The sequence below is a fragment of the Eurosta solidaginis genome, unplaced genomic scaffold (assembly GCF_040869045.1).
Source record: "Eurosta solidaginis isolate ZX-2024a unplaced genomic scaffold, ASM4086904v1 ctg00001135.1, whole genome shotgun sequence".
In the NCBI taxonomy this organism is placed as follows: Eukaryota; Metazoa; Arthropoda; class Insecta; order Diptera; family Tephritidae; genus Eurosta; species Eurosta solidaginis.
This window is the reverse complement of record NW_027136955.1, coordinates 371,371-443,459: the sequence shown is the minus strand read 5'-3', so window position 1 is coordinate 443,459 and position 72,089 is coordinate 371,371. Positions and strand designations below refer to the sequence as shown.

General features: G+C 36.4%; 1 pseudogene; it reads left to right on the top strand.

Annotated features, from left to right (window-relative positions):
- Positions 1-41,566: 41,566 nt before the first annotated feature.
- Positions 41,567-50,282, top strand: LOC137235856 (uncharacterized; annotated as a pseudogene).
- The last annotated feature ends 21,807 nt before the right edge of the window (positions 50,283-72,089 follow it).

Here is a 72,089-nt window from a genome sequence, read left to right as displayed (position 1 = left end):
CTAAATATTTTGGGCAAGGTTTCTCGTTTAGGGTCACCCCTCCTAACTTAGGCCCCAATTTGGGACCTTGTACCTCTTTGTAAACAAGACCATATCCGTCTTACGTCATCTGCGTAAGCCGTAAGTTTTACGGGTCCCTCATTGAAACGCCTGAGCAGTTGCTTGATGACCAGTGTCCACAGCAGAGGTGATAGCACCCCTCCCTGCGGGGTGCCCCTGTCCACTGATTTCGTGACCTCGTACAATCCCCATTGTGATGTAATATTCCTGCAATTTAACGTGCAGCCGATCCATGTGGTTAAGGCTGAATGTACTTTAATATAATTAGGACCATCCATAATCGCCCATTTAGAAACATTGTTGAAAGCCCCGGCAATGTCTAAGAAGACTTCTAGAGCATATTCCTTATATTCCAGCGCTTTCTCTATGCTTATTACCATCCTATGCAATGCGGTGTCTAATGACTTACCTTTGGTCTACGCATGTTGTGTTGTGAAGAGGAGCTTTTCATCCACGTTGGACCTTATGTACACATCTATCAGCCACTTAAAGGTTTTGAGCAGAAATGATGCTAAGCTAATGGGTCTATAGTCTTTGGGATACACGTGACAGATCTTCCCCGCCTTTGGTAGGAAAGCTACACTAGCAGTTCTCCAAGAGTGCGGTACATGATTCAGTCTTATGCACCCATCGAATAATATATTTAGCCATTCCTCGACCGTTCTACTTGAAACTTTTAACATGGCCGGAAATATACCATCTGGGCCCGGCGATTTAAACTTAGAAAACGTCTTCACCGCCCATTCGATCTTGGTATCGGTCACCAAGCCCGGCACTACCCGCTACGTGATCGAAGTGTGATTGCTGTCTGCTTACTTACTTACTTAATTGGCGCTCAACCGTCTAAACGGTTATGGCCGTCCAACAAGGCGCGCCAGTCGCTCCTTCGCTCCGCCAACCGGCGCCAATTGGTCACACCAAGGGAGTTTAAATTGCCTTCCACCTGGTCCTTCCAACGGAGTGGGGGCCGCCCTCTACCTCTGCTTCCATAGGCGGGTTCCGATAGAAACACTTTCTTGGCCGGAGCATCATCTTTCATTCGCATAATGTGGCCTAGCCAGCGCAGCCGCTGCGTTTTAATTCGCTGGAATATGTTGATGTCTGCGTATAGCTCGTACAGCTCATCATTAAATCTTCTTCGGTACTCGCCATCGCCAACGCGTAGAGGTCCATAAATCTTTCGAAGAACTTTTCTCTCGAACACTCCCAAAGACGCTTCATCCGCTGTTGTCATGGTCCATGCTTCTGCCCCATATAGCAGGACGGGTACGATAAGTGACTTGTAGATTATGATTTTCGTTCGCCGAGAGAGGACTTTACTTTTCAATTGCCTACCTAGTCCAAAGTAGCATTTATTGGCAAGAATGCTTCTTCGCTGGATTTCAGTGCTGATGTTTTTGCTAGTGTTGATGCTGGTTCCCAAATAAACGAAGTCTTTTACTATTTCGAAATTATGGCTGCCAACAGTAGCGTGGTTGCCAAGGCGCATATGCGCTGACTCTTTGCTCGATGACAGCAGGTACTTCGTTTTGTCCTCATTCACCATCAAACCCATCTTTACCGCTTCTTTTTCCAGCTTGGAGTAAGCAGAACTAACAGCGCGGGTGTTTAGGCCGATGATATCAACGTCATCAGCATATGCCAGTAATTGCACGCTTTTATAGTATATTGTTCCAGTGCGGTTAAGTTCTGCAGCTAATATAATTTTCTCCAGCATCAAATTAAAGAAATCGCACGATAGGGGGTCACCCTGTCTGAAACCTCGTTTAGTTTCGAACGGCTCAGAGAGGTCCTTCCCAATTCTGACTGAGCTGATGGTGTTGCTCAACGTCATTTTGCACAGCCGTATAAGTTTTGCGGGGAAACCAAATTCAGACATAGCGGCATATAGGCAGCTCCTTTTCGTGCTGTCGAAGGCGGCTTTAAAGTCGACGAAGAGGTGATGTGTGTCGATTCTCTTTTTACGGGTTTTTCCAAGATTTGGCGCATTGTGAAAATCTGGTCGATGGTAGATTTACCAGGCCTGAAGCCGCACTGATAAGGTCCAATCAGCCGGTTCACGGTGGGCTTCAATCGTTCGCACAATACACTTGAAAGGACCTTATATGCGATACTAAGGAGGCTGATTCCACGATAGTTGGTGCATTTTGCAGTATCCCCCTTCTTGTGGACTGGGCAAAGAACACTTAGATTCCAACCGTCGGGCATGCTTTCGTCCGCCCATATTTTGCTAAGAAGCTGCTGCATGCGCCTTACCAACTCCTCGCCGCCGAACTTGAGTAGCTCCGCAGGCAATCCATCAGCGCCCACGGCCTTGTTGTTTTTCAATCTGGTTATTGCTATTCTAACTTCGTCATAATCGGGCGGGAGGACATATATTCCATCATCATCGATTGCGGGATCGGGTTCTTCATCTCTGCGCGGTGAATTGCTGCCTCCATTTAGGAGAGCAGAGAAGTGTTCCCTCCATAATCTAAGCACTCTCTGGAATTCAGTTACCAGGTCGCCGTTTTCATTCCTACAGGAGTTTGCCCCGGTCTTAAAACCTTCCGTCTGTCGACGTATTTTTTGGTAGAATTTTCGGGCGTTATTCCTGGTGGCTAGCAGCTCAAGCTCCTCGCACTCACGCCTTTCTACTTCTGCTTTTTTCTTCCTGAAAAGGCGTCTCGCTTCCCTTTTCAACTCACGATAGCGTTCACACACTCCTCTTGTCGCGCTCGCTTTTAACGTAGCCCTGTAGGCAGCGTCTTTTCTTTCGGTTGCAACGCGTCATTCTTCATCATACCAGTTGTTTTTTCGTGGCCGCCGGTAACCAATTTTTTCCTCGGCGGCAGTATGAAGTGCTTTGGATATATGCTCCCACTGCTCCTGTATTCCTTCAGGATGAGTTGTGCCCTCAGAGAGCAGGTGTGAGAGTCGAGTTGCGAAATCATTGGCAGTCTGTTGTGATTGAAGCTTTTCGACGTCTAGCTTTCCTTGTGTTTTTTGTTCCTTGTTTTTAGCCGCGTTGAGGCGGGTGCGTATTTTGGCTGCAACGAGATAATGGTCCGAATCGATGTTAGGTCCTCGGATCGTTCGCACATCTAAAACACTGGAGGCATGCCGTCCGTCTATCACAACGTGATCGATCTGATTGCGAGTATTTCGATCAGGACAGCCATGTAGATTGATGTATCTTTTTATGCATGAACCTCGTGCTTGATATGACCATGTTTCGAGCACCGGCAAGGTCAATCAGCCTCAGTCCGTTAGGAGAAGTTTCATTGTGTAGGCTGAACGTTCCGACTGTAGGGCCAAAAACACCTTCTTTGCCCACCCTGGCGTTAAAGTCGCCAAGCACGACTTTTATATCATGACGGGGGCAGCGCTCGTATGTGCGTTCTAATTGTTCATAAAAAGTGTCTTTCACGTCATCGTCTTTTTCCTCTGTCGGCGCATGGGCGCAGATGAATGATATATTAAAAAATCTTGCTTTTATTCGAATAGCGGCAAGACGCTCGTCCACAGGCGTGAACGCCAGCACTTGGCGACAAAGTCTCTCTCCCACCACGAATCCGACGCCGAAACTGCGCTTATTCGCATGGCCACTCCAATATATGTCACAATTTTTGATCTTCTTTCTTCCTTGCTTCGTCCAACGCATTTCTTGGATGGCGGTGATGTCAGATTTTGCTTTTATGAGGACATCAACCAGCCGGGCATCTGCACGAATCCCATTCAGGGAGCGGACGTTCCAGGTGCATGCCCTCAATTCATTGTCCTTCAAACGTTTGCCATGGTCGTCATCAATAGAGAGTGTATTTATCCGAGGCTTGTTGTTATATTTCATTGGAGTATGGTTTTACGTGGCGGGTCCCAAGCCCAGCGCACAACCCGCTCAGCGGGGTTGAAAATATTAGTTGGCACGTTTATATAGCGAGCCGCTTGCTCCAAGACAGACGCCCGCTTGCAGCCGCACCTAGAGGTGTACATACGCTGCCGATGAAATCTCCCCCGGCTAGCCCTTAAACCGATTATGTCAGAGTGGCCTAGCCAGGTTGTCGCCTTCTCACATTAGCTCACCGCTAAACGGGTGTTTAGCGGCTACCCAGAGGATACTTGGCCGCAAGCGACCGGCTGTAGTGAGCTGCTTGAACCGCATGCAAAAGAATCGCTCTGGCCATTCCCAGGTGAATGGCGGTCAGAAGCTTTCCCCACTTTCGTGGACTTCTACACACGGCCCCACCCTCCGCAAATGCTGTCTGCTGGCTCTTCTAAATCATCTCCCGATGGGAAATGTGTATCGAAAAGCACCTTAAGGGACACCTCACTATTACGTGACCATTCCCCGTTCTCTTTCTTTGTTAGTCCCTGGACTATGTTTCCCCTTGCCAGGACATTTTTCAACCGTGCTGTTTCGCTGGAGCACTCTATGTCCGTACAAAAACTTTTTCATGAGATTCTCTTCGCCCTGGAAATTTAACGCTTGTAGATCCTCAGTTGATCCCCGTACTCGTCCCGACACACTTCGCTTTCTACGGTCTTTGCTAGCTCAAACATTTCTTTTACTTGTCTTCTTAGAAAACTCAGCTCATTGATCCACCATGGCCGCTTTGCCTTTTCTGTGAGTATTCTTAGAGGGCAAGCTCTGTTATACGCAGTCATAAGCGTATTTGTTGGGAATTCATTAGACCTCCACGTTGGCAACTTCTTTGGGTTGTCCCAGTTTTGTTTCTACCTGTTTCTGGAATTTTGTCCAGTTCGTTGACCTAGGGTTTCTAAAGGTTCCTCCCTCCTCTATGCTCTTTAGGGGGATGCTGAATCTGATATACGCATGGTCGGAGAAGGATGTTCTTTCAAGAACCATCCAATCATACCTTGATATATCACGTTCGGAGCTCAGTATAATATCAAGAACATTGCTGGATGTTGGACAAATGTATGTAGGGACACTTACCCTGTTGGCTATCTGCAAATTGGTTTGCAGAATGTAACAATATAGATATTCGCCTCTCTTGTTCGTACCTCCTCCTCCCCACGCATTGTGGTGCGTATTTGCATCCGCGCCTATGACCAACCGCCCTTTGCGCCCTCCGTCCTGTACTAGCCTCTTGCACTTCATCGGTGGAACCTCCGCAGTATAGGCCATGCAGCAGGATACCAGGATAAATGTCTGTTTATTCTTTTGCTCCACGGCCACAACTACTAGGTCCTCAGTTGTGTATTTAGGCAGCATATATGAATGCAGCTGTTTACTTACCATGACTACAGCTCGCACCCGTCCTTCCGTTTGCGCGTAGTAGACGCCAAATTCCCTCGCGCTAAGTCCAGAAATCTTTCCTCCCGATGAGAGCCACGGCTCCTGGATCAGCGCCACGTAAAACGAACCCTCCTTAAGGGTTAGAAGAAGTTCGTTCGACGCCACTTTACTGTGTTGGAAGTTTATCTTTAAGACTCGCAGCACCATTGGGCTGTTTGTTCCCCCTCCAGCACCTTCGCCGTGACGTCTTCTCCATCCCCTTGCCCTTTTGGTTTAGATTATTCACTATTTACGGTGGATGTAAGAAAATATTTTGTATTTTAATTTATTGAATAATTTGGGAAACATTAAAACAACGTAACATCTGTGAGCGCGGCTTTGATTCCTAAAGTCTCTTTGTTGATCGTAATATTAGTAAGTTGTACTCACAAAGAATGGCATGGTAGTTAATATTTTTGAGGACAACAGTTGGCAACATTTGGTAACATTTGGTTTCACAAATTTTTACTAGGGTTAAAGTTAAAAGAAATTAGTTCAGTGGCAATTGGTTTAACTGCAGGCATGATGGGCTTACGAAAATGAGAATAGAGAAAGAGGAGGTAAAGATCGATTTCCGCTGGAATGAGCTCTTTTTTTCTGGCCGGAGATATACAAGTGTAAAGTCGTGCTTCTGAAATCGTCATAGAGTGGTGCATGGTCACCGAGATAATGAAAAATGCGGTTCAAGTGTTGTCTCAAAAAATATATAACCGCGATCAGTAATATATAATAATATTGTGACGAATATTACCATAAACTCCGGGCGGCCATCGTGGTGTGATGGTAGCGTGCTCCGCCTACAACACCGTATGCCCTGGGTTCACGCCCTGGGTTCACGCCCCGGGCAAATCAACATCAAAATTTTAGAAATAAGGTTTTTCAATTAGAAGAAAATTTTTCTAAGCGGGGTCGCCCCTCGGCAGTGTTTGGCAAGCGCTCCGGGTGTATTTCTGCCATGAAAAGCTCTCAGCGAAAACTCGTCTTGCAGATGCCGTTCGGAGTCGGCATGAAACATGTAGGTCCCGTCCGGCCAATTTGTAGGGAAAATCAAGAGGAGCACGACGCAAATTGGAAGAGAAGCTCGGCCTTAGATCTCTTCGGAGGTTATCGCGCCTTACATTTATTTATTTTTTAATAATAAACTCCCAACACAAAAACTTTGAAGCCCTCCACACTGTGTACATAAACACATCAATCATCATTTACACTCATATATATAAGGCACGCAGAGATATTACGCGCAAACACTTGTAATCATCAGCGAAGTATTACTCACATATACATACGCTTATGGATACAAACTACAAATATACATGTATATAGCTAATTACAAGTAGGAGATATGCACAGCAGTTCTAGCAGGCAAAACGTCTAGACTGTAGTAGAAATATGCGAATGAAGCAGCAGAGAGTATAAAAGAGCGCAAGCGGACAATCATGAATCAGTTTGATTTAAGCAAGCTATCAGTTGCGATGTATAAGTGTTATTGTGAAGTACTTTAATAAAGGTCATTTTGCATTATTGAATAGTGGAGTTATTTATTCAACAGTTTAGTGATTCGAACGTTAGTAGAAGGTTGCAAATAAGAGGAATTGCACTAAATTCGTTACAATATATATAACTAATATACATTAATCCATTCTGCGTGCATAAGAAAAGAAAGACCAGCGAATCTGGATGAGTTTGGGGACCCACAGCAGAAGGACCATCAGATTCCTTTAATTATCAGTTTCAGCACAGACAGCCAAAAGTCATGTGGCTACGTGGATTTTTTTTTGAGTTAAATATAAATAGGGAAAAATTAAGTAACCCTAGCTACTTAAAACTAAAGTAAAATTCCCTAAAACGAGTGTTTTCTATGAAACGAAACTTCAAAAAAAAACATAGTTTTTTTTTTGTATTAGATTGTCGAAAATTTATTTGGATTAAAACCATATAAAATTAATTAAATTTTAAAGAAGGCTACTTGTAATCTTTTGAAACTGTTTTAAAATTGCCTTCGAGTGATTGAAAAGAAAATGGAATTGCAAATATTTTTTTTGTGTTGAATATATAGCCACATCCTAATGTGTAATGTACATACTAGACCCCTGCATGAATGCACAAAAATATGCCTATGAATACATTCACACAAATTTTGTACAAGCACTCATTCAATTCACTGGCATGAGAACTTATGGGTATGAGTACAAAAGGCTGTGAGTTGAAAAATATACAAGTACTTGCACGGTCTCGTCTCATGCAGCACAACCAAAAATTTTTAATATAAAGATATTGCATGCGCGAACTTCGGTGGAAAGCAGCGGAGCGTAACAAAATTCTAGTAGGTCACTTTCACCACACCAAAAACTTTAACACAATTTTTAACATAATCTAAGCACAGAAATACACTGATTGGACTTTTAGTGAGTAAAAGTTAAAATTCTGAACACATTAGCTGAATAAAAAGTGTACAAATAATTATTAAATAACAAATACAGACAGTGGTAGTTTAACAAATTCCGCTGTGGTAAGTGGTGAATGTGACCTACTAAAATTTTGTGAAGCTTGCCTCACACGATTTTTCGTCTATGCAATGTCTCTATATTATATCGTCTCTGGCACAACTACAACCAATGACGTCAACGCATGTGTGTAGTACAACTTGCATATTCACTAGTACAACTTGTATATTCAGTATATTCTCAGAAACGATATAATATAGAGACATTGCATAGACGAAAAATCGTGTGAGGCAAACTTCACAAAATTCTAGTAGGTCACATTCACCACTTACCACAGCAGAATTTGTTAAACTACCACTGTCTGTATTTGTTATTTAATAATTATTTGTACACTTTTTCTTCAGCTAATGTGTTCAGAAATTTAACTTTTACTCACTAAAACTCCAATCAGTGTATTTCTGTGCTTAGATTATGTTAAAAATTGTGTTAAAGTTTTTGGTGTGGTGAAAGTGACCTACTAGAATTTTGTTACGCTCCGCTGCTTTCCACCGAAGTTCGCGCATGCAATATTTTTACATTCAAAAATTTTTCATATTCTTGTATATTCAATAGTACTACATGTATCGCAGGTGTACTTGTGTATACAACTACAGTTTGGTGAATTTTAAGGAATTATAAAAGTGTACACTAGTTGCCCGTGTAAAACCCATTTATTATAACAAAATAAAGTGCATAAATGTGCCATTTTAGGATTTTATTTATTTTTCATATTAATGCGTTTTCTTATGTTAGATATTAATATCTCTTTAACTAAGTAGCTTTAACTTATACTATTTAAGCAAGTAAGTTTTTTTTATATATGTTCTAAATATTTTTCATATTGATATGTAAAAACATAATTTTTTCAACACATGTCCGATTAAATCCTAGTGAACTACGCTTGGAGAAATCCGGAAAATAGGCATTCTTTTTGTTTGAAAGAGAATTCCGCTGACAGTTTTCATTGTTTATCAAACTGTCTTCATTTATTAGCCTTTCAAGCAAAGTTTTACAATGTTCTTTGATTTCATTTTTCTCAGCAGCAGTAAATTGGGAGAGACTGTTAGTGGGTGGGAACAGAAATAGAGCTATTTTATGAATCATTGTTAAATTAATAAGTAAAGTGTCCTTAAGCAATGTACGCAGCCGTAGCTTCAAATCTTGTATGCATTCTGACTCATCGTTGGTTGATTCACAATGTCGCATTAAGTAGTAAACATGTACTATTACTAAATGTAAGGTTGCATAGCTATCGCCTTCCAAATCTTTTGATGCTTCCTCACATAAGCCAGCACTTTAAGGGTATCTGTTAAGGCATTTAAGCTTATTCCACTAATACATCTCAGTTGACGATTTTCCTCCAAAATATTTCCAACGTCAGACCAGTTATTTTTGAGAGCATGTAGTAAACTGTGTTCCATCTTTTCGGAGAAATGCTTTTAAGGGTTGTTGTCAATTGTGCATTGGCTCCAGATTTCTTGAAATACCTGACGACATGTGACATTTTTCTTTCATTTCGCTAATATCGGCTGACTGGTTAAGAGATGTTTCCACGATGTTGTGCAATAAATGGGTAATACAAAATATGTGGTTTTGATGTTGGAAAGCGGCTTTCATGTTTGTTCCTCTATCCGTAACAATAATGGCTTTATCCAAGGAGCAATCAAATTCGTCCAACGCTTCCGTTACATTTTGCAGAATTCTTTGATCTATTGTGAAAAAGTTCGTGAAAAAACAATCAGGGTATTGAAATAGGCAATTCTTACTACAGGGCTCGGAGTCCATGGACTTAAAAGCAAGCAGTTTTGTGACTAATTTTGGATTTGTAATAAAGTGAACCGTTAGTGATAAGTAGGAATGCTTTGAAACAGTGTCTGTCCATATATCCGAAGTGAGTCCAAGAAATCCGCCACTTAGTTCCTTTAGTTCTGTTCTCATTTCATCGAAGGAAATATTGTAGAGCTTGTCTATGTTTCTGGATATAGTGGTAGGGTGTGGTAGCAATTTTTCAACGTCTACATTTGGACCATACTTGGCTCGTATTGACAATATTAGCTCTATGTATTCCTGCAGGCCTTCATTCTAGACAATTTGAAACGATCGGCAATTTTTTACAACTCATCCTGTAACAGATCGGACAACGTCCTTTCTTGTTTCGTCATCAAATCTATTCGGCGCCTATTGTCAACTCGATCTGTAAAATTTTTGTAACACTTTTGTTTGACTAAATTCGATGTGATCTTTGTAAAGGTTAAAACGCTACTGCAGTCTTTGCAAGCTACTACTTTGTCCAAAAAGCTGACGCCAATATTTGCTTTGCCGAAAATATTCCAAACTTTGCTCTTTCCGGCAGTTAAAATGATTTTATCGTCTCCCTTGACTATTCTTTCTTTTATTTCGGCAAATTGGCGATTTTTTACGGACATCGGTGAATTGGCTGATGTTAATTGGTCCATAATATATATATATATTTGTGCACTGGCGGCCACCGTGGTGTGATGGTAGCGTGCTCCACCTACCACGCCGTATGCCCTGGGTTCACACCCCGGGAAAAGCAACATCAAAATTTTAGAAATAAGGTTTTTCAATTAGAAGACAATTTTTCTAAGCGGAGTCGCCCCTCGGCAGTGTTTGGCAAGCGCTCCGAGTGTATTTCTGCCATGAAAAGCTCTCAGTGAAAACTCATCTGCCTTGCAGATGCCGTTCGGAGTCGGCATAAAACATGTAGGTCCAGTCCGGCCAATTTGTAGAGAAAATAAAGAGGAGCACGACGCAAATTGGAAGAGAAGCTCGGTCTAAGATCTCTTCGGAGGTTATCGCGCCTTTCATTTATTTTGTTAAATATTAAAAGGCTTAAGAAAAAGTATTGTGGTTTAGTTGGTGATACTTCAATGTAGTTATCCATTGGTATGATCTTTCTTCAGTTAATTTCTCTATTTATATAGTTCTATTCCGCGCTTTTTTTCACAGCGTATGTACATGTATTTTATATATACTGAAGTGCGTTAAATTATATAAATAGTTAAAGAAATAGATAATGAAATTTTTCTACAATGCAATATGTATACACATAAATATATCCTAACCCATTTTTAAGGCCATAATCGATGGCCTTCAGGCAGGCAAATGTCTATCATCATACAAGTGTATATATGGTGATTATCGATGCACAACATACATGTTTCAGGATCGTTAATTATTAACGTTTTACCAACTAATCAATGACTTTAAGCCTAGGATAATTCTATACATACATCAAAGAAGTTGATGGTGAACAGGGATAACGGCGAAATATATATTTTGAAGTTTTGTTAATTTTTGAAATTTTTGTATGAAAGGCGGGAAACATTGCAAATTTCTCCAGCATGGCTGATTTGTAAACGTTTATTAGCTCTTAAGAAAAGATATTTAGTATTTTGCTTTCTTATTAAAAAATTTTGCATTCGCCTCTTAAAAATACCTATATTTTTTGTTACGTTTTTCATAGTTTCAACGCAAACATTTAACTTTTCATAAATGCACACATCGTTTTAGAACAGGCATCGGCAAATTGGAAATGCAGATGTGTTAGTAAGAGCGGGATAATCGCGCACATCACTTGATGCATCGGTTTGCTTAGTTCATTCGCTTATTAGCAAGCGACAAGACAAGATTGTTTGTTATTATATTTTTAATGCGCACAATGGGAAGGAAAAGGTTTATACAATTAAATACATTGTATTTGCGCAAAAGGATTGGTCAACATTAAATATTTTTCGCTTGTGCGCATTGAAAAAATTAAACGATCTTTGCTTGTTGCTTGCTAATAACATTCGTCAACATTGCGAGACGCACACAATCGATGTTACTGCGCCAAATGCTCAGTGACTACTAAACTAAAGAGAATAAGAATACGTGTGAATTGAGTGTGCACAATTGTGCCACTAAATGCCGACCCCTGTTTTAGAACGAAAACAAATACATAGGCACTTAGTACTCATAGTATATTCATTGGTACAACTTGTACAACGTTTATCTCATTGTGCTTCTCGATGAGACATGTGTATGTATGAATTTCTTTGGTAATGATATGAATGCCCGCATGTACAACGCAGACAAAATGCGGGTACATACAACTTCTCTTTGCATACCATCACTCATACAATACAAACTCATTGGCGTGAAGTACAATGGATACTGAGACAGTATCAGCATGTCTCATTGTACATTCACGTGTGAATGCATTCATGCAGGACTCTAGTACATACATACGTTTGTATGTAAATTTTAATGTGTTACCTACATACGCAAAACAATTATAAACTAAATTAATTTACTAATGAAGAAGAGGAAGAAGGAAAACTAAGTGAAAGGTAATTAATTTAAAAACGATATATAAAGATTATTATGATCGGTTAATAAATTAAAATGCCACCTCACTATTGCAGTTCAGCTAAGAAAGATAAGGTTGCATTGGTTTCCATTTTTTAAATAACCTCAAGAAGATTTTTGATCTAAAAGCAAATTAAAATTTCAAAAAAAAAAAAGAAAAAAAATTTGTTTTCCAAGAGTTAAATTGGACAAATTGCCTCTTATTTTCTTATAAGATGCAACTTCATATACATACATATTACACCAACACGGAACTCAGATTCTAATTAGAATCGTAATGCAGAGAGAGAGAGGGTAAAATTATTTAAATTTTCAGCTACCAACTCAGCTCATCTGGCGCCTGCTGACGACGTTGGAGTAAGACGTAAGTGCTCTTAAATTGTTTCTTTTATAATTTATAACTAGTGTTGTCACTCTACCACTATAGTGGAAGATCTACCATTATTTAGGCTAAAATCCGGATCTACCACTCCTACCACTTTTTTTTTTTTTAAATCTACCACTTTTTTATTTGCCTGCATTTGACTATGTTATTCAAGTTGCTCACAATGACCTAAAATTAAGGTTTTTAAGTATGTTGAAAATTAAACGTAAAGCACACTCTGTATAAGTTTTTCAAATTTTCACCAAAGAAATGTGTGATTTTATGATACTTACGTACCTTCGAAAGAAATTATTCAATTTTATGTAAAATTTAACTTTATTGATGGGAAATTCGTGTCAAAAGCTTTGTAATAATCTGATTTTTCGATTGCTGAGTGGAATATCGCCGTATCTCTGCCGCCGTTTCGAAAACGCCCTATCCCAAAAAATTTTGGATTAACGCCCTATTTCAGAACTTGTTTCAAAACGCTCTATCTCAGCTTAAATTTAATAAATTTGTGACAAGCTGGGACGTTTATGAAAAACATTTTGGGCGTTCTTCAATCGAGTTCTGAAATAGGTCATTTTCAAAAGAAAAACTGAAATATGGTGTTTTTGAAAAACATTCTCAGATAGGGCGTTCTCGAACTGACAGCCGAGATACGAGCGATATTCCACTCAGCCGTCGATTGCAGTATCCGATGGATGCCTTCGATGTCACGGATGAAAATTGTAAGATTTAATAAATAAATTGTTTTAATGCACAAACAAGTCTATTTCATTACATTCGGGCTATTGGTATTCGTTGGATACCATTGAAATAATTTGTTATTTTTAGGTTTCTTAGTAGTATTATTATATGTTTGAACTATGTGTTATGAAAAATGGAATATTTGGAGACTGCAAATTAACTTTAGTCGTAGTATCCACGCATGGTTTGTTAAAGTTCTTGGTCGGTAGTTCGCATTTGATTATCAATTTCAGCTGTTAAGGTTTTTGTAGTAAACAAATTTTCAAACTTTTAAGACTAGTTCTTTAATACATATTCAAATAGTTTATTAAAAAAAAAAAACCCTTAAAAACTACCGACTGCTAACTTCAGAATTAAAAACTAGGTGAGAGTCCCACTATTATTTAATTATATTTTTTTATTTGATAAGGTCTAAAGCCTATACATACTCTTCATACAGATGTTTATATGTATGTTGTTAATGCACTTGAAGTTGTTATGTTCGTTTTAATGGTTGAATAATAATAATTTGAAAAAAATTGGTTTTAATGTTTTTGAAAATGCTACCACTATTTTTAGGAGATCTACCACCCTTTTTTTTGAAAATCAGCACTAAATAGATTTTAGAAGTGACAACACTGTTTATAACCTCAGAACGTTTATATATATACATATATGTGTATGTAATTTCTTAGTGAGAAGAAAAGTAACATGAAAACGGAATGCATATTAGAGTGTCATGTTACTCTCTTTCAGTTTTACATAATTTTCCATATTTATGCTTTACTTGAGAGTTATTGTGGTTGCCACTGTAAAATTGTAATTAACCTTATTAGAAGGTTTAGATTCTAATTAGAATCCTTTTGTTTGAAATTTTCCTTCTTAACCTTGTCAATGGCCTTATAAATGAAATTTACAGGTAATTCGCACATATCAATCAAATTGGAAAATAAAGAGAAGGTTGTTGAATTTGAAGTATGTTAAGCATTAGGGATGTTCTTAAATGCAAAGATAGATACATTTTGTGATAAAATTGGAACATTTTTTTTTTTTTTTTGTTTCGAATTTCCTCTTGAACCTTTTAATCAATAAGGTATGTGTATAGGCAATTTAATTGTATGTTATGAGATTAAACTGAAATTTAAAGCTAGTTTATGAATTATTTACAAAATAAGTTTAAACTCTATATTAATAAATGAATAAACATGTAATAGATTTATCATGAATCGGTGCTAACTTTTTATTTAAAACAAGTAAGGAAAGCTAATTTCGGGTGTAACCGAACATTACATACTCAGCTGAGAGCTTTGGAAGCAAAATAAGGGAAAATCACCATTTAGCAAAACGAACCTAGGGTAACCCTGGAATGTGTTTGTATGACATGTGTATCAAATGAAAGGTGTTAATGATTATTTAAAAGGTAGTGGGCCTTAGTTCTATAGGTGGACGCCTTTTCGAGATATCGCAATAAGGGTGGACCAGGGGTGACTCTAGCATGTGTTTGTACGATATGGGTATCAAATTAAAAGTATTAATGAGGGTTTTAAAACGGAGTAGCCCTTAGTTGTATATGTGAAGGTGTTTTCGAGATATCGACCAAAATGTGGACCAGGGTGACCCAGAAAATCTTTTGTCGGGTACCGCTTATTTATTTATAATGTCATACCACGAACAGTATTCCTGCCAAGATTCCAAGGGTTTTTGATTTCGCCCTGCAGAACTTTTTCATTTTCTTCTACTTAACATGGTATGTGTCACACCCATTTTACAAAGTTTTTTCTAAAGTTATATTTTGCGTCAAAAAACCAATCCAATTACCATGTTTCATCTCTTTTTCATATTTGGTACAGAATTATGGCATTTTTTTTCATTTTTCGTAAATTTCGATATCGGAAAAGTGGGCGTGGTCATAGTCGGATTTCGCCATATTTTATACCAAGATAAAGTGACTTCAGATAAGTACGTGAACTAAGTTTAGATAAGATATATCGTTTTTTGCGCAAGTTATCGTGTTAACGGCCGAGCGAAAGGACAGACGGTCGACTGTGTATAAAAACTGGGCGTGGCTTCAACCGATTTCACCCATTTTCACAGAAAACAGTTATCGTCATAGAATCTATGTCCCTACCACAAGGATTGTTAAATTTTTGTTCGACTTATGGCATTAAAAGTATTATAGACAAATTAAATCTAAAAGGGCGGAGTTGCGCCCATTTTGAAATTTTCGTTTATCTTCGTATTTTGTTGCACCATATCATTACTGGAGTCGAATTTTGACATAATTTACTTTTATACTGTAAAGATATTAAATTTTTTGTTAAAATTTGACTTTAAAAATTTTTTTTTTTAAAACTGGGCGTGTTCGTCATCCTATTTCGCAAATTTATATTTAGCACACATATAGTAATAGGAGTAACGTGCTTACCAAATTTCATCATGATATCTTCAATGACTGTCAAATTACAGCTTGCAAAACTTTTAAATTACCTTTTTTTAAAAGTGGGCGGTGCCACGCCCATTGTCCAAAATTTTTCTAATTTTCTATTGTGCGTCATAAGGTCAACTCACCTACCAAGTTTCATCGCTTTATCCGTCTTTGGTAATGAATTATCGCCCTTTTTCGGTTTTTCGAAATTTTCGATATCGAAAAAGTGGGCGTAGTTATAGTCAGATTTCGTTCATTTTAAATAGGGATCTGAGATGAGTTCCCAGGAGTTGACATACCAATTTTTGGATAAGGCTGGTATTTCCGCATTTTTTCGGCGCTGCTCAGTCGTTTTGAAGTTATACTTCTTTATGCGCGTTATGAAAAATTTATGAGAGTGAAATTTAAACAAGTAAAGGTTTCTAAGTTCGGGTGTAACCGAACATTATATACTCAGCGTGAGCTTCAATTATACATTTCATTTCAGATAAATTACTTTTCAACATAACACGTGGCACCGCCCGTTTAAAAAAAAATGTCTACCCATTTCCTCTTACAATAAAACTTGATAAGTGAAATATCATTGATTCAAAATAAAGTTTTAGCTTATTATTTTAGTCTACGACCCTTCTAAACTTGTTTTTTATCTAATTTGCCGTGGTCTTTAACCTATCCCGTCCATTTTTACTAGAAATATTTCCTACTATAGGTATAATTTGTGTACCCAATTTTATTACGATCCGTTAATTTTTCTTCGAGTTATGGCTCCCGAAACATAGAAATTTCTTAGTTATAAAAGCGGAGGTGCCACACCCATTTTCAAAAATTTTAGTGTTTTCCAATTTAATGTTATAATTCAATTTAAAAAGTAAAATTCTATTGATACAAAGCTCTTTTTCGCTAAGATATAGCTTATTATTTTCGTCTACGACCCTTTTAAAAATCTTTTATATAAAAGTGGGCGTGGTCTTCAACCGATCTCGTCCATTTTTTCAGAAATATTTCCTACTATAGGGAAAATCTGTGTACCGAATTTTATTGCGATCCGTTAATTTTTCTTCGAGATATGGCTCCGGAAACATAGAAAATTCCTTAGTCATAAAAGGGGCGGGGCCACGCCCATATTTTAAAATTTGAAGTTTTCCTATTTATTGTTATAAATCCACTTGGGAAATGAAATACCATTTATATAAAGCTCTTGTTTGCAAATATATAGCTTATTTTATTCCTCCACGACCCTTTTAAAAATCTTTTATATAAAAGTGGGCGTGGTCCTTAACCGATTCCGTTAATTTTTCTTGAAGGCATTTCTTATAGTAAGGGGAACCTCACCGAATTTTGTTACGACAGGTTTAACGCTTTTTCATTTATGATTAATAATATTTGTGAAATTGATTTTATCACAAGTGAGCGGTACCACGCCCATTTTAAAAATTTTTTTCAAATTTTTATTAAGAGTCTTAATATCAGTCCACATGTCCAATTTCAGCATTCTAGGTGTATTATTTACGAAATAATCAGGTTTTTTGTGTTTTCCAAAATGTTATATATATAAAAAGTGGGCGTGGTTATCATCCGATTTCGCTCATTTTCAATACCAATCTATTCTGGGTCCATATAAGCTCGCGTACCAAATTTGGTGAAGATATCTCAATATTTACTCAAGTTATCGTGTTAACGGGAAGACGAACGGACGGACATGGCTGAATCAAATTTTTTTTCGACACTGAGTATAAAAAATGTGACACAAAAGTCACATTTTTGAAAATGCCTTTTGAACGCATGATTCAATTACTAGAGCTTTGTTCTCCAATGATGACAGATCTTTGACACTCCCAAATTGAAAAATCTGGACGGCTTGCTTTTACGAAGTAAGGAAAACGGGGTATAATTCAACCCCCTTCAGTGAAAATTGTAGTAGAAAAGTATCTTTGGTAGTATATTTGTAGTGATAATAAATTTGTAAATGCCAAAAGTTTTTGGGGAAATAATTCATTTTCTACTAAATATTTCGTGAATTGATAAAGTTATGTTGGTTTGGTCATTCTTTCAGAAATTGTTTGAAGAATGCCGTACGTTAGAATTTTCTCCCAAAATTTGAGCATAAGTTCAATACATTTTGCAATAAGAGTAGAATAGGGCGGTTTTGTGACAAATCCTGAATTGGGAAATTTTTGAAAAATATTTTGAGATTTTGAACAAGCAGCCGATATAGTGTGATACGCTACTCAGCAGCCGCAATGAACTGACAAAAACAAAAGTAAAAGAAAATGGCTTATTGTCTAAGAACTTTATATTCCTACCTTGATTTTGACGGAAGAGTTAAGTTTTTGTGCGGTCCTGCTACACAGGGAGCATTCACCTTTTTATTATGAAATTTCGGAACGCTCTTTTCCGTTAAGTATTCATTGAAGCGTTCCGGATAAACCGTTAATTAACAATATTCGGAATACGTTCATTTGATACTACCTCACGAAATCCGAGTATATCAAATGTAAACCGATTCCCAAAATTCTTAAATGGAGACGAATGTTCCGAACATACGGACATGCACATAGGCAATAGAACAGAAGGTCGACTTTTAATACGCGCCCAAAAATATCGATAGAAGTGTCAAAAGACGCGTATTGACCTTAAGAGGTGATGTGTGTCAATTCTCTTTTTACGGGTTTTTCCAAGATTTGGCGCATTGTGAAAATCTGGTCGATGGTAGATTTACCAGGCCTGAAGCCGCACTGATAAGGTCCAATCAGCCGGTTCACGGTGGGCTTCAATCGTTCGCACAATACACTTGAAAGGACCTTATATGCGATACTAAGGAGGCTGATTCCACGATAGTTGGTGCATTTTGCAGTATCCCCCTTCTTGTGGACTGGGAAAAGAACACTTAGATTCCAACCGTCGGGCATGCTTTCGTCCGCCCATATTTTGCTAAGAAGCTGCTGCATGCGCCTTACCAACTCCTCGCCGCCGAACTTGAATAGCTCCGCAGGCAATCCATCAGCGCCCACGGCCTTGTTGTTTTTCAATCTGGTTATTGCTATTCTAACTTCGTCATAATCGGGCGGGAGGACATATATTCCATCATCATCGATTGCGGGATCGGGTTCTTCATCTCTGCGCGGTGAATTGCTGCCTCCATTTAGGAGAGCAGAGAAGTGTTCCCTCCATAATCTAAGCACTCTCTGGAATTCAGTTACCAAGTCGCCGTTTTCATTCCTACAGGAGTTTGCCCCGGTCTTAAAACCTTCCGTCTGTCGACGTATTTTTTGGTAGAATTTTCGGGCGTTATTCCTGGTGGCTAGCAGCTCAAGCTCCTCGCACTCACGCCTTTCTACTTCTGCTTTTTTCTTCCTGAAAAGGCGTCTCGCTTCCCTTTTCAACTCACGATAGCGTTCACACACTCCTCTTGTCGCGCTCGCTTTTAACGTAGCCCTGTAGGCAGCGTCTTTTCTTTCGGTTGCAACGCGGCATTCTTCATCATACCAGTTGTTTTTTCGTGGCCGCCGGTAACCAATTTTTTCCTCGGCGGCAGTATGAAGTGCTTTGGATATATGCTCCCACTGCTCCTGTATTCCTTCAGGATGAGTTGTGCCCTCAGAGAGCAGGTGTGAGAGTCGAGTTGCGAAATCATTGGCAGTCTGTTGTGATTGAAGCTTTTCGACGTCTAGCTTTCCTTGTGTTTTTGTTCCTTGTTTTTAGCCGCGTTGAGGCGGGTGCGTATTTTGGCTGCAACGAGATAATGGTCCGAATCGATGTTAGGTCCTCGGATCGTTCGCACATCTAAAACACTGGAGGCATGCCGTCCGTCTATCACAACGTGATCGATCTGATTGCGAGTATTTCGATCAGGACAGCCATGTAGATTGATGTATCTTTTTATGCATGAACCTCGTGCTTGATATGACCATGTTTCGAGCACCGGCAAGGTCAATCAGCCTCAGTCCGTTAGGAGAAGTTTCATTGTGTAGGCTGAACGTTCCGACTGTAGGGCCAAAAACACCTTCTTTGCCCACCCTGGCGTTAAAGTCGCCAAGCACGACTTTTATATCATGACGGGGGAAGCGCTCGTATGTGCGTTCTAATTGTTCATAAAAAGTGTCTTTCACGTCATCGTCTTTTTCCTCTGTCGGCGCATGGGCGCAGATGAATGATATATTAAAAAATCTTGCTTTTATTCGAATAGCGGCAAGACGCTCGTCCACAGGCGTGAACGCCAGCACTTGGCGACAAAGTCTCTCTCCCACCACGAATCCGACGCCGAAACTGCGCTTATTCGCATGGCCACTCCAATATATGTCACAATTTTTGATCTTCTTTCTTCCTTGCTTCGTCCAACGCATTTCTTGGATGGCGGTGATGTCAGATTTTGCTTTGATGAGGACATCAACCAGCCGGGCATCTGCACGAATCCCATTCAGGGAGCGGACGTTCCAGGTGCATGCCCTCAATTCATTGTCCTTCAAACGTTTGCCATGGTCGTCATCAATAGAGAGTGTATTTATCCGAGGCTTGTTGTTATATTTCATTGGAGTATGGTTTTACGTGGCGGGTCCCAAGCCCAGCGCACAACCCGCTCAGCGGGGTTGAAAATATTAGTTGGCACGTTTATATAGCGAGCCGCTTGCTCCAAGACAGACGCCCGCTTGCAGCCGCACCTAGAGGTGTACATACGCTGTCGATGAAATCTCCCCCGGCTAGCCCTTAAACCGATTATGTCAGAGTGGCCTAGCCAGGTTGTCGCCTTCTCACATTAGCTCACCGCTAAACGGGTGTTTAGCGGCTACCCAGAGGATACTTGGCCGCAAGCGACCGGCTGTAGTGAGCTGCTTGAACCGCATGCAAAAGAATCGCTCTGGCCATTCCCAGGTGAATGGCGGTCAGAAGCTTTCCCCACTTTCGTGGACTTCTACACACGGCCCCACCCTCCGCAAATGCTGTCTGCTGGCTCTTCTAAATCATCTCCCGATGGGAAATGTGTATCGAAAAGCACCTTAAGGGACACCTCACTATTACGTGACCATTCCCCGTTCTCTTTCTTTGTTAGTCCCTGGACTATGTTTCCCCTTGCCAGGACATTTTTCAACCGTGCTGTTTCGCTGGAGCACTCTATGTCCGTACAAAAACTTTTTCATGAGATTCTCTTCGCCCTGGAAATTTAACGCTTGTAGATCCTCAGTTGATCCCCGTACTCGTCCCGACACACTTCGCTTTCTACGGTCTTTGCTAGCTCAAACATTTCTTTTACTTGTCTTCTTAGAAAACTCAGCTCATTGATCCACCATGGCCGCTTTGCCTTTTCTGTGAGTATTCTTAGAGGGCAAGCTCTGTTATACGCAGTCATAAGCGTATTTGTTGGGAATTCATTAGACCTCCACGTTGGCAACTTCTTTGGGTTGTCCCAGTTTTGTTTCTACCTGTTTCTGGAATTTTGTCCAGTTCGTTGACCTAGGGTTTCTAAAGGTTCCTCCCTCCTCTATGCTCTTTAGGGGGATGCTGAATCTGATATACGCATGGTCGGAGAAGGATGTTCTTTCAAGAACCATCCAATCATACCTTGATATATCACGTTCGGAGCTCAGTATAATATCAAGAACATTGCTGGATGTTGGACAAATGTATGTAGGGACACTTACCCTGTTGGCTATCTGCAAATTGGTTTGCAGAATGTAACAATATAGATATTCGCCTCTCTTGTTCGTACCTCCTCCTCCCCACGCATTGTGGTGCGTATTTGCATCCGCGCCTATGACCAACCGCCCTTTGCGCCCTCCGTCCTGTACTAGCCTCTTGCACTTCATCGGTGGAACCTCCGCAGTATAGGCCATGCAGCAGGATACCAGGATAAATGTCTGTTTATTCTTTTGCTCCACGGCCACAACTACTAGGTCCTCAGTTGTGTATTTAGGCAGCATATATGAATGCAGCTGTTTACTTACCATGACTACAGCTCGCACCCGTCCTTCCGTTTGCGCGTAGTAGACGCCAAATTCCCTCGCGCTAAGTCCAGAAATCTTTCCTTCCGATGAGAGCCACGGCTCCTGGATCAGCGCCACGTAAAACGAACCCTCCTTAAGGGTTACAAGAAGTTCGTTCGACGCCACTTTACTGTGTTGGAAGTTTATCTTTAAGACTCGCAGCACCATTGGGCTGTTTGTTCCCCCTCCAGCACCTTCGCCGTGACGTCTTCTCCATCCCCTTGCCCTTTTGGTTTAGATTATTCTCTATTTACGGTGGATGTAAGAAAATATTTTGTATTTTAATTTATTGAATAATTTGGGAAACATTAAAACAACGTAACATCTGTGAGCGCGGCTTTGATTCCTAAAGTCTCTTTGTTGATCGTAATATTAGTAAGTTGTACTCACAAAGAATGGCATGGTAGTTAATATTTTTGAGGACAACAGTTGGCAACATTTGGTAACATTTGGTTTCACAAATTTTTACTAGGGTTAAAGTTAAAAGAAATTAGTTCAGTGGCAATTGGTTTAACTGCAGGCATGATGGGCTTACGAAAATGAGAATAGAGAAAGAGGAGGTAAAGATCGATTTCCGCTGGAATGAGCTCTTTTTTTCTGGCCGGAGATATACAAGTGTAAAGTCGTGCTTCTGAAATCGTCATAGAGTGGTGCATGGTCACCGAGATAATGAAAAATGCGGTTCAAGTGTTGTCTCAAAAAATATATAACCGCGATCAATAATATATAATAATATTGTGACGAATATTACCATAAACTCCGGGCGGCCATCGTGGTGTGATGGTAGCGTGCTCCGCCTACAACACCGTATGCCCTGGGTTCACGCCCTGGGTTCACGCCCCGGGCAAATCAACATCAAAATTTTAGAAATAAGGTTTTTCAATTAGAAGAAAATTTTTCTAAGCGGGGTCGCCCCTCGGCAGTGTTTGGCAAGCGCTCCGGGTGTATTTCTGCCATGAAAAGCTCTCAGCGAAAACTCGTCTTGCAGATGCCGTTCGGAGTCGGCATGAAACATGTAGGTCCCGTCCGGCCAATTTGTAGGGAAAATCAAGAGGAGCACGACGCAAATTGGAAGAGAAGCTCGGCCTTAGATCTCTTCGGAGGTTATCGCGCCTTACATTTATTTATTTTTTAATAATAAACTCCCAACACAAAAACTTTGAAGCCCTCCACACTGTGTACATAAACACATCAATCATCATTTACACTCATATATATAAGGCACGCAGAGATATTACGCGCAAACACTTGTAATCATCAGCGAAGTATTACTCACATATACATACGCTTATGGATACAAACTACAAATATACATGTATATAGCTAATTACAAGTAGGAGATATGCACAGCAGTTCTAGCAGGCAAAACGTCTAGACTGTAGTAGAAATATGCGAATGAAGCAGCAGAGAGTATAAAAGAGCGCAAGCGGACAATCATGAATCAGTTTGATTTAAGCAAGCTATCAGTTGCGATGTATAAGTGTTATTGTGAAGTACTTTAATAAAGGTCATTTTGCATTATTGAATAGTGGAGTTATTTATTCAACAGTTTAGTGATTCGAACGTTAGTAGAAGGTTGCAAATAAGAGGAATTGCACTAAATTCGTTACAATATATATAACTAATATACATTAATCCATTCTGTGTGCATAAGAAAAGAAAGACCAGCGAATCTGGATGAGTTTGGGGACCCACAGCAGAAGGACCATCAGATTCCTTTAATTATCAGTTTCAGCACAGACAGCCAAAAGTCATGTGGCTACGTGGATTTTTTTTTTGAGTTAAATATAAATAGGGAAAAATTAAGTAACCCTAGCTACTTAAAACTAAAGTAAAATTCCCTAAAACGAGTGTTTTCTATGAAACGAAACTTCAAAAAAAAACATAGTTTTTTTTTTTGTATTAGATTGTCGAAAATTTATTTGGATTAAAACCATATAAAATTAATTAAATTTTAAAGAAGGCTACTTGTAATCTTTTGAAACTGTTTTAAAATTGCCTTCGAGTGATTGAAAAGAAAATGGAATTGCAAATATTTTTTTTGTGTTGAATATATAGCCACATCCTAATGTGTAATGTACATACTAGACCCCTGCATGAATGCACAAAAATATGCCTATGAATACATTCACACAAATTTTGTACAAGCACTCATTCAATTCACTGGCATGAGAACTTATGGGTATGAGTACAAAAGGCTGTGAGTTGAAAAATATACAAGTACTTGCACGGTCTCGTCTCATGCAGCACAACCAAAAATTTTTTAATATAAAGATATTGCATGCGCGAACTTCGGTGGAAAGCAGCGGAGCGTAACAAAATTCTAGTCGGTCACTTTCACCACACCAAAAACTTTAACACAATTTTTAACATAATCTAAGCACAGAAATACACTGATTGGACTTTTAGTGAGTAAAAGTTAAAATTCTGAACACATTAGCTGAATAAAAAGTGTACAAATAATTATTAAATAACAAATACAGACAGTGGTAGTTTAACAAATTCCGCTGTGGTAAGTGGTGAATGTGACCTACTAAAATTTTGTGAAGCTTGCCTCACACGATTTTTCGTCTATGCAATGTCTCTATATTATATCGTCTCTGGCACAACTACAACCAATGACGTCAACGCATGTGTGTAGTACAACTTGCATATTCACTAGTACAACTTGTATATTCAGTATATTCTCAGAAACGATATAATATAGAGACATTGCATAGACGAAAAATCGTGTGAGGCAAACTTCACAAAATTCTAGTAGGTCACATTCACCACTTACCACAGCAGAATTTGTTAAACTACCACTGTCTGTATTTGTTATTTAATAATTATTTGTACACTTTTTCTTCAGCTAATGTGTTCAGAAATTTAACTTTTACTAACTAAAACTCCAATCAGTGTATTTCTGTGCTTAGATTATGTTAAAAATTGTGTTAAAGTTTTTGGTGTGGTGAAAGTGACCTACTAGAATTTTGTTACGCTCCGCTGCTTTCCACCGAAGTTCGCGCATGCAATATTTTTACATTCAAAAATTTTTCATATTCTTGTATATTCAGTAGTACTACATGTATCGCAGGTGTACTTGTGTATACAACTACAGTTTGGTGAATTTTAAGGAATTATAAAAGTGTACACTAGTTGCCCGTGTAAAACCCATTTATTATAACAAAATAAAGTGCATAAATGTGCCATTTTAGGATTTTATTTATTTTTCATATTAATGCGTTTTCTTATGTTAGATATTAATATCTCTTTAACTAAGTAGCTTTAACTTATACTATTTAAGCAAGTAAGTTTTTTTTATATATGTTCTAAATATTTTTCATATTGATATGTAAAAACATAATTTTTTCAACACATGTCCGATTAAATCCTAGTGAACTACGCTTGGAGAAATCCGGAAAATAGGCATTCTTTTTGTTTGAAAGAGAATTCCGCTGACAGTTTTCATTGTTTATCAAACTGTCTTCATTTATTAGCCTTTCAAGCAAAGTTTTACAATGTTCTTTGATTTCATTTTTCTCAGCAGCAGTAAATTGGGAGAGATTGTTAGTGGGTGGGAACAGAAATAGAGCTATTTTATGAATCATTGTTAAATTAATAAGTAAAGTGTCCTTAAGCAATGTACGCAGCCGTAGCTTCAAATCTTTTATGCATTCTGACTCATCGTTGGTTGATTCACAATGTCGCATTAAGTAGTAAACATGTACTATTACTAAATGTAAGGTTGCATAGCTATCGCCTTCCAAATCTTTTGATGCTTCCTCACATAAGCCAGCACTTTAAGGGTATCTGTTAAGGCATTTAAGCTTATTCCACTAATACATCTCAGTTGACGATTTTCCTCCAAAATATTTCCAACGTCAGACCAGTTATTTTTGAGAGAATGTAGTAAACTGTGTTCCATCTTTTCGGAGAAATGCTTTTAAGGGTTGTTGTCAATTGTGCATTGGCTCCAGATTTCTTGAAATACCTGACGACATGTGACATTTTTCTTTCATTTCGCTAATATCGGCTGACTGGTTAAGAGATGTTTCCACGATGTTGTGCAATAAATGGGTAATACAAAATATGTGGTTTTGATGTTGGAAAGCGGCTTTCATGTTTGTTCCTCTATCCGTAACAATAATGGCTTTATCCAAGGAGCAATCAAATTCGTCCAACGCTTCCGTTACATTTTGCAGAATTCTTTGATCTATTGTGAAAAAGTTCGTGAAAAAACAATCAGGGTATTGAAATAGGCAATTCTTACTACAGGGCTCGGAGTCCATGGACTTAAAAGCAAGCAGTTTTGTGACTAATTTTGGATTTGTAATAAAGTGAACCGTTAGTGATAAGTAGGAATGCTTTGAAACAGTGTCTGTCCATATATCCGAAGTGAGTCCAAGAAATCCGCCACTTAGTTCCTTTAGTTCTGTTCTCATTTCATCGAAGGAAATATTGTAGAGCTTGTCTATGTTTCTGGATATAGTGGTAGGGTGTGGTAGCAATTTTTCAACGTCTACATTTGGACCATACTTGGCTCGTATTGACAATATTAGCTCTATGTATTCCTGCAGGCCTTCATTCTAGACAATTTGAAACGATCGGCAATTTTTTACAACTCATCCTGTAACAGATCGGACAACGTCCTTTCTTGTTTCGTCATCAAATCTATTCGGCGCCTATTGTCAACTCGATCTGTAAAATTTTTGTAACACTTTTGTTTGACTAAATTCGATGTGATCTTTGTAAAGGTTAAAACGCTACTGCAGTCTTTGCAAGCTACTACTTTGTCCAAAAAGCTGACGCCAATATTTGCTTTGCCGAAAATATTCCAAACTTTGCTCTTTCCGGCAGTTAAAATGATTTTATCGTCTCCCTTGACTATTCTTTCTTTTATTTCGGCAAATTGGCGATTTTTTACGGACATCGGTGAATTGGCTGATGTTAATTGGTCCATAATATATATATATATTTGTGCACTGGCGGCCACCGTGGTGTGATGGTAGCGTGCTCCACCTACCACGCCGTATGCCCTGGGTTCACACCCCGGGAAAAGCAACATCAAAATTTTAGAAATAAGGTTTTTCAATTAGAAGACAATTTTTCTAAGCGGGGTCGCCCCTCGGCAGTGTTTGGCAAGCGCTCCGAGTGTATTTCTGCCATGAAAAGCTCTCAGTGAAAACTCATCTGCCTTGCAGATGCCGTTCGGAGTCGGCATAAAACATGTAGGTCCAGTCCGGCCAATTTGTAGAGAAAATAAAGAGGAGCACGACGCAAATTGGAAGAGAAGCTCGGTCTAAGATCTCTTCGGAGGTTATCGCGCCTTTCATTTATTTTGTTAAATATTAAAAGGCTTAAGAAAAAGTATTGTGGTTTAGTTGGTGATACTTCAATGTAGTTATCCATTGGTATGATCTTTCTTCAGTTAATTTCTCTATTTATATAGTTCTATTCCGCGCTTTTTTTCACAGCGTATGTACATGTATTCTATATATACTGAAGTGCGTTAAATTATATAAATAGTTAAAGAAATAGATAATGAAATTTTTCTACAATGCAATATGTATACACATAAATATATCCTAACCCATTTTTAAGGCCATAATCGATGGCCTTCAGGCAGGCAAATGTCTATCATCATACAAGTGTATATATGGTGATTATCGATGCACAACATACATGTTTCAGGATCGTTAATTATTAACGTTTTACCAACTAATCAATGACTTTAAGCCTAGGATAATTCTATACATACATCAAAGAAGTTGATGGTGAACAGGGATAACGGCGAAATATGTATATATTTTGAAGTTTTGTTAATTTTTGAAATTTTTGTATGAAAGGCGGGAAACATTGCAAATTTCTCCAGCATGGCTGATTTGTAAACGTTTATTAGCTCTTAAGAAAAGATATTTAGTATTTTGCTTTCTTATTAAAAAATTTTGCATTCGCCTCTTAAAAATACCTATATTTTTTGTTACGTTTTTCATAGTTTCAACGCAAACATTTAACTTTTCATAAATGCACACATCGTTTTAGAACAGGCATCGGCAAATTGGAAATGCAGATGTGTTAGTAAGAGCGGGATAATCGCGCACATCACTTGATGCATCGGTTTGCTTAGTTCATTCGCTTATTAGCAAGCGACAAGACAAGATTGTTTGTTATTATATTTTTAATGCGCACAATGGGAAGGAAAAGGTTTATACAATTAAATACATTGTATTTGCGCAAAAGGATTGGTCAACATTAAATATTTTTCGCTTGTGCGCATTGAAAAAATTAAACTATCTTTGCTTGTTGCTTGCTAATAACATTCGTCAACATTGCGAGACGCACACAATCGATGTTACTGCGCCAAATGCTCAGTGACTACTAAACTAAAGAGAATAAGAATACGTGTGAATTGAGTGTGCACAATTGTGCCACTAAATGCCGACCCCTGTTTTAGAACGAAAACAAATACATAGGCACTTAGTACTCATAGTATATTCATTGGTACAACTTGTACAACGTTTATCTCATTGTGCTTCTCGATGAGACATGTGTATGTATGAATTTCTTTGGTAATGATATGAATGCCCGCATGTACAACGCAGACAAAATGCGGGTACATACAACTTCTCTTTGCATACCATCACTCATACAATACAAACTCATTGGCGTGAAGTACAATGGATACTGAGACAGTATCAGCATGTCTCATTGTACATTCACGTGTGAATGCATTCATGCAGGACTCTAGTACATACATACGTTTGTATGTAAATTTTAATGTGTTACCTACATACGCAAAACAATTATAAACTAAATTAATTTACTAATGAAGAAGAGGAAGAAGGAAAACTAAGTGAAAGGTAATTAATTTAAAAACGATATATAAAGATTATTATGATCGGTTAATAAATTAAAATGCCACCTCACTATTGCAGTTCAGCTAAGAAAGATAAGGTTGCATTGGTTTCCATTTTTTAAATAACCTCAAGAAGATTTTTGATCTAAAAGCAAATTAAAATTTCAAAAAAAAAAAAGAAAAAAAATTTGTTTTCCAAGAGTTAAATTGGACAAATTGCCTCTTATTTTCTTATAAGATGCAACTTCATATACATACATATTACACCAACACGGAACTCAGATTCTAATTAGAATCGTAATGCAGAGAGAGAGAGGGTAAAATTATTTAAATTTTCAGCTACCAACTCAGCTCATCTGGCGCCTGCTGACGACGTTGGAGTAAGACGTAAGTGCTCTTAAATTGTTTCTTTTATAATTTATAACTAGTGTTGTCACTCTACCACTATAGTGGAAGATCTACCATTATTTAGGCTAAAATCCGGATCTACCACTCCTACCACTTTTTTTTTTTTTAAATCTACCACTTTTTTATTTGCCTGCATTTGACTATGTTATTCAAGTTGCTCACAATGACCTAAAATTAAGGTTTTTAAGTATGTTGAAAATTAAACGTAAAGCACACTCTGTATAAATTTTTCAAATTTTCACCAAAGAAATGTGTGATTTTATGATACTTACGTACCTTCGAAAGAAATTATTCAATTTTATGTAAAATTTAACTTTATTGATGGGAAATTCGTGTCAAAAGCTTTGTAATAATCTGATTTTTCGATTGCTGAGTGGAATATCGCCGTATCTCTGCCGCCGTTTCGAAAACGCCCTATCCCAAAAAATTTTGGATTAACGCCCTATTTCAGAACTTGTTTCAAAACGCTCTATCTCAGCTTAAATTTAATAAATTTGTGACAAGCTGGGACGTTTATGAAAAACATTTTGGGCGTTCTTCAATCGAGTTCTGAAATAGGTCGTTTTCAAAAGAAAAACTGAAATATGGTGTTTTTGAAAAACATTCTCAGATAGGGCGTTCTCGAACTGACAGCCGAGATACGAGCGATATTCCACTCAGCCGTCGATTGCAGTATCCGATGGATGCCTTCGATGTCACGGATGAAAATTGTAAGATTTAATAAATAAATTGTTTTAATGCACAAACAAGTCTATTTCATTACATTCGGGCTATTGGTATTCGTTGGATACCATTGAAATAATTTGTTATTTTTAGGTTTCTTAGTAGTATTATTATATGTTTGAACTATGTGTTATGAAAAATGGAATATTTGGAGACTGTAAATTAACTTTAGTCGTAGTATCCACGCATGGTTTGTTAAAGTTCTTGGTCGGTAGTTCGCATTTGATTATCAATTTCAGCTGTTAAGGTTTTTGTAGTAAACAAATTTTCAAACTTTTAAGACTAGTTCTTTAATACATATTCAAATAGTTTATTAAAAAAAAAAACCCTTAAAAACTACCGACTGCTAACTTCAGAATTAAAAACTAGGTGAGAGTCCCACTATTATTTAATTATATTTTTTTATTTGATAAGGTCTAAAGCCTATACATACTCTTCATACAGATGTTTATATGTATGTTGTTAATGCACTTGAAGTTGTTATGTTCGTTTTAATGGTTGAATAATAATAATTTGAAAAAAATTGGTTTTAATGTTTTTGAAAATGCTACCACTATTTTTAGGAGATCTACCACCCTTTTTTTTGAAAATCAGCACTAAATAGATTTTAGAAGTGACAACACTGTTTATAACCTCAGAACGTTTATATATATACATATATGTGTATGTAATTTCTTAGTGAGAAGAAAAGTAACATGAAAACGGAATGCATATTAGAGTGTCATGTTACTCTCTTCCAGTTTTACATAATTTTCCATATTTATGCTTTACTTGAGAGTTATTGTGGTTGCCACTGTAAAATTGTAATTAACCTTATTAGAAGGTTTAGATTCTAATTAGAATCCTTTTGTTTGAAATTTTCCTTCTTAACCTTGTCAATGGCCTTATAAATGAAATTTACAGGTAATTCGCACATATCAATCAAATTGGAAAATAAAGAGAAGGTTGTTGAATTTGAAGTATGTTAAGCATTAGGGATGTTCTTAAATGCAAAGATAGATACATTTTGTGATAAAATTGGAACATTTTTTTTTTTTTTTTTGTTTCGAATTTCCTCTTGAACCTTTTAATCAATAAGGTATGTGTATAGGCAATTTAATTGTATGTTATGAGATTAAACTGAAATTTAAAGCTAGTTTATGAATTATTTACAAAATAAGTTTAAACTCTATATTAATAAATGAATAAACATGTAATAGATTTATCATGAATCGGTGCTAACTTTTTATTTAAAACAAGTAAGGAAAGCTAAGTTCGGGTGTAACCGAACATTACATACTCAGCTGAGAGCTTTGGAAGCAAAATAAGGGAAAATCACCATTTAGCAAAACGAACCTAGGGTAACCCTGGAATGTTTTTGTATGACATGTGTATCAAATGAAAGGTGTTAATGATTATTTAAAAGGTAGTGGGCCTTAGTTCTATAGGTGGACGCCTTTTCGAGATATCGCAATAAGGGTGGACCAGGGGTGACTCTAGCATGTGTTTGTACGATATGGGTATCAAATTAAAAGTATTAATGAGGGTTTTAAAACGGAGTAGCCCTTAGTTGTATATGTGAAGGTGTTTTCGAGATATCGACCAAAATGTGGACCAGGGTGACCCAGAAAATCTTTTGTCGGGTACCGCTTATTTATTTATAATGTCATACCACGAACAGTATTCCTGCCAAGATTCCAAGGGTTTTTGATTTCGCCCTGCAGAACTTTTTCATTTTCTTCTACTTAACATGGTATGTGTCACACCCATTTTACAAAGTTTTTTCTAAAGTTATATTTTGCGTCAAAAAACCAATCCAATTACCATGTTTCATCTCTTTTTCATATTTGGTACAGAATTATGGCATTTTTTTTCATTTTTCGTAAATTTCGATATCGGAAAAGTGGGCGTGGTCATAGTCGGATTTCGCCATATTTTATACCAAGATAAAGTGACTTCAGATAAGTACGTGAACTAAGTTTAGATAAGATATATCGTTTTTTGCGCAAGTTATCGTGTTAACGGCCGAGCGGAAGGACAGACGGTCGACTGTGTATAAAAACTGGGCGTGGCTTCAACCGATTTCACCCATTTTCACAGAAAACAGTTATCGTCATAGAATCTATGTCCCTACCACAAGGATTGTTAAATTTTTGTTCGACTTATGGCATTAAAAGTATTATAGACAAATTAAATCTAAAAGGGCGGAGTTGCGCCCATTTTGAAATTTTCGTTTATCTTCGTATTTTGTTGCACCATATCATTACTGGAGTCGAATTTTGACATAATTTACTTTTATACTGTAAAGATATTAAATTTTTTGTTAAAATTTGACTTAAAAAAAATTTTTTTTTTAAAAGTGGGCGTGTTCGTCATCCTATTTCGCAAATTTTTATTTAGCACACATATAGTAATAGGAGTAACGTGCCTACCAAATTTCATCATGATATCTTCAATGACTGTCAAATTACAGCTTGCAAAACTTTTAAATTACCTTTTTTTAAAAGTGGGCGGTGCCACGCCCATTGTCCAAAATTTTTCTAATTTTCTATTGTGCGTCATAAGGTCAACTCACCTACCAAGTTTCATCGCTTTATCCGTCTTTGGTAATGAATTATCGCCCTTTTTCGGTTTTTCGAAATTTTCGATATCGAAAAAGTGGGCGTGGTTATAGTCAGATTTCGTTCATTTTAGATAGGGATCTGAGATGAGTTCCCAGGAGTTGACATACCAATTTTTGGATAAGGCTGGTATTTCCGCATTTTTTCGGCGCTGCTCAGTCGTTTTGAAGTTATACTTCTTTATGCGCGTTATGAAAAATTTATGAGAGTGAAATTTAAACAAGTAAAGGTTTCTAAGTTCGGGTGTAACCGAACATTATATACTCAGCGTGAGCTTCAATTATACATTTCATTTCAGATAAATTACTTTTCAACATAACACGTGGCACCGCCCGTTTAAAAAAAAATGTCTACCCATTTCCTCTTACAATAAAACTTGATAAGTGAAATATCATTGATTCAAAATAAAGTTTTAGCTTATTATTTTAGTCTACGACCCTTCTAAACTTGTTTTTTATCTAATTTGCCGTGGTCTTTAACCTATCCCGTCCATTTTTACTAGAAATATTTCCTACTATAGGTATAATTTGTGTACCCAATTTTATTACGATCCGTTAATTTTTCTTCGAGTTATGGCTCCCGAAACATAGAAATTTCTTAGTTATAAAAGCGGAGGTGCCACACCCATTTTCAAAAATTTTAGTGTTTTCCAATTTAATGTTATAATTCAATTTAAAAAGTAAAATTCTATTGATACAAAGCTCTTTTTCGCTAAGATATAGCTTATTATTTTCGTCTACGACCCTTTTAAAAATCTTTTATATAAAAGTGGGCGTGGTCTTCAACCGATCTCGTCCATTTTTTCAGAAATATTTCCTACTATAGGGAAAATCTGTGTACCGAATTTTATTGCGATCCGTTAATTTTTCTTCGAGATATGGCTCCGGAAACATAGAAAATTCCTTAGTCATAAAAGGGGCGGGGCCACGCCCATATTTTAAAATTTGAAGTTTTCCTATTTATTGTTATAAATCCACTTGGGAAATGAAATACCATTTATATAAAGCTCTTGTTTGCAAATATATAGCTTATTTTATTCCTCCACGACCCTTTTAAAAATCTTTTATATAAAAGTGGGCGTGGTCCTTAACCGATTCCGTTAATTTTTCTTGAAGGCATTTCTTATAGTAAGGGGAACCTCACCGAATTTTGTTACGACAGGTTTAACGCTTTTTCATTTATGATTAATAATATTTGTGAAATTGATTTTATCACAAGTGAGCGGTACCACGCCCATTTTAAAAATTTTTTTCAAATTTTTATTAAGAGTCTTAATATCAGTCCACATGTCCAATTTCAGCATTCTAGGTGTATTATTTACGAAATAATCAGGTTTTTTGTGTTTTCCAAAATGTTATATATATAAAAAGTGGGCGTGGTTATCATCCGATTTCGCTCATTTTCAATACCAATCTATTCTGGGTCCATATAAGCTCGCGTACCAAATTTGGTGAAGATATCTCAATATTTACTCAAGTTATCGTGTTAACGGGAAGACGAACGGACGGACATGGCTGAATCAAATTTTTTTTCGACACTGAGTATAAAAAATGTAACACAAAAGTCACATTTTTGAAAATGCCTTTTGAACGCATGATTCAATTACTAGAGCTTTGATCTCCAATGATGACAGATCTTTGACACTCCCAAATTGAAAAATCTGGACGGCTTGCTTTTACGAAGTAAGGAAAACGGGGTATAATTCAACCCCCTTCAGTGAAAATTGTAGTAGAAAAGTATCTTTGGTAGTATATTTGTAGTGATAATAAATTTGTAAATGCCAAAAGTTTTTGGGGAAATAATTCATTTTCTACTAAATATTTCGTGAATTGATAAAGTTATGTTGGTTTGGTCATTCTTTCAGAAATTGTTTGAAGAATGCCGTACGTTAGAATTTTCTCCCAAAATTTGAGCATAAGTTCAATACATTTTGCAATAAGAGTAGAATAGGGCGGTTTTGTGACAAATCCTGAATTGGGAAATTTTTGAAAAATATTTTGAGATTTTGAACAAGCAGCCGATATGGTGTGATACGCTACTCAGCAGCCGCAATGAACTGACAAAAACAAAAGTAAAAGAAAATGGCTTATTGTCTAAGAACTTTATATTCCTACCTTGATTTTGACGGAAGAGTTAAGTTTTTGTGCGGTCCTGCAACACAGGGAGCATTCACCTTTTTATTATGAAATTTCGGAACGCTCTTTTCCGTTAAGTATTCATTGAAGCGTTCCGGATAAACCGTTAATTAACAATATTCGGAATACGTTCATTTGATACTACCTCACGAAATCCGAGTATATCAAATGTAAACCGATTCCCAAAATTCTTAAATGGAGACGAATGTTCCGAACATACGGACATGCACATAGGCAATAGAACAGAAGGTCGACTTTTAATACGCGCCCAAAAATATCGATAGAAGTGTCAAAAGACGCGTATTGACCTCGATAACGATAATTCGAAGGCGGAAATAAAAATTTTAGACCAATGAGGTGGGATCAAAATTAAAAGCGTGCAGAATCCCTTTGTACACAACATCTTTTTCAGTTCACAAAAACATTATAACAATCACATAAAAATTGACAACTTCAACTGCAATTATCTCCGAACAGAGATACAATTGTGCTTTTCCGCCGTCGAGGTCACCTCTCTCGACATTTTTGGACGCGTATTAGCAGTAGACTCCTGTTCTAGAATAATAATAATAATGAATAAGTTAACATGCCCAATGAGTACATTTCGTTATGGCATCTCCATTATTTACTAATGACATTTTTACGCGAATCGATTTAATAATCGAGCTTTTGACGTTGAACGATGAATTTTGAATTGGTTTAGGTTTCGTATATCAATAGGTTTACGAAAGTGCAGGATTTCTTGGTGTCCTCACTTTTCATAAAATTACCTATGTTCAATATTCAGCCATACTAATGGATCGAGGCATAGCTAATAAATTCACTGTAAAATTTAAAAAATTTTCTTAGGAATTATGCAGTTCAGTACTTATCCGGAATTTGTAAACGGATTGCTTCTTAATTGCACTACTAATATTTTTCGAAAATTCGCAAAGAAACAACACAGTTAACGGATGTCAATTCGATTTGGGAACAAAATGGCCGCAATTGTCAAAAAATTGTCTGTCGAGCAAACCTCTTGTGATTGAATCATTGTTTGAACGCGCAAACTGGCTTTGAGTGGAATGAACATATAGATACGGATGTACATATGTACCAACCAGTGAGCTGCAATTATTCATCTTTTAAGGTTATTAGTGGACTAAGTAAAAAATGAGTATTAGTGCGTATGTAAACAAAGAACATCAAGCACTTATATCCACTAACACACATTTACAGTCATGCTTCGTAAAATGAATAACCGCTCATAAGCCACGAAGCAGTTCAGTACTCAATTGACTTATTGAGCAAGAAGGTCAACTGTGTTCTACGAAAACACTAATTGGAATAAGTAAGACTAATAGTGCAATAAAATGAATATAGTCATATCAGTCTACTGGCGTTAGCAACACAACGATGTGCACGAAACTAAACTGAATACAGCGCCAAAGTAAAAAAGATGATAAACGAAGTATACAGTGTATTACACACGAAATCAAAGTGCTACTAAGTTAAAGCGACTATGCCATCAGTTTATACTCAATATGGGACATATGTGTTGCGGGGCACTCGTATGCATTTTCTATTTTATGTGCTAGTCACTCATATTATTTGTCTGTACTTGGCTAAGTACACATTTAGACACAATTTTTTGGCTCATGACTAAACGCACTAATTTTATTGATACTCAAAGCAGATCTCTGGTACCAACCAAATAGAAATAGCGCCTCTATTTTTGGTATGTTTGTATGGTTGTATGTACATATGTATATACAAATGTTTGTGCACTAAGCTAATTTAATCAATCTTATATATATATTTCTTCTCTATGTGTGGTTGTATTTAAAAATAATAACATTCGATTAATTCGCGAATTTATGCTACACTTAATGTGAGGAAATACATTCTTATTTATCAAAATTTGCAAATTTAAGCTGAACTGTATGGACAAGGTTTTTCCAGTCTCCTTATTGCTTTATTGAAATTAATTATTAGCGTCCAATTAAAAACTATTTTTGAATGATGACCCGGGGTGGGCGTGAGCTTAGCACCTACTAAGCGACCATATATGTATACGATAAGCAAGAGCCCAACGGCCACTTCGTCAAAATCAACGACAGCTCTTTTAGTTTGATTTCGATGGTCCAAGAGTAAGAAAGTGTCGCACACGCGATTAAAACAGAGTACCAAAGAATGCGTGTGACACGTGCTTACCGTTCAAGCATTGAAATCAAACTAAATAAATAATTGATTTTGCTTTCGTGATCGCTACGCGTTATTGTTTACTAACTCATTCCCAATTTGGTAACTGTGTAAATGTAGTGGTGCCCACCGCTGATGATGACAAAGAGGTATACATAAGTAAACTCAATTTCTATATTCCTATAGATGCCGTCTTATACTGTTTTCACACAGACGGCTTATTGAATAATAAAGGCAGTTTTCTACATTAAGACGCTTAGTGAGCTCAATCTTCCCTACAAAATTCGAATCTATAATTATTTCATTAGTAGCTAATCGAATGCCTAATGAAGTCAAAAGCACAATGCAACTCTGTTTGGAGCGTTCAGTTTCTCAGTTTTTGGTGTGTTCAGTGCTTAAAAATGTCATTTGTCAAAGTAAATGTCATTGTCTACATGGCGGAACGATACAAGGTGGCCATATCGAACAGCTGATTATAACCTTTTTTTATTTGATTTGATACATCAACTTCCGCCGCAGTACGATGTTGACATTTGTCCATCGAATTTACAAAAACAAAGTACATGGAATTCTTATTTATGTTTGTAGGTATGTCACCATGCTGCCACCTTGTATCATTCCGCCATGATTGTCTGTCATATAGCATTGTCATTTTATTCGCTTGACATTTCATCCTTCATACTAATCGAACAGTTACTTCTGTGTGAAAGCAAAAAATTTACGATTTAATTAGAAGGTGAAATGAGAAAACAGTATTAAGCTCATTAAATTTTAAATCGGTAGCAAATTAACATCCCATTAACACTTAATACAAGACCTTGATTATGTCAACGCATTTAGTTTCGAGCAGTGTTGTTGATCAAAATTTAGTGCACTGCCCCCACCTATGGTTTTGTGGGAGGAGAACACAATAGAACTAATTAGCAGTTTGTAAACAGATAGAACTAATTAAGTATTCCCTTTGTACTTTTCTCTATTTGTTCCTTAAAAATACAGTCATTGTACACACATCACATAATCGTTCTCAAATTAATATACCAAATCAATTGTGCAAATACTTACAGTGATGGAAAGAAGAATACGGACAATTTACTCCCAAATACTAAATCAATTATATCAGCAGAACTTAAATATCTTCCTTGGAATAGTGCACCCTATAAAAATAACATTTAAAGGTTTTTGCAATAAATTACATTTTATGACTCAATAACCTGTATTACTATTTTAATTTACTTTACATGTATAATCCCATTGGTGTTGTTATTTGTTTTTTTTTTTTTGTTTTAGGTGTATCACCTATATAGGTCTACTGCTCGTGGTCAGAAAAATATGATTGTGTGGATTTTATTTTGTACAGCCCTTTTTAAAAATTTGCACGCTCTAATGTGGATATAAACACATCGATATATATACAATTTTCTTCACAAATACTAATAGTAATTTTTCTGCACTTATCAAAAATTGGGATTGGAAAATAGAAATTAATCTCTCGCTGGTGGATCCGACTCAAGTCTTGACACTTTAATTTTCGAAAGTAATAGAATGGTGGATTTTTACTCTAAATGGTAAGCAACCATGATAGGTGACACAGCGACGCAGAAATCTCAGGATGCCATGCCCCACACAGTGTCAGCATATTTCTTGGCAGCTGCGAAACAACCATATTCCCCATGGCAATCGTCCCTATATACTACGCGAGGCAATATCATAAATTCGTGCGGTCATTGACCAAGGCTTTCAAAAACGTTTTTGGAATCCCCAATCCAACAACTTGCGAGGTCACACTTTGCTCCTCTGATCTAAGCAAAGGATTTGTACCAATGCTAATTACCCACAAACTCACTAATTTTATCCCAACTAATAAAGTCTCCAAAGTCAGCTGAACCCTACAAAAATCGACATGGTTATCACGGTATAACCCCCAAGAAACCCTTGTCGCTCAGATTCGGATGGGTACCCAGGGAGCAGTCCTGTAACTAGTATCGGTCTTCACCACTTAAGTCAGTGAGGCAACATAACCGGATCTCAGCAGCCTACTCAAGCGCTTTTGCGAATAGGAAGACACCCCAGCAACCCGATCAAGATCGAGAGCCAATGTTGTGAGGCCCTCTAAACCACCACAACAGGCGACTCCCTGAAGGACGCATTATATACAGCACCTCTACAAGTTCGTTTTCGAAAACGACTTCGAAAAAATGTATTGCAAAATCGTAGTCAAATAAGAAGATCAATACTTCCAAAGAACTCTCTTTAGGAAAGCCCCTCACAATCCGAAAGCAGATTTCAAAATAAATAACCGCAACTTTCGGAAAAAAGAAAAAAAAAACACAAATGAAAAAACCCTCGCCTCTAACATCTTACTACGAGAAACTTACGTAGATGATGTCCTCTCTGGCGGACACGATATACAGTCCACTCTCTATTCTGTGACCCAAACTATCGAAGCTCAAAAATTAGTAAGCTTTCATCTAAGAAAAATAATCGCAATCAAACAAAAAGACTGGAATCAATACCAGATTCTGATGTCCTAGATACAGAATTTCTCAAATTCCATGACACTACTAAAACCTGAGGAATTCGATGGAACGCATTAACTGAGTGGTTTTCGTACTAATACGACCCAGTTCCCGACTTTAAGTCAAATAGAAAACGGCAAATACTCTCAGCCGTAGCGGCAGAATGGCTATCACCAATAATGATTTTAGCCAAAGTCCTTCTCCAACAGCTCTGGTAAGAAGGAACCGACTGGAATGGACTCCAACAGCTCTTTAAGCCGAACACAATCTGGCTAAAATACACCCCTTCCAACCCATCCCCTCCAGAGAAAAAACACATTAGGGCCATTTCATCCGTCACACTCAAAACAACCCGATATCCAATTCGATAGCCCCCACTCACGGGTACGACGCTAAAATAAAACTCATAACGTTAATGCAAAGCCATCATATCCCAGCAGAAATCACTCAGTTAGAAGAATCAAACCCTATCAGCAAGAAAAACTCCCCTCGGACCCTAAATCCCAAATTGACGGTCGTTTAGTTAATGCTAATATGAGATCTAAAGTACGCTGTACAATTATTATCCCAGACAACTAGAAGTTCAGCTCCCTGATTCTAGATTTGCTCCATAAAGTTTTGTTCCATGGCGAAAAGCAACTAATGACCTACATGATACAGAAGGAAAACTACATTCCAGACTCAAGCAGGAAGTAAAAAAAAACATATTCAACTGCAAAGCGCGCACGATATATAAGCAAAGAATGTGTTGGCAAATATTGGCCGCTATGCCCCGAATGTGGTGTCACTTACTAGCTGTCCTTTTACGTCACTGGTGTTGACTTCGCTGGTCCATTTATGGGGAAGAAGACCCCTTGCGACAAGCTTCATACGCAAAAGCATACGTTTGCGTATTTGTATGCTTCTCTACTAAAACGGTCCTTCTCGAGTCTTGCAAAAGTTAGACAACTGAGTTCTTCAGGGCAGCCTTCTCTCGTTTCGTTGGGCGACGCGGATTACCGGGCAAAGTAATATATGATAATGAAGAGACATTCGTTGGTGCCAATCGAGCTATTCCAAAAAAAGAGCTCGCAATATTCATCAAAGAAGCAACTGTAGATGTATCTGAAAGATTTGCGGTACCAGGTTTTCCTTGGCAGTTTAGGGGGCATAAATGCCCCAAACATAGGCGTCCTATAGGAAGCTGCGGTAAAAATCTTTAAGACCCATTCCACAGGAAATCAAAGGTTTACGTTCGAAGAATTCACAACACTCCTCTTTCGAATAAAAGCAGTGCTTAATTCTCCCCTGTCTCTCCTATGTCACATGATCCAAGTGATTTATTAGCCCTCACTCCAATGCACTTCCTTCCAGGAGCCCCCTGAGCATCCTTGCCAGAAACGAATGCCGAAAACTTATCTACGACTACAAAATAACAAAGGTTAAAGGTTCTGTATCACCAATTTAGCTCACGATGAAAGAATTATACAAGATTTATATTAAATGGAAACATCCCCTCTCGAATAAACCTTTAAAATAAATAAAAGCGACATTCTTAATACGAGTATATACAATAATTATACTTAATAAAGTTTATACTTATCTACAATAAAAGAAGAGTTGTGGCGCGTTTTTATTTCTAAAAGTGAAATACCGATATTTTCTCTTAAATATTTTCTTAGTGCTCCATATATGGGATATACAAGTGCAGTTCCACAGGGCTTTATAAGAAGCTTCAGCAGCAATTCTTTACCATTTATAATGCAAAAATATCAATAAACACGTTTTGTCCCTATAATTTTTTCCATTCCAAACCTCTACTCTTTCACCTCTTCGCAAAAGAACAACCTTTAAATGCTATTTTTATAGGGCGCATTATTCAATTATTATTTCCATCATTGTATATAAGTAAACAATTAAATAAATATATGCAAGGCGCGATAACCTCCGAAGAGATTTAAGGCCGAGCTTACCTTTCAATTTGAGTAGTGCTCCTTCTTATTTTTCCTAAAAATTGGCGGGACTGGGCCAACATGTTTTATGCCGTCTCCGAGCGGCATTTGCAAGGCAGATGCATTTTCACTGAGAAGCTTTTCATGGCAGATATACACCCCGAGAGTTTGACGAATCTCTGCCGAGGGGTGACCCCGGGTAGAAAAACTTTTTTTCTAAATTTTTGATGTTAGATTGCCCGGGAGTTGAACCCAGTACCCAGCACCACGTCGGCTACTACAGGCTGGGTACACTCAAAAACATGAGAGTGCTGATATATCGCTGTGTTAATGTCTTTGTTTTTGTATTCATTAATCGAATGTACCTAATTTAAAATGTTTTCTTGTCACACTTATGCTGCTACAATCACAAAAATTTAGAGGCTGTCTTTTTTCCAATTCAAAACTCATTTTTATTTACACAACAAAATTTTGTATAAATAGCACCCACATATTTCGACTTCCTTCACTTTAAACTAAAAAATAGACGGAAAATCATAAATTAAAATGAACTTACGCAATTCTTTCGTGATATTGCTTGTCGTCCTTAGCAGCCTTTTGATTAATACGAATTCGACATATCGTGTTATAGGAGGCAGAGATTCGAATAGACCGTATTTGGTGGCAATACGTAATGACGAGTGTTATCGATGCGTTGGTACTTTGCTCACTTTGAACAAGGTTCTGACATCTGAATTTTGCTTGGAAGGTGTACTCCTGTCTGACATCACTGTTAATGCTGGTACAGCCAATTTGAATATAGCAGGAAAAAATAGCGCTGCGGCTCGTATAATTCGTCCATGTCATTTCAATCATCCGAGAATGGAAGAAATTGATATAGTCGTGATTGTATTAAAAAGAACATTCACCAAAAGCCCATTTATAAAACCAATATCTTTATGCGAAACTGAATTAGACGTGGGCAAAAAATTGGAAGTTAGTGGATGGGGTCCGAAAGATGGATACATAGGGCCAGCTTCGGATATACTCCAATCTACTGAATTTGTAGTAACCCCAATCAACGAATGTAAAGATTTTTATGCGCGTCTTTATGCGGAAGCAGGGAAAAATTTCCCAACAATAGTAATTTGTTTAAGATATCTGGGAGGGACTAGTGATACATGTTGGGGAGATGCTGGTGCACCGGCCATTGCGGAAGGAAAACTTGGTGCGGTGCTAGTAGGTGGGATGAACTTCTATAAGTCGACTTTATATACAAGTGTAAAAAATAAGTATGTTCGAGCTTTTCTAGAATTTGCGAAATACAATTAATTGCAAAGTGTTTTTTTTTAAATAGACTGCTGAGTTCACCTAACTCGGCTGAACGCCCCATTTCAGATCTTTTTTCATAAACATCCTAGCTCACGTCAAAGCATAGAATTTATGCTAAGATAGAGCGTTCTCGGAACGGCAGCGGAGATATGGTGATATTTCAATAAGCAGTCCAAATGGCAATATTTCTCTTTGTGTTATTTACAAATAAATAATAAAAAATATAACTAAGTTTAAAATAAAAAAAACTTTGGCTGTATTCATTTGAGATGTGACGCATGCAAATGCCTTAGGTTGTGAGATCAAACTTTAAACATAGCTTTAAAGTTCCCCCCTTTATGAATAGAACATGATACAAAAAGGAACTACCGATATAAAGCCCGGTTTTTCAGAACAAGTTCAACTCAATTTGTCAATTAAACTACGTTTAAACTTATTCTACAGTTTTTCAGTCGACTTTAACTGAAGTTTAAGCTAAGCTTAAGCGGCCGCTCTGCCAGGGTTAAACTCTAGTTAACCTATTAGTTATTTGCGTTCATACGAAATAGCGTCATATACCCAACAAGCATTTGGGCTTGAGTACCCTTAGAGCTCATGTTTATAACTAGGCATACTTCTAAAATCTCAAAAGTTGTTTCGAAACAGTGGCTCAACTCGAGAATCATAGCGCACTCCTCAAAAGAGCAAAATATGCTATTACTTAAGTTGAAAAAATGTAATTAACAACTTGCGGTTCTCTAACTGGACTCAAATGTATGATTCAATGATGTTGATGTAGGATCTTCGGTGTGGCAGGCCGAGCACGCTACCATCACACCACGGCGTCCGCCCATATAATTTATTCCTAATTAATTACGCTTCATTACTGCTATCAACCAAGTGTTTATTTCTAACAATAAACAGCTGTTGGTTTTGGTGGTTGTAGCGGCAGCCTGTGGGTTAATGCGATGGTAAGGATGTTCAAACATTTACGTATGTATCTGGGTGCATATACCAGCATAGCTACGTTTACATGTGTTAGTAACTGGTAGGAAGCAAACACATGGATAGATGTTCGAACATGAATCTGTTAGTATACGTGAAATTAGTATACGTGAAGTTAGTTCGTGAAAGTTTATATCCGTCGTTTCCCGCCAAAATAGGATTGTATGTATTGGTGTCTTTCGTTCTTGAGTGAAAGTGGTGAGAAAGAAAGGCTTTTGATTTATGGGGTACGACCACCAAACGATTGCAGAGAATGTCTCAAAAGAAAAGTTGACTTAAGTGAGTGCGGAAGCAAGTTTTAATTATGTATATTTTTTTTTGCGGAAAAAAAAGTTCGCGTTTTTTTTCATAAAACCGTGCTAACGGGTAATTTAGCGGAATCCCAAGGAGGAACCGGGATCCCATACCCTGCTTGACAACAGCCCCAGGTGAGTCCAGTGAAACCCCTTTCCCCCAGTCCATGGTGCATGTGGACTAATAGTAAGAATTAAAAAAAAAATGTTAAATGTGAAAATTAATTTAAATAAAATTACATACCTACAATCAATAAAATTTTGTGAAATAAATGAAATTATATACAAAGATAAAATTAAGTAAAAAAATAAAATAAAATAATGAAAGTTAAAAGTAAAATTAAATTAAAATAAATTAGTTAAAATTATAAAATAAAATAAGATATAAAACTAATTAAAATAAAATAACATACATATATACGTAAAGTGATAAATTTGAGTAAAATCTAATACCTAGATAACCTTAAATATATAGATAAAAAAAATCAAATAAATAAATAAAATGACATAACTAGATGACATTCAATAAATATAGTGAGTCCATTTGCACCCTAATGTATCTTTCTCGTTCGCCATGACCCTAGTCCCTAATATTCTTCCCTCTGCACATTTAGATTGCTGCGCAAAAATATGAAGTTGCCGCCATCACGAGCCACAAACGCAAAAATAAGGCGAGGTAGTATTAAAATTAAAGGAACTTGCCACACCAGCCACCAACACAGTCTAAACACACAAAAGCGGGGTAGTATTTCATATAGAGGAAGGGGAAGCATACAGACGGTGCCAGGCTATACGTCAAGGGAGTAAAGGGGCATCTGAGCGCTCCTGTCCTGGTACCGCAATCATTACACTTGAGCATAGCCTGGAGGAACACTAATTGGAGTAGAAAAGCAAGCCCGAGGAGAGAGGCCAAGAAGGGAGCAGAGTTATCCGTGCGCCGCTGCCGGAATCTATATTGTTTTTTTTATATTGTATTTGAATTTTGTTGAACTTAGCTGATATTGTTTTAGTTAGTTTTAATCACGATTTCATTACGTGAGTTTGATTAGTTCAAATTTTAAATTTAGCCTGTTAAGGTAATTTAACTGGAGTCTAAATCTATTCAATTTCCTTGTGAGTTTTTTTACTTTTATGAATTTATTTTGTTCTGGAAACCTGTGTAATTGTTAATATTTCTCCTGTTGTGTTCCGTTTCCTTACTCCTGCCCACCGTTTTTGCTATCTTTTCAACAGTCCACCTGTAACTTATTTACCTATTATTCCTTACCTTACTTTCTTGCCTATCGTCCCACATTCAACCTTTGCTTGGTCTTTTTGTTCGCTTCAATACCTAATTTCTTATATTTTGCTTTCTGGCTCATGACTTTTTTACTTTTTTCACCTTTTTCCCGTTTTTATACATTTCATGAAAATGAAATGGTATATTAATTTCGTCACGAAACCTAAAATTGTAAGTCCTTAAAGGAAAATAGATAGATGCACCATTAAGTATACCAAATAAGCAGGTTAAAGAGCTGAGTTGATTTAGCCATGTCCGTCTGGCCATCTGTCCGTCTGTCTGTTTGTATGCAAACTAGTCCCTCAATTTTTGAGATATCTTGATAAAATTTGGTGAGCGGGTGTATTTGGGTGTCCGATTAGACATTTGTCGGAACCGGCCGGATCGGAACACTATAGCATATATCCTCCATACAACAGATTTTTCAGAAAAAGAGGATTTTTGTAATATCTTACTCAATTTAACAGATTGAAGCTTCAAACTTCACCATATACTTTTGTATATTGCACATATTGTTGCCTGAAAAAATTGATGAGATCGGTAGTATATATAGTATATATCCCCCACAACCGATTGTTCAGATAAGAAACTTTTCGTAATTACTGCCCTATTTTAAGAGCTAGAGGATTCAAATTTCAACGAATGCTTACGTATATAGCATATATTGTTGTCTGAAAAAATCATACAGATCAGTGGTATACATAGTAAATATATGGTGGTATATATATAATATATATATATAGTATATATATATATATATATTTTCGCAATTTTAGCCCCATTTTAACAGCTAGAAGCTTCAAATTTCACCGAATGCTTACGTATATGGCATATATTTTGTGTCTGAAAAAATCATAGAGATCGGTTGTATATATAGTCTATATCTTATACAACCGATTGTTCAGATAAGAAACTTTTCGTAATTACTGCCCTATTTTAAGAGCTAGAGGATTCAAATTTCAACGAATGCTTACGTATATAGCATATATTGTTGTCTGAAAAAATCATACAGATCAGTGGTATATATAGTATATATATGGTGGTATATATAGAATATATATATATAGTATATATATATATATTTTTTCGCAATTTTAGCCCATTTTAACAGCTAGAAGCTTCAAATTTCACCGAATGCTTACGTATATGGCATATATTTTGTGTCTGAAAAAATCATAGAGATCGGTTGTGTATATAGTATATATCTCATACAACCGATTGTTCAGATAAGAAACTTTTCGCAATTTCTACCCCATTTTTACAGCTAGAAGCTTCCAATTTCACCGATTACTTACGTAAGTATATAGTATACATTGTTGTCTGAAAAAATCATAGAGATCGGTGGTATATATATTATATACTTTATATAAACTGTCATTTTTGCCCCTTTTTTACGGATAGAAGCTTAAAATTTCACCGATTGCTTACGTAAGTATATAGTATACATTGTTGTTTCAAAAAATCATAGAGATCGGTGATATATATAATATATATATGATGGTATATATAGTATATATATAATTTTTTTTTGCGATTTCGGCCCCATTTTAACAGCTAGAAGCTTCAAATTTCACCAAATGCTTACGTATATAGCATATATTGATGTCTGAAAAAATCATTGAGATCGGTGGTATACATAGTATATATCTCATACAACCGATTGTTCAGATAAGAAACTTTGCGCAATTTCTGCCCCGTTTTAACAGCTAGAAGCTTCAAATTTCACCAAATGCTTACGTATATAGCATATATTGTTGTCGGCAAAAATCATAGAGATCGGTGGTATATATATTATATACTTCATATAAACTGTAATTTTTGCCCCATTTTAACGGATAGAAGCTTCAAAATTCATCAAATTTCATCAAATAGTTACGTTTACGTCATATATTTTTGAAATACGTGATTCGTTTTCATAGTTTTTACATGCAGACCACAAAAAACGTGAAGCTTTTTATCCTCACACAAAGTACCTACCTATTTTTATACCTTTTATGAAAATGAAATGGTATATTAATTTCGTCACGAAACCCAAAATTGTAAGTCCTTAAAGGAAAATAGATAGACCCACCATTAAGTATACCGAAATAATCAGGTTGAAGAGCTGAGTTGATTTAGCCATGTCGGTCTGTCCGTCTGTCTGTTTGTATGCAAACTCGTCCCTCAATTTTTGAGATATCTTGATAAAATTTGGTGAGCAGGTGTATTTGGGTGTCCGATTAGACATTTGTCGGAACCGGCCGGATCAGACCACTATAGCATACAACCGATTTTTCAGAAAAAGAGGATTTTTGTAATATCTTACTCAATTTAACAGATTGAAGCTTCAAACTTCACCACATACTTTCGTATATTGCACATATTGTTGCCTGAAAAAATTGATGAGATCGGTCGTATATATAGTATATATCCCCCACAACCGATTGTTCAGATAAGAAACTTTTCGTAATTACTGCCCTATTTTAAGAGCTAGAGGATTCACATTTCAACGAATGCTTACGTATATAGCATATATTGTTGTCTGAAAAAATCATACAGATCGGTGGTATATATAGTATATATATGGCTGCTACTGCTGGTGTTGGCACCTTAAGCCCCTGGTGGCAAGTTGAACGCAGTGCACCAAAGCATTGCCGACGTCAAAAGGTTCAGGATTTAGTATTTGAGCAAACGTTAGAAGCATTTACCGATTCGTCGTGAGTTCTTAACTATGTTATGTTATGCTATGTTACTTTATGTTACTTAATTTATTTCTTACTAAACCCTTTTATTACATTTTTTGATGTTTTGCACAGTTTCATACAAGCTTTTCCTGTTTCAACAACAAGGATTTATGTATACAATTTCTATTTCTATTGTTAGCTAAGAAATAATACATTCAACTTATCTTTCATAATTTTATATAGAAGGGGCTTTCCGTGCCAAGGCATTCCAGCGATTAATTGCATCAAAGATTTCGGTGAAGTTCGGACATTCTAGAAACGTTTTTATTTATTTATCTATATGAAACGGTTGTGCATTGGACTCGGTCTCCATGCCAATTAAAAAAGTTGCAAAAGATCACCTCTAAATTTAAAGAAACCACTTTATCCTTGAAAATTGAGTCAAAGTATTTTTTTTTTTTTTGTTTTTTTAGAAATGGTTATTTGACATGCGATTTCTAGAAAGAGACGTCATTATGTCTTGGGAACTCGTTAATTCCTTCTAATGTCTTCGGTAGAATGTTTCGACGTTTCCACTTATTGTCATGTTTATAGTTTGATAAGCCTAGAAGACAATAAAAAAGTGGATGCATTACCAACATCACTGACAGCAAATCATTAAATCTTCATCCGTAACTCTTCCTGAAACCTTTTCCCTCGTATACTCCCACCTTGCATAATTCACAGTTTCGATTTTATATCTATCAACAGTGACATGCCTGCCAAAACGCAAATGCGCTGACACTTTGCTTGACGACAGCAGATACTTCGTTTTGTCCTCCTCCTCGTTCGCCATCAAACTATATTTTCCAGTTCAAAGTAGAACTTTAGGCCGATTATGTTAATGTCATCATCATATTGCTAAGTTGTTGTTTAATTTTCTCTAGCATCGGCTCCGACAGGTCCTTGCCATGTCTGTCTGACCTTGTAGAAGGTCCAATAAGCGTATTAACGGTGAGTTTGAGTCCTTCGAACAATACGGAGCGAAGATCCCGGGTTCACGCCCGGACAAAAGCAACATCAAAATTTTAGAAACAAGTTTTTTAAATTAGAAGAAAATTTTTCTAAAGCGGTCGCCCCTCGGCAGTGTTTTCGCAAGCACTCCGATGTACTTCTGTCATGAAAGCTCTTAGTGAAAACTCATCTGCCTTGCAGATGCCGTTCGGAGTTGGCATAAATTAAGTAGGTCCCGTCCCGCCAAATTGTAAGCAAAATTAAAAAAAAGGTGCACGACTTTAATTGTAAGAAAAGCTCTTCCAAAAATCTCTTAGGAGGTTGTCGCGCTTATATGCTTCTTTCTCTCCATAAATGCTTGGTTGCAGATGAATGAGTTATTAACGAATTTCGTCTTTAAGCGGATAGTGCGGTGACCTTCGCCCACATAAATATTTAAAGAACTGATATTTGTATCTTAGCTGCCATTTCGAAAGCACCCTATCTCAGTCAGCAATTGTCAGGTGAGATAGTGTGTTCACAATGAAAAACTGAAAGAGGCGGTGTTCTTCAATAAAATTCTGCGATAGGGTGCTGCGTCGATATCTAAAGCCTTTTTCGGGAAATAAGCTGCGCACATTACAATATTAAAAAACTCGTATTTATGGCTCAAGAGGAAGCGGGAGCAGGGAATATGAAATATAAGGAATTGAATAAGGAGAGCGAGATAATAAGGGAAAGGGGGAGCGAGAGAAAGGATTATAAGTATAAAGCCAGTGATAAGGAGGATTATTCGAAGTGGGAGAAATGGAAAAGTAGGGGAGAAAAAATATAGTAAGCTATAAAAACTTCTCCCAGATGTTTAAAAAAACCCGAAATGTTGAATTATTCAGTGGGCACAACCGGTCGGATTTATTCGTGTCTCAGGGTGTATCAATAATATTGACTTAACTCTAGTTTTCAAGCCTATAGTAGACTAAGAAGCCACATTTATCAACTGCTTTTGGCGTTGCTGTGCATACGTCTCGAAACTTTCGCAAACCTTATTTGAGTTAATTTCTTACTTATTCATTCATTCTCTCACAATTTCGTAAAGGCGAAAAAGATTCGGGATTCCTTCGGATTGGTTATTTGAATGTCCGAGTGAAGAATACAACGGAAGCGTTCAGCAACTTCTTGGTAGTGGGCAATGGGTATACACTCTCTCACGCGGCAATGGCAAATCGTCATCACCAGCGATCTCACCGACACCATCTACAAGGTCGTCGTCATCTTCCACAAAGTGGTAGGACTATGCGGAATCCCATGATGATGAAGACGAAACCATCAGGGTTTGGAACGTCACACCATCACAAAGGTAGCAACAGTAGTAATAGTAAACTATTGGGTCGCGTGCCAGTATTGCTGTTAATATGAATAATTTAACGCATCAATTGGAAAAATTGCACAAATCCTGGGGCTCGACAGATAACATAATGCCACCACCACAAATTATCGATACCCTTATAAAGAGACGACAAAAATCTGCAACGACACCAACAACACGTTCCTCGGTAACATCGTCCATCTCCACAGATTCATCACGTGGTTCTATTTCTTCAACAAATTCTAGTACGAATTTTATTGCGATCTATAGTAGTACCCCAACAACACCAAATCAACAACGTGCACCTAGCGGGCGTGTACAGTCGGATATGATAATGAGTGGTCGTACATCGATGAGCAGTGGTAATTTACAATCTTCGCAATCGCAATGTTGAAGTATACATGCAAAGGTTCATACATCTTGATATGTAAATAATGTACTAAGTGGCTCAATTAACTATAATGATGTTCCGTGTATATGTGTATGAACTAATTATATATACTACTAGAAGACCCGGTGTGGCGGTTGGTTTTTCATCGCCAACCATTTCTTTTTACACTTTTTCATACTCACGCTTGCTCGTGGGTGTGCAGCCCAATGCGCACACAAACAAACACCCGCACTCACCAATTATTCTTTTATTGCATTGTGTTTTTTTCAATAGAATTTATTTAGTTTTTGTTTGTAATGTACATGTTCTTTTATTTAAACCTTTAACTTCCCTTTTTTTTTATTTGCACACTCAGGTTTAGTTTCACTAACTGTAATTTTTTGATTTTCAATTTAGTCCTTTACTTTTTGTACTTAAGGGTCGGCCGGTTCACTTCAACTCTCAACTCTAACTAACTAAACTAAAACTGCCGCTAACGCAACTATGTAGCTAGGCAGCTTTTCTTTACGTTGCTTAGCAACGAAATTAATGATGGCGTCGAAAATAAATCATGGCGTCGATCAACGGCAGTTTCAACCAATCAGAAACTCTCCAAATTGCTCGACTCTAACAATTTTAGTGATGCCGAGTGCATCTGATGTATGGTTGCATCTTGGACATTTCCAAAGAGGGTTGCCATCTACAATTTATTTTAATGTATTTTAATTTGGCACTACATCTTCCCCCTTTAGAAAAGAAGAATTTGGTGAGATTAGTAATTAATCTTGCCACATTCTTCTTTAGGCTCTAATATGTTGTTGTAATGTTATGAACGAAGGAGTTTGCTAGCATTAGGGTGCTCTAACCCGGGACTCATTCGTTCATCGCAGTGCAACTTCTAAAAAGATGATTAAAAATGAAAGTAATATTTTGAATAAAGTGAAATATATAAAAGTTGGTTCAAAATATTGAATTTAATGTTTGAAGTAAACCGGTTTTTTTTTTCTTATTGTAAAATCTACCTGCTTAAATGTATATTTGTTTGTTACATTTTTTTTTTTTAGCCTTCATTGGCGGTTTTAAAATATATTTATATGATTAATAATAGATTATTAGATTAATTAATTTTTTGTACTCGATTTTTGTGTACAATTTTTTCGTTTTCTTTACTTATTTCACAAATAGTTACATTTGGCCCATCAATATTCTTTACTATGTAGGGACCTTGATATATATTTTTATGTTTATTCTTGGTTCTGTTTGTACTAAAACTCTATCATTAATTTTAATATCTAAAGACTTAGCCGTTTTATCGTATAAATCTTTATTTCTAATCTTATGCTTATTAATCAAATTTTTTGCCATTTTATGCGATTTTTGCATTCTAAACTTAAGCTCTTTTGCGTAATTTTCTACGTTATAGATCGGATCAATTTGCTCTTTTTGCAATTCATGTGGCATTGTAGTTTTTCTGCCAAATATTAATTCAAACGGAGTAAATTTATTATCAAAAACCGAACTACTTGTAGTATTGTGTAAAAATGTAAAGTATTTTAAATATGTATCCCAATCTGAATACGTTTCATTCAGATACGCACGTAAGTATTCGTTAAAGACTCTATGATTTCTTTCAACAGTACCAACAGTTTCGTGGTGGTAAGCTGTTGAGAAATCATGATCAATCTTTAAAAGTTTCGTCAATTCAGAGAATAATTCGTTTTTATATTCCGTTCCTAAATCGGATCTAATAGCTTTCATTGTACCATATGTTAATATAAAGGTTTCAAAAATAGCGCAAGCAATAGTTTTTGCTGATTTATCTGGTACAGCTACTGTTACCAGGTATTTAGAAAAGTCACAAATCATAGTAACAGCGAACTTGTTACCATATTTGGATTCCGGAAGTGGACCTATTGTATCGACAATTACTATGTCAAAGGGTTTGCAGGGTGTTGGAGTCAACACAAGATTTTCCTTTGTTTTTGGTTTTACTTTATTTAAAAGGCATTTTTTGCAATTTTTGACAAATTTCGCAATGTCTCTTGTCATATTTTTCCAATAGTATTTTGTTCTTAATTTGGAATATAATCGTTTTGTACCGCAATGACCGCCTAACAGAGGGTCCTCATGATAAATTGTCATAAGTTTTTGTTTTTGCGCTGTTTCTGTTACAGTTTCTACAGGGTCTGTTAGTATTATTTGCAATGATTTTAAAATTTTATTACCGCTGATTTTAAAATTTGTAATTGAAAATTCTTTGAAAAATATATCATTTTTTGGCCATTCTAACTGCTTAATATTGTGACTGCCGGCTGCTTTTTCAAGCCTCGAAAATAACTCATCTAAATTTGTTTTTCCGTTAGCATTCACAAAATTAAGTAAATTTAATTTTTTATGTTTTAAATGCGCATAAATTTGTATATTAGAGATCTCATTATTTTTATTAAATTGTATAGTCGATTTTATTCGCGGTATCTTTTTTGAAAAATTGTATGAAAATTTGTCATAAACTTGTACTTTAGGCGTTTCGCAAAAAGTATCAGTAAAATTATCGTCTTTATTTTGTAATTCCTTTTGTTTGGTTTGTGATCGCGTTTGGACTGCTAAAACATGCTTTGTAGATTCTTTTATTTCGTCTATACTAATGCGTGAAAGAGCATCAGCCACAACGTTAGATTTTCCTTTTATATATTCAATCGTAAATTTATATTCTGATAGTTCTAATCGAATTCTAGAAAGTTTAGACGAAGGGTCTTTCATGTTAAAAAGATAAACTAGTGGTCTATGGTCGGATTTTACTGTGAAATTTGTATCATAAACATATGGACGAAAATGCTTTATAGCGTAATGTATTGCTAGGAGTTCTAATTCGATAATTGCTTTTTTCTGTTCTGCTTTATTTAAAGATTTTGACGCGAAACAAATTGGTAAATCGTTATCACCATGCTTTTGGCTTAATATAGCGCCACACCCTTAGAAGCATCTACTGTAATTATAAATTCTTTTGTGAAGTCAGGGTATTGTAGTAGTTGAGGAGACATTAGTGCTTGTTTTAGTTTTTCGAAAGCGTTTTCGCACGTTTCGTCCCAAACAAATTCAACTTTTTTCCTATTTAAACGATTTAAAGGCGCTGCCAGTGACGCAAAATTCGGTATAAATCGCCTGTAATAATTTGCAAATGCGACAAATCGCCTAACCGCATCTTTGTCTTTTGGCTTAGTATACCTTTTAATAGCGTCTATTTTTGAATCGTCTGGCAGCAAACCTTTTGACGTACATTTATGGCCTAGAAAAGTTACTTCAGAACGAAGGAAATTGCATTTGATTGGGTTCAGCTTTAAATTAAACTTTCTACAGGTTTCGAAAACTTTTTCCAAATTTTTAAGGTGGTGTGTCTCACTACAACCAATGACGATAACGTCGTCAATATACATAAAAGCCTGATTTGGTGAAATTCCTGAAAATGCTATTGACATCATACGAGAAAATGAGTTTGGTGCAATATTTAACCCGAAAGGTAAAACTTTCCAACGAAAAGCTCCTCGATCTGTACTGAAAGAAGTTACTTCTCTGGATTTAGGGTGAAGGGGTATTTGGTGAAAACCAGAAAAAAGATCTAAAGTTGAAAAGTATTTGGCTCTGCCAAGATTATCGAGTATGTCATCAACGCGTGCTAGTGGAAATTTGTCGGCTATGAGTTTTTTATTGACTGCTCTGAAATATACGCACATACGATACGACTTTTTGCCTGTTGGATCTTTTTTCGGTACCAGAATTAAAGGACTGTTATAATTTGAAAAACTAGGTTCGATTAAATCATTCTGTAATAGGTTTTCGACTTGTTTATTGATTTCTTCGTGTTGTGTGTATGGCAAACGGTAATTTTTAATATAGACAGGAGTTTTGTCAGTTAGTCTAAGTTTTTGTTCGTAGAAATTATTAAGCGTCATTAAGTCGGTTTTTAATGCAAAAATATCAGAATATTTCAAACATAAATCAAGTAATTTCTTTTTAGCGTAAGAAGGCATTTGTGTTGCCAAAATTGATTTAAGCTCTTCTTACGTTTTGAATCGATAGGTGTATCATTTATTCGATAGACATTGAAGTTTTTAATGTCTTCAGTTTGAATATTGAAATCTTTTACATACTTGACCTCGTCGGTGGTGTTGATAACTTTTATTATTGGGTTTTTTGTATCAACGATATATTTTGCTGTGAAAACACCGTTACTAAGTTCCTGAGAATCAACAAAAACTGGACTTGTCGAATTTTTCAAACTAAAAACACGAAAAACTTCGCATCTTGGTGGAATTACAAGAGTGTTTGTTGAAGTGCTATGCAAAATTGAAACATTTACCTTTTCTGTCCCTTGTCCGAATGTAATTGTGTCATTAGCATAATTGATTATGCATTTGTTCGTTTTTAGAAAATCTTTCCCTATTATACCGTCCGAAGGAATATTAAAGTTGTCATTGACAACATGAAGAGTCAGAGGAAAAAATTTATTTGATGCGATTATACTTGTATTAACTGTTCCTATTGTCGTTACCGTGTCTGTTGTTACGCCTGTTATATTTATTACGTTACTATCGTCTACTTCTACATCGTTTGCCAAACTGGAAATTTTTATTAATGAAATGTCTGCCTGTGAATCTACTAGAAAAGAACATATTTTATGTGAATCGCTACAAGCGACTTCGACGAAATCGGAAAAATTTAAATTTAGACAATATATTGACTGAGAAGTATTTAGTCGAATTGCTCCTGCTCCCTCAGTGTTCGCGCCTGAGGGGCTTCGGCATTTAAAGAACGAACATTGGCTGAATTTCTAGAATTTGAACCCTGATTATTGGAATTTCTGTTATTTCCAGACCGATTATTATTGTTATTGTTGGAATTGCTATTTCCTCTATTATAATTGCGATTATAGCCTCTGTTATAATTGTGATTATTGCCTCTGTTATAATTGTTATTTCGGAAATTTGTATTAGTGTGTTGCCTATTTGCATTACCGTTAAATCGAAAATTACTATTGTTATTATATCTGAAATTACTGTTACTTCTAGAATTTCCACGGAAATTACTATATCTTATCGGATGTGACCGAAACGCTAACACTTGCCGTTCTTTAACTTCCTGTTCTCGCTCTATAATCACTTTCGCTACTACGTCCTTTGAACCTTTGTAGGTTGTTGACGCAAGGATTGATTTCAGCATATCTGACCTACTATTTAATCTACAAACGCTAATGGTTTGTTCAACTGCCATCTCATGGGGTTTTGCCTTCGTCATACCTTCAATGATTAGACATCGCTCTAACGAGTCAGAAAGCTCTTCTACCTGCTTTGAAAATTCTGAAAAGTTGTTATTGGTTACTCTTAAGGCTGCAATTTTTCCCGCGACAACTTTCGAGTTGTCTGGCCTAATTTCACTACATAGCGCTTCTTTGATTTGGTTGACAGATTCTATATGCGTTGGTAGGGCTTCGCGAGCTTTGCCTTCGAGCTTGGATTTTAAAAATGCAATTAAAGTAGGAGTTAAGTTTTCGTTAGAGAATACTTCTATTAATTCAACTTTATTTATAAACGAGCCAAGTGCTAACGGGTCTCCACTGTAGTTGTCTCGCATAATCGAGGCACAAGTACTAATAAACGATTTTTTCTCCTCGATTGTGGCCATAGTTGTAACGTTAAGAATCGGAGTTAGAATAGAGAAACTAGAATTTGGAGTTACAGGCTGATCAGCAAATCCTAAAAAGTCTGCACTCAGGGATAATTTATAATTATGTTCACTTGTTAAGGTATTAGTTGACGATGAACTCGAAGATGAATCAGAATCTGAGTTATTGGAATCTATATCTTGCTCTAAGTTTGTGGAATCTAAATTTTGCTCTGAATTTTCGGGACTTGAATCTGGATTGGAATTTTTAGAAATAACCTTTCCGCTTCTTAGGTCCATACGTGTTGAAACGAATGGACGAAATATTAAAAAATTTTGTTGCAAGATATGTGGTATTTGTTTATGAAGATTGAATAGAAATTTAAAGGAAATTAAATTGGAACGAGTTGAGTTGGCTCAAAAGAAAATTACAAAAGTATTCTTAAAGGAAATTTATGAAAATATTTTAAAAGAAGTTTGTGAAAGTATGTATTGTTGAAAGCTTTTAGATTATTTATTTTATTATTTTAGATTTTTTTAAATATAATATATAATGCAAAATAGTTTTGTAATTTTGAAGAGTATTGAAAAAATGTAATTTAAGTGAATTTGTTAAAAGTAGAAATATTTTATTTCGTCATACCAACTGTACCGCTGCTCTCTGCTTACTGCTCTGCTGCTGATGGCGTTGCTTGTGCTGATTACTCCCCGCTATATTGGGTCTCTTGTGGTTCCGTTATGAGCGTGGCTTGGCTAATGCCGTTTTTCCACTAAAAATGTATACCGTATTATGGTTCCGTATGGGGCTGGCGTGGCCGCTGCCGTTTTTCGCCAAAAATTAAAAATGGTCGATTTTACTAATTTTAATGTCTGTAATTTTTGTATTAAAATTTTTCCATATGTATTTTGTTTTTTTTCCAAATGCTTCGACTGGTGACTATTCCATTCCACCATGCTTTAGTGATTTTATAGGTGTTTATGTATTTTTTTTGTAGATATTTTCCCAAATTTTTTAAAATTTTTTGTAGTGGTTTTTAATCTTTTGTAATTTTTGATTTTAAACTTTTTGTGTTATTTTAAACTTGTATTTCATATAGATTTTGTAAATTTTTCCCAAATTTTTATATATATATTTTTGTAATAGTTTTTAATGTTTTATATTTTTTTGTAAGGATTTTTAAATGTTTTGTATTTTTTTTGTAACTAGCTTTTAAATTTTTGTATTTTTTTGTAGATTTTTGATTTTTTTATATTTTTTTTTAGGGTTTTTCTATATTTTGTATTTTTTTTGTAATTTTTCAAATTTTTATATTTTTTTTGTAATAGTTTTTAGTATTTTATACTTTTTTTGTAAATTTTTTGGTTTTAAACTTTTTTTTGGTAAATTTTTGATTTTATAACTTTGTGTGTATGTATGTGTATTTTTTGTAAATTTTTCATTTTTTCATTATTTTTTTTTTTAATTTTGTGCTGAGATTCTTTTTTTTCTTTCTTTAATTTAAGCACCCACGCCTGTTGGGAGGCTTGCCTCCTTTCGGCCTACCACCATTTTTACAGGGCTTCGGCCCACGGTCACGGTCGCCATGTGGCGGTTGGTTTTTCATCGCCAACCATTTCTTTTTACACTTTTTCATACTCACGCTTGCTCGTGGGTGTGCAGCCCACCCGCACTCACCAATTATTCTTTTATTGCATTGTGTTTTTTTCAATAGAATTTATTTAGTTTTTGTTTGTAATGTACATGTTCTTTTATTTAAACCTTTAACTTCCCTTTTTTTTTATTTGCACACTCAGGTTTAGTTTCACTAACTGTAATTTTTTGATTTTCAATTTAGTCCTTTACTTTTTGTACTTAAGGGTCGGCCGGTTCACTTCAACTCTCAACTCTAACTAACTAAACTAAAACTGCCGCTAACGCAACTATGTAGCTAGGCAGCTTTTCTTTACGTTGCTTAGCAACGATATTAATGATGGCGTCGAAAATAAATCATGCCGTCGATCAACGGCAGTTTCAACCAATCAGAAACTCTCCAAATTGCTCGACTCTAACAATTTTAGTGATGCCGAGTGCATCTGATGTATGGTTGCATCTTGGACATTTCCAAAGAGGGTTGCCATCTACAATTTATTTTAATGTATTTTAATTTGGCACTACACCGGCAGACGTTGTCCTGCCCTAAATTTGGCATATCTGCATACATTTTAATAAGCTTTTTCCGTCTGGCTCTTCCTCACTTTTTCCTAATACTTTTATTCACTCCTCCCTCCGTCTTTTTCGCTTCACCTATCTCCATCTTCGTCTCATTCTGTCTCTTTCTCAATCTCCTTCTCTCTTTTCTATTCTCTTAATTTCTTCTCATTCTTATCCTCTACACAACTAAAGACTCTCCCGAATTAAAAAAATGTCATAGTACCTCAAAATCGCGGCCCCCTCAGGGGCTCTAGGGACTCCCTTTGGGTCGACGGGGGGTAAAGTTACAAGGTCGGTTCTGCCGATGGTACCCCCCACCCCCTGCCCCCGGCCTATTGGGCAGCCCTAACACATATTCCAGGGACTCCCTTTGGTCGACGGGGGGTAAAGTTACAAGGTCGGTCCTGCCGATGGTACTTAACCTACCGGCCTATTGGGCAACCCTAATATTTTGTCATCATCTCATCTGAGTAAGACGGGGCTCACCCCATCCACCACCATCTCTCTCTCTCTCTCCTGGATTCAAGGTTGTGGATATTTTAGCCTGAGAGCCGCGTGTATGTGTGTGTTCGAAATCAAAGCACTAATTTACTGTGTATTTATTTAGGTGGGGGAAGTGGGACCTCCATCCGACTCTGGATTGACTTGAGCATACTTCAGCCTTTGACCAAACCCACCTCGTAACGGTTTATAACTCAACTAAGTTGGATTGTAATTAAAACAACTCAACTCCGTTTGGTATTACACGTTATTTCAGTTGAAGTTGAATTGATGTTGCCAACCTTAAAAGTGATGATTTGACAGATAAATTAACAGCTGATCAATTTGTGGCGGAAATTTTAGCATTTTCAAAGTGTTTTTTTTTTACTAATACCAAAATGATATTAGCTTAGATTTACATATTTTATAACGACGAAAATGTTGGTGACAAAATTGCTATGTCACGAATACCGAAAAAATTCGCTTGATCATTCCAATCCCTTGGAACTACTAAGCACCAAGTAAGAAAACGCGACAAATGATGAGCTCCTAATAAAGTTATTTTGCAGATTTGTAAGTTATTTTCGGTTAAGTAATGAAGCATTTTGATCCTTAAAATTATGCACTACACTCCGACTCTCTTGAAAGATAAAAAATTTTCAATGGTCATGGGTCCAAAACGCATCTTTTAACACCCCTTCCGATAATTTTGGACGAATTTTAGCAGTTGTGAGCTAAAGTAAAGAATTACCAAATTTTAGCTCGTTCAAAAAATATTTACGAAAAACCGAAAAATAACCCCGGAGGTGGGATCCATAGTATTTTTACGCAGAACACCTTTCTGCATTGGCGGCCTTTGGCCGCGCTTATAAAAAATTACCCTGGGTAGCTTCAACACCGGTTTGGAGACCAAAACTATATCCGCTCAAAACACTTATGTTCACAATTTTTTTGTGGGTACGACAACATTACAACAACCACATGAAAATCGCCAACTTCAAATATCTCCGGACACAAATAAAATTTTTCTGGTAAAAGTCTAGTTGAGGGGTCGAATGCTAGTACGCGTAAAAAATATCGGGAGAAGTGTCAGAAGATGCGTATTGACCTCGAAAACAATACTCCGAAGGCGGAAAAGAATAATTGTATCTCTGTCCGGAGATATTTGCAGTTGAAGTTGGCGATTTTCATGTGGTTGTTGTTGTACCCACAAAAAAAAATATAATAATAATAATTACACAATACAGGGAGTTGATTAAACAAGTAAGGAAGTCTAAGTTCGGGTGAAACCGAACATTACATACACAGCTTTACACTTGAAATGCTATTGTTGTTTGTTTTGTGTACTTAATAGTGTTACAAGGCTGCGTATTAATACATATACATATGGTTCTATTCTGAACTAATTTTCGTTTAAATGAAGCAAAGAGGATACAAAGGCTAACACCGATGACCTTGAGCGGGTAATAATGCAGTTTTCCTTCAGATATGGGGATTTTCCTACTGTTTATTTTAAAATAAAGATATAACAGAACAATAAACATAAACACACAAGTGCCGTTGTACTAAAAAGCGTTATTACAAAAAAAGGGATGGTAGGGGCGGTGCGAAGGTTCCGATCGTGGAGGGGTGAATCTTACTGGTATGGCGACTGATCTCGAAAAATTGCCGACTCTTTGTATAGTAATAATAATGGATTAAAAATGAGTTCAGGTGAGTGTGTATCCGAGGGTACTTAAGAATTTTAGCGTATTTGGAAAACTAAAAGGCCTCTTACACGATATTTATTTGTTATATGTATATGTCACTTTTTACGTATGAAAACCAACATACCGTGTAAACGCAAAATAAATTTTCTTTTGTACAAGTCAGGAAACTTCACATACGAAATAGAAACGTTTCTATTTTTATCTGACACATAACTAGAATATGCTGTTCTTTAATTTGTGGACTTAAATTTTTTTTGGATTTATTTATTTATTGGGAGAAAGAAAGCAGCCAAACTGAACTGCTAAAATCGTTGGAAGTCATAAGACATTACGTGAGTGTAGAAAAAGTGGCAGTATAAAATGTTTGAAGAAGATAAAACAAAGTAATTTCAATGGGCGCTTATGTTCAGCGAAGAAATCTGATTGTTCTTTATTCAGAAATACTTTCTCTTTTATAGTAAAATGACTTACAATACTATTACAATATTTGCATACAATACTTACACACTAAGAATAACTACATTCTATTTCTATATACCAAGTCAGCAAAATATTCATATTACTTAACTATGTAATAATATTTGGGCAGTCGCATTGACAAACCGACGCTGTCGATCAATCATGCTGATCGATACGTGAGCTGGTCAGTGTGACGCATACGGGTTAAACAACTGTAAACGGATACGGCTTCCCGCTGGGTTCAATATAACTTATCTATGCCGCTATGACTATGACGCTATGAGTTATTTGCGTGTGGTCGAAAGTGAAATTCATTTGGTTGTGCATTACAAACTAGACTCATTCTGGCATTTACATAAATACAAATACCTTGTCTTGTGGTAATGCCACAGCAGGTAAGATGTACAAACCGTATCGTGTACAAAAACCTTAAATAAACATGAAACAATTTCTGACAAAATCGCAATATGTTACCGAATGAATTAAAAATTACAGTGATTGTTTACTCTTCTTTTATTTTCGTCATATAAAATGTTTTACAAAATTAAATACATACTAAAAAGATACCATTTTCACAAGAATCAAAATAATTGTAGAAAGAAAATTTTTTCACGAGAAATGGAAGAATTAAATTCAAATTTTGACTCTGCGATGTTTTAGTAAGGACCATTTTTGAAAAACTTCACAAAGGTCAATTTCATGTACTTTATCTTTTGAAGAGAAGAGTAGCATCAACGAATTTAAACGATCATCTCCCATTGTTGTGCGCAAATGGTCGAAAACTATTTTCAATTTACTGAAGGAACGTTCACACGATGCTGACGTCAAAGGAACAGTCAAAATATAACGAACCAGTTTGTATGCTAAGGGGGTAATTCGTTTTAACTTCAATGCTACCGTGGAAATATCTTCGAACGATTTACAACCTTGACAACAGTTAAAAAGATTTTGTAACTCACAAAGCAAACATTCGATATCTTCCTTGAAGAATCCGGGTTCCAATTGTACAATAGAGTTTATCAAATCCATCGTAACATTGTTTCTGTCTGCTGGAATTCTAAACATTTCCTGAATGGGTTTGAACGTTGACAAACTTTCTTGTAACTTTTCTTGGATGCAACTTGTGAAAACTTGAAGGACAATTTTAAATTCTTTTCTATAAAATGTTTCAAATTAGAAAATTGTAGCAGATTCCAGATTTTCGTAAAATTTTTTTGGCACACGTCGCGTTCTGTGATGCTTTGAAAAGTCCTTTTCGGGGCTTATCTGCCACTTTCGAGCAAAGGAAACCGAACTCGCAATTAAATCGTTAATTTGAATATCATCGTTCATCTGCTGAAATGACGCTGATGTGATTTGAATCAACAATAATGCATCGATGATGTTTAATTCTTCAGCTTCCAAACTTTCTGTCAAATTTTTAACTTTGAACATTACATTTTTGCAAAAAAATAAAGAGCTTATAAAATCGAAATCCAACAATTTTTTTAACAAGCCTGAAGCTAGCGTACGTGAATTGCTGTCAACATTTTCGGAATCTTTCTTTCTAATTTCAAGAGCATGAATGATGCCTTCGAAAGAAATCCATATAGCTTTGACTGTTTCTACCCGAGCAGTCCATCGTGTTTTTTACAAATTCTTCAACTGCAATGAATTTTCAATATTACGTAACTCTTCACGCAAACTCATGAAACGTTTCGTACTTCCAGAAGAAAAAAAACGTACAAAGCTTCTAAAACATTGAAAAATTCTTTAATCAAACAGCTTGCATTGCATTATGCTTCTACAAATATGTTGATTCTATGAGCATGACATGGAATATAGGGAACACGTTTTTCACATTTTTCCGATAATTTTGCTGCCTGCCTTTAAACTTTCCAGACATGTTTTTTGCAAAATCATACGATTGAAAAACAATGTTTTTTGTGGAAATTCCCATCGAATGAAGAGTTGTTACAATTTTTCCTGATTTTTTAGTCTGAACATTATCCATCTTCAAAACCCCTTCAACAGGTACAATTCCTTTATTTGTTTGATGCGCATACCGAATATTGACAGCTAATCGATCTTGATGTGACACGTCTGGAATAGTATCAGCCATGACAGAAAATATCCCCTTCGTTGACAATGGCCTTTTCAGTTCCATTCCCTAATAAATCGATGAATTCATTTTGAGTCACGTTACTGAGGTAAGATGTGGTCTTTTGGAGGTTTCATCCAACCATTTTTTAACCAGTGCACAATGCCGGGAAATTAAATTAACAATCTGTTGAAAATTTCCATCATTGTTTACTGGTGAATCTTTGTGACCACGTAAAGCGAGACCTTGCCTTCCGAGAGTCCTCGCAACATCGAATAAAACCCGCAAGTCCTTTGAATGATACTCTTTTTCTTGTACTGCTTTAATTTTGTTGTCCCTGATGGATCTATCTATTAATATATCAACATGGACCCCTTCGTTGATAAAATTGGAATAATCACTTAGAGCTGCGTTGTGAGATTCGGAAGTGAAGTGCTGAAGTAGTTTCCCTTTTTTATCTTGACCACGACTTTTCATTTTATGCCACTAGCGGACTCCTACTGATACCAATTCTGAACTAGCATTACATCTCCCTAGCCCTTCAGGAAATAAAATGCAAGCAAAACGAAAAGCTGCATCTTTATGGGGACTATATTCCAAAAAAGAAAATTTTTCATACCAAACTGTATTAAATCGACGTTGTTTGTTAGTGGGAATATCTGTATTGGTCGGATAAATGTCAAGTTTCGGTTGATATGGACCGAGAGAACTCAAATATTTACGTTCATTACTGGATGATATTTTATTTCGTCGACCGTGGTCATGATCGATGAGAACGTCATTCCCAATAGTCAAATTGAAATTTGTAGACGACAGCTTTTCATTTTCCTTTTTTGCAAATAGCAATAGCTCACCACTTTCTTTGTTGATGTTTGTTAAACAGTCGATCACATCGACGAACAATGCTTTTAAATTCGGCACTGACTCGTCCTTTACTCTACTTAGAACGTCATTCGTTCGTTCAAAATTCTTTAGGAATTCAGCAACCTTGCCGGAAATATCTACCCAATTGCAATTTTTCTCATCTTGTTCTGATAGTAATGTTGATGGGAGTTCTGGTGTTCCTTGTGGCGACATTGACGATTGTAAATGAAGCAAATCTGGGGACGGTAGTTATGGCGGTATTGATGAAGATGATACAGGTGGAGACATCGCTCGATGGATATTAGTCTGCAGCGAGGGAACTGGAGATATAATGGTTGAGCGTTCAGTGATTTGAAGTGCACCTTTTGAATGTGATTCTGAGGTAACTTCTTGTGTATCAGAATGAATGGGATCAGCATTCTTCGCTTTCGGTGATGGAGTTGAAGAATGGCCAGACGACGATACCTGACGTTCTCGTTTAGAAGCCTCAAATGGATTTATTGGAGCTCCGACATGTTTGACTTTGACGTATTGACCATTATGTTTGTATTTTTCATGACGCGATTTGTAGTCATCGTCAAATTGATTTCCGCATTCTTCGCATTCTACTTTTATTCTCTTTCGCGGCGGTTGCTTGGACATTTTAATAAAATCTGCAAATATATATATAACTCCGTGTTTGCCAACCTTTTTATGCTATATATATATATATATATATATATATATATATATATATATTAGAAAATGTCCAACCAATTTTTCTCACTTTTCAATTTAATGTGAAACACTTCGAACTAAGTGCAGGGATACTCCAAATGAAATCAACCAGGGCTAAACCCCAATCTTCTTTATTGTTTCTCGGAGTTTTGCGTACACAAAATAGACTTTCATATATTATTAGAAGCGATAAAACGTCTTCTTTTCAGGGACGTCAAACTCTTTTTCATACAGCAACCAAAAATAAAGTTATGGGCCAATATATGCCTTCACCTATGGAAAAGGGGTTTTTGGCCCCTAAATCCAGATTTCGGGGGTTTTTTGGAAATTCTGAGTATGCAGTTTTTGTATGTCGGACTAGACCTACAACGTGAGGTATGTCTCGCAAATATTACTTTTTTAGTGTCACACAGAGTTATTGATTTGGTTTTGCCTTGTTACTAGCACTACCGAATTTGGAGCTATTTTAAATTTTAAGCCTTTTTTAGGTCACTTACCATCAAATACCCACGAATTTTATTTTGGGAATATAATAGTATGTTTTATTTTCTTTAAAACGAGACCTCTTCGAGTTTTGTTTTGGAAACTTAGAAAAAGTTATTAGCATTCATAAAAAAGACTATACTGAGAAAAAGAAACCTAAAATATCAACTTTAAAGGGTGAAAAAACATATTTTAACAATACTTACGTTACTTTCAACATGATATTAGGAATTTTGGTAAAATTTCACATCAGAGCTGTAAGTTTGATAGCTTTAACTTAAACAACAACTTCACAATGGGCTTTTTTCTGAAAAATACCTTGCGCCATTGAATTTAGAAAAAATAAATCGGCCGAAAACATAAAATTTTAAAAAATTCATAAAAATGGAACTAAAGTGAATTTGACAAAACTAAAAAATACGGGTTGTTATATTTGTCCATATATGTTGTAAATAAATGCAAGGTATTTTTCAGTAAAAAGCCCATTGTGAAGTTGTTGTTTAAGTTAAAGCTATCAAACTTACAGCTCTGATGTGAAATTTTACCAAAATTCCTAATATCATGTTGAAAGTAACGTAAGTATTGTTAAAATATGTTTTTTCACCCTTTAAAGTTGATATTTTAGGTTTCTTTTTCTCAGTATAGTCTTTTTTATGAATGCTAATAACTTTTTCTAAGTTTCCAAAACAAAACTCGAAGAGGTCTCGTTTTAAAGAAAATAAAACATACTATTATATTCCCAAAATAAAATTCGTGGGTATTTGATGGTAAGTGACCTAAAAAAGGCTTAAAATTTAAAATAGCTCCAAATTCGGTAGTGCTAGTAACAAGGCAAAACCAAATCAATAACTCTGTGTGACACTAAAAAAGTAATATTTGCGAGACATACCTCACGTTGTAGGTCTAGTCCGACATACAAAAACTGCATACTCAGAATTTCCAAAAAACCCCCGGAATCTGGATTTAGGGGCCAAAAACCCCTTTTCCATAGGTGAAGGCATATATTGGCCCATAACTTTATTTTTGGTTGCTGTATGAAAAAGAGTTTGACGTCCCTGAAAAGAAGACGTTTTATCGCTTCTAATAATATATGAAAGTCTATTTTGTGTACGCAAAACTCCGAGAAACAATAAAGAAGATTGGGGTGTAGCCCTGGTTGATTTCATTTGGAGTATCCCTGCACTCAGTTCGAAGTGTTTCACATTAAATTGAAAAGTGAGAAAAATTGGTTGGACATTTTCTAATATATATATATATATATATATATATATATATATATATATATATATAGCATAAAAAGGTTGGCAAACACGGAGTTATATATATATTTGCAGATTTTATTAAAATGTCCAAGCAACCGCCGCGAAAGAGAATAAAAGTAGAATGCGAAGAATGCGGAAATCAATTTGACGATGACTACAAATCGCGTCATGAAAAATACAAACATAATGGTCAATACGTCAAAGTCAAACATGTCGGAGCTCCAATAAATCCATTTGAGGCTTCTAAACGAGAACGTCAGGTATCGTCGTTTGGCCATTCTTCAACTCCATCACCGAAAGCGAAGAATGCTGATCCCATTCATTCTGATACACAAGAAGTTACCTCAGAATCACATTCAAAAGGTGCACTTCAAATCACTGAACGCTCAACCATTATATCTCCAGTTCCCTCGCTGCAGACTAATATCCATCGAGCGATGTCTCCACCTGTATCATCTTCATCAATACCGCCATAACTACCGTCCCCAGATTTGCTTCATTTACAATCGTCAATGTCGCCACAAGGAACACCAGAACTCCCATCAACATTACTATCAGAACAAGATGAGAAAAATTGCAATTGGGTAGATATTTCCGGCAAGGTTGCTGAATTCCTAAAGAATTTTGAACGAACGAATGACGTTCTAAGTAGAGTAAAGGACGAGTCAGTGCCGAATTTAAAAGCATTGTTCGTCGATGTGATCGACTGTTTAACAAACATCAACAAAGAAAGTGGTGAGCTATTGCTATTTGCAAAAAAGGAAAATGAAAAGCTGTCGTCTACAAATTTCAATTTGACTATTGGGAATGACGTTCTAATCGATCATGACCACGGTCGACGAAATAAAATATCATCCAGTAATGAACGTAAATATTTGAGTTCTCTCGGTCCATATCAACCGAAACTTGACATTTATCCGACCAATACAGATATTCCCACCAACAAACAACGTCGATTTAATACAGTTTGGTATGAAAAATTTTCTTTTTTGGAATATAGTCCCCATAAAGATGCAGCTTTTCGTTTTGCTTGCATTTTATTTCCTGAAGGGCTAGGGAGATGTAATGCTAGTTCAGAATTGGTATCAGTAGGAGTCCGCTAGTGGCATAAAATGAAAAGTCGTGGTCAAGATAAAAAAGGGAAACTACTTCAGCACTTCACTTCCGAATCTCACAACGCAGCTCTAAGTGATTATTCCAATTTTATCAACGAAGGGGTCCATGTTGATATATTAATAGATAGATCCATCAGGGACAACAAAATTAAAGCAGTACAAGAAAAAGAGTATCATTCAAAGGACTTGCGGGTTTTATTCGATGTTGCGAGGACTCTCGGAAGGCAAGGTCTCGCTTTACGTGGTCACAAAGATTCACCAGTAAACAATGATGGAAATTTTCAACAGATTGTTAATTTAATTTCCCGGCATTGTGCACTGGTTAAAAAATGGTTGGATGAAACCTCCAAAAGACCACATCTTACCTCAGTAACGTGACTCAAAATGAATTCATCGATTTATTAGGGAATGGAACTGAAAAGGCCATTGTCAACGAAGGGGATATTTTCTGTCATGGCTGATACTATTCCAGACGTGTCACATCAAGATCGATTAGCTGTCAATATTCGGTATGCGCATCAAACAAATAAAGGAATTGTACCTGTTGAAGGGGTTTTGAAGATGGATAATGTCCAGACTAAAAAATCAGGAAAAATTGTAACAACTCTTCATTCGATGGGAATTTCCACAAAAAACATTGTTTTTCAATCGTATGATTTTGCAAAAAACATGTCTGGAAAGTTTAAAGGCAGGCAGCAAAATTATCGGAAAAATGTGAAAAACGTGTTCCCTATATTCCATGTCATGCTCATAGAATCAACATATTTGTAGAAGCATAATGCAATGCAAGCTGTTTGATTAAAGAATTTTTCAATGTTTTAGAAGCTTTGTACGTTTTTTTTCTTCTGGAAGTACGTTTCATGAGTTTGCGTGAAGAGTTACGTAATATTGAAAATTCATTGCAGTTGAAGAATTTGTAAAAAACACGATGGACTGCTCGGGCAGAAACAGTCAAAGCTATATGGATTTCTTTCGAAGGCATCATTCATGCTCTTGAAATTAGAAAGAAAGATTCCGAAAATGTTGACAGCAATTCACGTACGCTAGCTTCAGGCTTGTTAAAAAAATTGTTGGATTTCGATTTTATAAGCTCTTTATTTTTTTGCAAAAATGTAATGTTCAAAGTTAAAAATTTGACAGAAAGTTTGGAAGCTGAAGAATTAAACATCATCGATGCATTATTGTTGATTCAAATCACATCAGCGTCATTTCAGCAGATGAACGATGATATTCAAATTAACGATTTAATTGCGAGTTCGGTTTCCTTTGCTCGAAAGTGGCAGATAAGCCCCGAAAAGGACTTTTCAAAGCATCACAGAACGCGACGTGTGCCAAAAAAATTTTACGAAAATCTGGAATCTGCTACAATTTTCTAATTTGAAACATTTTATAGAAAAGAATTTAAAATTGTCCTTCAAGTTTTCACAAGTTGCATCCAAGAAAAGTTACAAGAAAGTTTGTCAACGTTCAAACCCATTCAGGAAATGTTTAGAATTCCAGCAGACAGAAACAATGTTACGATGGATTTGATAAACTCTATTGTACAATTGGAACCCGGATTCTTCAAGGAAGATATCGAATGTTTGCTTTGTGAGTTACAAAATCTTTTTAACTGTTGTCAAGGTTGTAAATCGTTCGAAGATATTTCCACGGTAGCATTGAAGTTAAAACGAATTACCCCCTTAGCATACAAACTGGTTCGTTATATTTTGACTGTTCCTTTGACGTCAGCATCGTGTGAACGTTCCTTCAGTAAATTGAAAATAGTTTTCGACCATTTGCGCACAACAATGGGAGATGATCGTTTAAATTCGTTGATGCTACTCTTCTCTTCAAAAGATAAAGTACATGAAATTGACCTTTGTGAAGTTTTTCAAAAATGGTCCTTACTAAAACATCGCAGAGTCAAAATTTGAATTTAATTCTTCCATTTCTCGTGAAAAAATTTTCTTTCTACAATTATTTTGATTCTTGTGAAAATGGTATCTTTTTAGTATGTATTTAATTTTGTAAAACATTTTATATGACGAAAATAAAAGAAGAGTAAACAATCACTGTAATTTTTAATTCATTCGGTAACATATTGCGATTTTGTCAGAAATTGTTTCATGTTTATTTAAGGTTTTTGTACACGATATGGTTTGTACATCTTACCTGCTGTGGCATTACCACAAGACAAGGTATTTGTATTTATGTAAATGCCAGAATGAGTCTAGTTTGTAATGCACAACCAAATGAATTTCACTTTCGACCACACGCAAATAACTCATAGCGTCATAGTCATAGCGGCATAGATAAGTTATATTGAACCCAGCGGGAAGCCGTATCCGTTTACAGTTGTTTAACCCGTATGCGTCACACTGACCAGCTCACGTATCGATCAGCATGATTGATCGACAGCGTCGGTTTGTCAATGCGACTGCCCAAATATTATTACATAGTTAAGTAATATGAATATTTTGCTGACTTGGTATATAGAAATAGAATGTAGTTATTCTTAGTGTGTAAGTATTGTATGCAAATATTGTAATAGTATTGTAAGTCATTTTACTATAAAAGAGAAAGTATTTCTGAATAAAGAACAATCAGATTTCTTCGCTGAACATAAGCGCCCATTGAAATTACTTTGTTTTATCTTCTTCAAACATTTTATACTGCCACTTTTTCTACACTCACGTAATGTCTTATGACTTCCAACGATTTTAGCAGTTCAGTTTGGCTGCTTTCTTTCTCCCAATAAATAAATAAATCCAAAAAAAATTTAAGTCCACAAATTAAAGAACAGCATATTCTAGTTATGTGTCAGATAAAAATAGAAACGTTTCTATTTCGTATGTGAAGTTTCCTGACTTGTACAAAAGAAAATTTATTTTGCGTTTACACGGTATGTTGGTTTTCATACGTAAAAAGTGACATATACATATAACAAATAAATATCGTGTAAGAGGCCTTTTAGTTTTCCAAATACGCTAAAATTCTTAAGTACCCTCGGATACACACTCACCTGAACTCATTTTTAATCCATTATTATTACTATACAAAGAGTCGGCAATTTTTCGAGATCAGTTGCCATACCAGTAAGATTCACCCCTCCACGATCGGAACCTTCGCACCGCCCCTACCATCCCTTTTTTTGTAATAACGCTTTTTAGTACAACGGCACTTGTGTGTTTATGTTTATTGTTCTGTTATATCTTTATTTTAAAATAAACAGTATGAAAATCCCCATATCTGAAGGAAAACTGCATTATTACCCGCTCAAGGTCATCGGTGTTAGCCTTTGTATCCTCTTTGCTTCATTTAAACGAAAATTAGTTCAGAATAGAACCATATGTATATGTATTAATACGCAGCCTTGTAACACTATTAAGTACACAAAACAAACAACAATAGCATTTCAAGTGTAAAGCTGTGTATGTAATGTTCGGTTTCACCCGAACTTAGACTTCCTTACTTGTTTAATCAACTCCCTGTATTGTGTAATTATTATTATTATATTTTTTTTTGTGGGTACAACAACAACCACATGAAAATCGCCAACTTCAACTGCAAATATCTCCGGACAGAGATACAATTTTTCTTTTCCGCCTTCGGAGTATTGTTTTCGAGGTCAATACGCATCTTCTGACACTTCTCCCGATATTTTTTACGCGTACTAGCATTCGACCCCTCAACTAGACTTTTACCAGAAAAATTTTATTTGTGTCCGGAGATATTTGAAGTTGGCGATTTTCATGTGGTTGTTGTAATGTTGTCGTACCCACAAAAAAATTGTGAACATAAGTGTTTTGAGCGGATATAGTTTTGGTCTCCAAACCGGTGTTGAAGCTACCCAGGGTAATTTTTTATAAGCGCGGCCAAAGGCCGCCAATGCAGAAAGGTGTTCTGCGTAAAAATACTATGGATCCCACCTCCGGGGTTATTTTTCGGTTTTTCGTAAATATTTTTTGAACGAGCTAAAATTTGGTAATTCTTTACTTTAGCTCACAACTGCTAAAATTCGTCCAAAATTATCGGAAGGGGTGTTAAAAGATGCGTTTTGGACCCATGACCATTGAAAATTTTTTATCTTTCAAGAGAGTCGGAGTGTAGTGCATAATTTTAAGGATCAAAATGCTTCATTACTTAACCGAAAATAACTTACAAATCTGCAAAATAACTTTATTAGGAGCTCATCATTTGTCGCGTTTTCTTACTTGGTGCTTAGTAGTTCCAAGGGATTGGAATGATCAAGCGAATTTTTTCGGTATTCGTGACATAGCAATTTTGTCACCAACATTTTCGTCGTTATAAAATATGTAAATCTAAGCTAATATCATTTTGGTATTAGTAAAAAAAAACACTTTTGAAAATGCTAAAATTTCCGCCACAAATTGATCAGCTGTTAATTTATCTGTCAAATCATCACTTTTAAGGTTGGCAACATCAATTCAACTTCAACTGAAATAACGTGTAATACCAAACGGAGTTGAGTTGTTTTAATTACAATCCAACTTAGTTGAGTTATAAACCGTTACGAGGTGGGTTTGGTCAAAGGCTGAAGTATGCTCAAGTCAATCCAGAGTCGGATGGAGGTCCCACTTCCCCCACCTAAATAAATACACAGTAAATTAGTGCTTTGATTTCGAACACACACATACACGCGGCTCTCAGGCTAAAATATCCACAACCTTGAATCCAGGAGAGAGAGAGAGGGATGGTGGTGGATGGGGTGAGCCCCGTCTTACTCAGATGAGATGATGACAAAATATTAGGGTTGCCCAATAGGCCGGTAGGTTAAGTACCATCGGCAGGACCGACCTTGTAACTTTAC